The following is a 72,089-nucleotide window of genomic DNA, read 5'->3' on the forward strand; positions in this document are numbered from 1 at the left end:
CGTTGGCTATATCGGGGATACCATAGATTGAGTGGCGAGGTTCGGCGGATTATGTTCACTGCAGGGTGATTTCATTTTGAAGACCCAGCGGATGGTTGAGAAGGGTTGTCTTTCTTATTTGGCCTTCGTGATGGATGTTAGTGTAAAGACTTCTTCTATTGATTCAGTTTTGATGGTGAGGGATTTTTCGGATGTGTTTCTTGCTGCCGGGCATATCGCCGGACAGGGTTGTTGATTGATTTGGTGCCGAGCACCATATCGTATGGCACCGGCGGAGTTAAAGGAATTAAAGGAGCAGCTTCAGGAACTCCATGATAAGGGGTTCATTGGTAGGCCAATATGGATATGTGTCCTACATCGAGTCAGCTCGATTGACTCTGAGTTGTATTGTTGAGGGATGTGTTGATTCCATTGTTGTTGAGCTTATTGTGATCTAGGGAGATCTATGAGTTACCTTTCCGTGTTGCGAGGCATTGAGATTTGTTGGTTATAGGCACATGTGGTGCAGTTTTATTGGGGTTTCTCAGTGGAATTCGAGCGGGAGGAGTATTGGGTATTGCTCGGCTGATGGCGTATCGGTTGTGTCATTTCGAGTTTGTGTAACGTTATGTCAATTGCTTTGTAGTGGATATGATGATTGTTTTGGTTCTAGACATCAAATTGTGCGTGGTTGTCGATTTGAGCATAGTGACTTGAGGTGTTTTATGTGGACCAGTGTTGGGCTAGGGTCGCGTATTGCAACGAAGTTATGTGGAGGTATGACCCTTCGTGTTAGATTCGTGTGTTCTGGTTCTACGATGTGTGATAGGTTCTCAGCATTTTGTTGTGGTGGTACTGGTGAGCTTGTGGTACAGCTCTTTCATTCGGGTCATTTTTGTGATTTGTGTACGTTCAGATTGTTGCTTACTAGTGTGTGGATTGCACGAGTTGTGGCTTTAGATTTTGTTGGTGTGTCATGTCACCAGAGTAGTTGTGTTGGATTAGATAAGATCGTTGGGATCTAGACTAAATACAAACGGATTCAGTTTCAGCGTGTTGGAAAGGATAATATCGATGTTAGGCTCAGAAATTTACTATGGTCCATGCCAAAGGAGGAGTGGCTTCTCGAATGGTTGATCTGAGAAATGGTTATGACTTTCTACGTGTTTCACTTATCATTGGTAGTATATGAAAGTGTTAGAATGAGACTTTAATTGATAAGAGGTTATTATCAATATTCGGTTGTTGTGTGCAGCTGTTGTGATTTGAAGTTATCGCTGCAAGCGTCTGAATTATGTGGTATATTTCGTGATTGCATCTAGGGTTGCAGATATGGTTTGCTATAGCTTGTTCAAACTCATTCAAAGTATAGATGTGAGATTCTGATCTTGTAGATGAATGCAGAAGTGGAAATGTGGTTCTAAAGTTTATGGGTTAGGTTGGATTGTGAAATTTTAGTTACATTGTGTTATCGAACCTATATGAGATAGGGTGACGTGGGATCACCCCCGGGTATGTGCATGATAAGGTTATACATTGATTTGATAGTTTTCGGAACAACTCTGGGCACATTCGAGGACGAACATATGTTAAAGTGGGGGAGGATGTAACGACCCGATCGGTCGTTTTGAGCTTTTGCACTTTGCTTGCCAGTTCTTAGGCATGACTAGACTCATGTGATGTATTAAGGCTTATGCAAATTGTCGGTTTGGTTTTCAGGGTAATCAGAATGAATTTGGAAGAACAGTTCTCAGTTTGAAGCTTAAAATTTGAAAGGTTTGACCAAGTTTTGACTTGTTAGTATATGATCTTGGATTAGAATTTTTATGATTTGGTTAGCTCCGTTAGGTTATTTAGGACTTAGGAGCGTGATCGAAATGTATTTTGGAGGTCCGTGGAAGGTTTAGGCTTGAATTGGCGAAATTAGGATTTTGGCGTTTTCCGGTTGATAGGTGAGATTTTGATATAGGGGTCGGAATGGAATTTCAGAAGTTGGAGAAGGTCCGTTGTGTCATTTTTGATGTGTGTGCAAAATTTCAAGGCATTCGGACAAGGTTTGATAGACTTTTTGATCGAAAGTGGAATTTGGAAGTTTTTGGAATTCTTAGGCTTGAATCCGATGCAAACATGGTGTTTTAATATTGTTTTGAGCGTTCCGAAGGTTGGAACATGTTTGAATGATGTTATGGGATAGGAGAAATGGCTTCCTAGCCACTTAAACTTGTCGGGTTTTTTAAAGCCGATACATAAACTTATAACTTTCCCATTTGAACACTCTAACTCGTTTTTTCCATAACTAATAAACACATCTGACCATTGACCATGTGCGCGTGTATTACACATACATATACGTGTCCATCCAGTCAGCAAATGACCAATGGATGTCTTACATGTAAGGGCGCGAAAAGTCAAGCAGCAACTCCTTCTCTTTGACTGCTTTAGCGTTCTTCTTCATTAACCATTTCAAGCTAATTCCAACACCCCTAGAAACAGAAGAACGCCTATCTCTGCTACGCCTATCTCTGCTCCTTTTTCTTCCCTACGACATAGTGATGAACGACAAAGAAGCAGATCAATTACAATGCAGTAAAAACAGACCAAAATGAGTCAAACGGAAAAACAGTTTTAAAGATAAATTAATATCTTCTGACAGTACCAACATACATCTAGATTTTGAATGCAATTCTTTCAGCAACATCTCTCTTGAAGATGAAAACACAAACTCGGAAAATCACCCAAACTTCATCCCCATCTCAGCACAAGACAAAGAAAGACTATACCAACCATGACAACAATCCATCATCATCAAGTTGCTTGGGAAGAGGTTAGGGTACATCCAACTAAGGGACAAGCTTCATCGATTATAGAGATCATCGGAATCTCTAAATTTAATAGATCTAGGTAATTATTTCTATCTCATTTCCACCATTTTCACGGTCTGAAAAATGAAAAAAAAATTGAAAATGGAGCTTCAGATTTTTAAAAATGGAGGAAGGGGGTATTTTATACTGTTGGGGGTTGGGAAGGGGATTTTCATGCTCCTGTGCGTCGTGTTCCTTACGAGGGTTGTTGATTAGGACCAACTGATGCCACATGGTCATGGTCAATGGTTAAATGTGTTTATTAGTTATGGAAAAAATGAGTTTGAGTGTTCAAATGGGAAAGCTATAAGTTTATGTATCGACTTTAAAAAACCCGACAAGTTTAAGTGGCCAGGAAGCCATTTCGCATATGGGATATGTTGGTATGTTTGGTTGAGGTCTCGAGGGCTTCGGGTGAGTTTCGGGTGGTTAATAGGATCAAATTCTTGTTTTGAAAGCTGCAGATTTCTTCAAATCAGTGTTGCAGACTTTTGTTCTTCGCGTTCGCGAAGAGATGTTGAGTGTGGCAGGCCAGTTACCCTTCGCGTTTGCGATGTTGGTCCCGCATTCACGAAGGTTGAGTCTATTTGTGCATCACGAATGCATGGCATGGTTCGTGTTCGCGTAGAAGGGTGAAGCAGACTTGGACCCCAGGCCCTGATGTTATGCGTTCGTGCGGTTAGTATCGCATTCGCGAAAGGGCTATACTGGCGAAGCATCACGTTCGCGTGGCTGAGTCCGTGTTCGCGAAGGGTATAGTGGAGAGGCAGTGTAATTTGTGCTACGCGAACGCGAGAGTGGGGTCGCGTTCGCGATGAAGGAAAATCTGGGCAGAATGTTTAAGTTCAAAATCGAGGGTTTAAGTTCAATATCACAAAAACCATTGGAGAGCTTGGGAGAAGGTGAAATTTGAGGAGATTTTCAGTGGAGCTATTGGGGTAAGTATTCTTCACTCATATTTGGTTTAATTCCATGATTTAGTCATGAAGTTCATCATTTAATTTGCGAAATTAGAGTGGAAATTGGGGGAAAATGGAAAAAAAGTTTGAGAATTCTTTTGGGCATTTGATGTCCGGTTTTGATGTTCTTGGTATGTATGAACTCGTGAGAGGGTAAGGATTTTATTGATGTAATTTTTATCGAATTTTAGGATGTGGGCCCGGGGGCCGGGTTTGGCCAATTTCGGATTTTTTAGTATAAATTGGATATTTTCGAATGGGCTTTGTTCCCTTAGCATATTTTGATGGTATGAATTTGCTTTTGGCTAGATTTGGAGCATTCGGAGTCCGAGTCAAGAGGCAAAGGCATCGCAGGCTAGAGTTTGGACTGGATTGAGGTGAGTAATGATTGTAAATGTTGTCCTGAGGGTATAAAACCCCGAATTTCACATCGTTGTGATATTGTGAGGTAACGCACACGCTAGATGACGAGCATGGAGTCGTGCACCGTTGGAGATTGTGACTTAGTCCATCCTGTATGACTGTTTTATCGCGTATTAGATTGAAAACGGTTTGCTATCATCATGTTTTGGGCTGAATGCCATATTGGCCCTCGTGCCAACTGTTTTGGATCCTTAGGGGATTTTTACTACTATTTCCTTACTATTTTGACTTTATACTTGTACTCAGTCATGCTATATTTCACTGTTTTCATAACTCAGCCATGTTTATATAGTTTTGACATCTTAAATGATATTTTGAGTTGAGCATCATATTTTATTGTGCCCGAGTGGCTTTTAAAGATTTCTGACTGAGTAGGGGCGAGGGCCTGTGTTGTGAGGTTATTATGGGATCGAGCTGCACGCCGCAGTAGTGCTGCACTGATTTATGATTATAAGGCCGAGGGCCTGAGTTGTTATGCCATAAGGTGGCTTGATATGAGGCCGAGAGCCTATTGATTTTGTCATGAGATGACTTGATATTGCGCTTGGGCCGTAAGGGGCCCCTCCAGTAGTCTGTATACCTCCAGTGAGCGCGGGTACCCAGTTTGTTATGTGATATAGCCCGAGGGGCTGCTGTTGTTCCATGTTATTGCCCGAGGGGCGACTCTTGATTTATGTTATGCCCGAGGGGCTGATTACGAGTGATTGTGAGGTAGCCCGAGGGGCTGGTTCTGTTAATATTATGCCCGAGGGGCAGTTTATGGTACATGTTTTGCCGAAGGGCTGTTTAAATTTCTATCATGTTTACTCAATATTTTATCACTCGTTTGAAACTATTGAAAATTGTTTTTAAAAGGTTTTTACCGAAACTGAGGATGATTTATGAAGTAAATGATTTCTGTATTGTGTTGGACATATCTTGTATTTGTTAAAGCGTTTTGACGTGGTTTATGTGTTTTCTTACTGCTCAACTTTCATTTACCTTTATTACTCACTGAGTTGGAGTACTCACATTACTCCCTGCACCTTGTGTGCAGATTTAGGTATTTCTGAACCCGGTAGTGGGTGTTGATTACTCAGAGGCAGAGTCATCGGAGTTTAGCAAGGTAGCTGCCCAATGTTCGCAGCACTGCTTTCCTCGCTCTTGTTTTCCTTACACTGTGTTCAATATACTTTCAGACTTTTTTGTTGTATTCAGACCTTAGTAGATGTTCGTGACTTGTGACACCTCGATGTCGGGCTTGTATATTATTTCTGCATTGTTCATTTAGACTTATATTATGAGATATTTGATTAATTAAAAGGGTTAAAATGATTCTTATTGATTAATGGTAATTAAGGAGTTGTGTCGGCTGGCCTAGTTTCGCGATAGGCGCCATCACGACCGGGTCGGTTTTAGGGCTGTGACAGTTCGTGAAGGTAGTCCCCCGTTCGCGTAAGATGAGGGAGGTTGTTCATCGCGTTTGCGACTTAGGGGTCACATTCGTGAAAGAGGAAAGCTGGACCAAGCGGAGTTGTGCTTCGCGAATGTGAGGGTCCTTCCGCGTTCCCGAAGAAGGAAATAGCTGGGCAGAATATAAAATTTCAAAGTCGAGGGTTTAGCCATTTTTGTGAAAACTAGAGCTTGGGAGCTCAGATTTGAGTGAGGTTTCGAGGGATTTTTAGAGATATCGCTTGGATAATGATTTTGAACTCCTTTTTGATTATAACCCATTAATCTAAACATGAATTCATCATTTAATTTCGGAATTGGGATAAAAATTGGGAGAAAGTTCTTAGACCTAAATATCAAGTTTTGATTGGGGATTTGACATTGGATTTGGATAATTTTGGTATGGTTAGACTTGTGAGAGTATGAGGATTCTGAAAATATAAATTTTACCTGATTCTGAGACGTGGGCCCGAAGGGCATTTTGGTCATTTTGCATAACTTCGCATATTAGCTTAGAATTTATTTGTGGAATCAGTTACTTGAAGTTATATTTACATTATGCAATTGAATTGAATAAATTTGGGCCATTTAGAGTCGAGTACTCGTGGCAAAAACATGGTTTCGGGTTGATTTTGAGCCGGTTCGAGGTAAGTGGATTGTCTAACCTTATGTGGGGGAAAATCCCCTTAGGATTTGGTATTATTGATATTTGAAATGCCTTGTAGGTGAGGTAACGAGTGCGTACTTGTGCTAATTGTTGGAAAATCCGATTTTCATTAAGTAATTATAATTGTGTTTCTTTTCCTGTTTATATTACTTGCAATTTAAGTCTGTTGTTAGCTTAGGGAAACATGCCTAATTGACTTAATTTCTTTACTTTCTCAAACTGCCTTATTTGGATTATGTGCAGCATGCTAGGCTAGAAATACCTGTTTCACCTTGGTGTGGAATTTGAATTGAATTGTCTATTCTTCGTGTTGTTGCTGTGTGTTTATTTTGGGACTACGAGACGATATCCCGGTAGATCCCCTTGCGTGTTTACTTTGGGACTACGAATTGGTATTTTGGTAGATACCCCTGCACATTTACATTGGAACTACGGGACTGCACCCGGTAGATTCCCCATGTACTAGATATTTACATTTGGGAATATGGATCTGATTTCCAGTAGATCCCCGCACATTATGAGTTGGACTAGGGACTGCACCTGGGAGATCCACTGGATATTTATATTTGGGGACTACAGGATGGTATCTTGGGAGATCCTCGGTTGTTATCTCTGTGTTGAGCTGTACTCCTTTTCGTGATTATTTTGTCTCTATTGTAATTGCTATTGTTCTTTCTATTCTGTGTTATTTCTTACTGTTGCACTTAGGTGTACTATCTCATTCTATACTGTTATACCTTATATTTCATTTAATCTCAGTAGGGCCCTGACCTTCCTCATCACTACCCGACCGAAGTTAGGCTTGGCACTTACTGAGTACCGTTGTTGTGTACTCATGCCCTTTCTGCACATGTTTTTCATGTGCAGATCCAGGTACTTCCACTCAGTCTTATCACACTTGAGGCGAGGCACTTTAGTAGAGACATCGAGGTATATCTGCCGCGTCCGCAGACCGAAGAGTCCCTTTCTATTCTCAGTACTAGTATAGCCCTTATGTATTTTCCTTGTTGATAGATATTTCTGGAGTTAGAGCTTTTTATGTAAACTCTTAGCTTGTGATTCATGGGGTTCCAGATTTTGGGAGTGTTAGGTTGAGATTCTTGTACTGTTATATGTCAGGCGGCAACTTAAACACTGTTTCATTTTGTTATCTCGATTTTTAATCATTTTCTTTCCGCCATTGTTTCTTTTTTGCGTTTGTTAGGCTTACCTAGTCGTAGAGACTAGGTGCCATCACGATAGTTCACGGAGGGAGAACTGGGATCGTGACAACTTTTGTAACACATATACATTGAAGTATACATGGAATATATATGTACACTAATATAGATACAATTATTATACTGTGTGTATATACATTTATATAAAATTACAAATATTGTCTATTATACCTTGTATAATGGAATGACTATAATTTTGGGGTGAAAATCTGTAACTAGCGTATCATATAAGACCAAAAAAATTAAGGAATTGTTATGAACAATAAAAGAAGAAGAAGAAGAAGAAGAAGAATGAGGAGGAGGAGGAGGAGGAGGAGGAGGAGGAGGAGGAGGAGGAGGAGGAGGAGAAGAAGAAGAAGAAGAAGAAGAAGAAGAAGAAGAAGAAGAAGAAGAAGAAGAAGAAGAAGAAGAAGAAGAAGAAGAAGAAGAAGAAGAATATTGTAGAGAAAAATAGGGAGGGAGAATTCTTATTGATCTTGGAGTGATTTACAATGGAATAGAACCCCTTTATTTATAGGAAAAAAGTGACTTAGTCACCAAGTAACAAACCCTAAGATCTCTCTAAAATATAGACATTCACCTTAAATAAAACTCTATTTATAACACTCCCCCTTGAATGTCTATTCAACAGATAATGTGCCTCGTTAAAACCTTAACTAAAATAAAACCCAGTGGGAAAAATAATTCTAGAAAAGGAAAAGAGTACACATATATAACAATACGCTTTTGGTTGCCTCGTTAAAACCTTGCAAGGAAAATTCAGTGGGACAAAATCTTGTAAGGAAAAAAAGAGTACAACGTGTATTAACTTTCCCTGATGAGAGCATCAATTCACATCTTTGAGCCTCGCATCCCAATCTTATGCACTAGCTTTTTGAAGGTTGACGTCATCCGAGATTTGGTGAATAAATCACCCATATTAACTCTAATAAATATGTTGCACCTTAAAAATTCTCGCTATCACATTATCATGCTTATAATTATAGTAAGATACAAATGTGCATAAATTGCACTTAGGATGTAGTACTTCATGACCAAGAATTTTATATGCTTTAAGCGATTTAAATTCTTCATGGATTGTCATATAAGTTAAATCATATAAGCCATATGAATGGGCTTTGTATGCATATCAAGTTTTTATGCCATGCTAGACATATAAGATAGGTGAAGGTCATTGCACACACCATTGACTTTATACTTTCAAATGTTTGAACTATATGTCCAAAACTATATGTCTTTTATATGAAACCAATTCTATTCAAATTGTTTCTCTTTCATTTGGCTAATATTTTTGTGTGTGTATTCGACAACTATCATAGATGTCGTCGACGAATATTATATATCAGTTCCAATATTTTTTTATAAAGACATAACATAGAGATCTCTTCATTCATATTTTCAGGTACCTGAATCTCTCCTGATATTTTATGAAGTTTTATGTCATGTGATCTTCTAGATCACTTGCCTCCTTTATTATTATTATTTACTCATATGCTTTATTAAGAAGTTTATTTGAAACCGATCTGTCTATACGCTTTAAGCGTACCATAGACTTCGTCCTTCTAGGACTTATTTTAATAGGAGCATTTGCAGTGAGAAAATAATTACTTTATTTGGGTCAGCAAATGCGTCTGGCATACTTTGCAATATATTGCAAATGAATTATCCTTTTTATGAACTTCAAGTTCATATTATCTTATTCGAGGATCTAGATATACAAATGATAATTATTTTCACATAACTTTTTCTCAACTATTTATCGTGTCTCCCCCTCATGTTAGAAAAACTAACTTATTTCCTCAACTTTGAGAACTCATCTTTGTGTGTTATGGTGTTAATCAAAATATACACTGCACATCAATAATAATAAGATGGAATTATTTGGTTCCTGACCCTGAACCACTTGTAAGGGGAGAATGTAATATACTTTCGTATATAACCTATATCAAACTGATATAGATAACTTTGTTCTCATAAACAACAATTTAGCTATTAAGTGGAGGCACTCAATAAATTATTTTGCTAAATCAACTGTGATGTAAACCAACTTATCAAGATGAACTGTCTTGAATAGAAAATCTGGAAATTATGCTCGAAGTTAAATTATTGAGCAAGTTACCTCGCAAACACTAGGTTGCGGGTTAATAATAACCGCACATGTAACCATCTCATAGATGCATCTTATGTGGGATACATGGCAGGTGAATGAGCCTGTATTCACCTTTGATATTTTCAGTATGCATGGGATTCAATCCCAATTTAGTTGGTCTATTAATTAATGAGAACAACCAATGTAAGAGAATTTGTAAAGAACTTTGTAGTTCTTTAATATTTACCCATGTGAATTCTTTTTTATTTTTGCACATCATTGTGATGACCCAAAAAGTCATCACTCGTTTTGAAAGTAAATTTTGTGTTCCAAAGCCTTTAAAACCTCTCTTTATCTCACCTTGATTTGCGTGCATAGTCCGGCGCATTTTTCGAAAGCTTTTATGTGAAAACTAAGTAAAATAAGGAAATTGGCTTTTAAAATTGAATAAAGTTGACTTTGGTCAACATTCTTGGTAAACAGACCCGGACCCATGATCCGACGGTCTTGTAGGGTCCGTAGTAAAATTTGGGACTTGGGTGTATGCTCGAAATCGAATTCCGATGTCCCAAGCCCGAGAAATGAATTTTTGAAAGAAATTGTTTAACTAAAATTATAAGAGTTTTGAAAATGAAAAGAGGTTTGAAATTGATGGTATCAGGCCCGTATTTTGGTTTCGGAGCCCGGTACAAGTCTTATATAATAATTAAGTTGAATCTGTGAAGTTTGGTAAGAATCAGAGTTCGTTTAGTATAAATCGGACCTTTATTTGAGAAATTAGAAATTTTGATGTTCTTGAGTGATTTCATGAATTTAAGGCTTAATTCATAGTTGTTGATGTTATTTTGATGATTTGATCGCACGAGCAAGTCTGGATGATGTTTTTGGACTTGCGTTCATGTTTGATATGGAGCCCCGAGGGCTCAGGTGAGTTTTGGATAGGCCACGGAGTGAAATTGGACTTAGGAAAAAGTTGTCGGTATCTGATATTTTGCCCAGGCCTCTGATCTCGCAAGGCTTCGCAATTGCGAAGTCCTCAGGCATGGGAATTGCGACCCAGGTGTCGCAAATGCGAACCTAGCCTGGGCAAGCCTTGGTCGCAAATCCGACACTTTTATCGCAAATGCAACTGATTTCTCGCAAATGCGACTGATTTCTTGCAAATGCGAAGGCAACATGTCCTGAAGGGGTTCGCAATTGCGACATCTGCGACCAGGTAATTTGGACTTAGACGCATTTTTCTCCATTTTTCAAACTCTCTCAAACCCTAAGCTCTCTTGGGCGATTTTCTAAAAAAAAGTTCTTCTCCAAATCAATTGTAAGTCATTTCTAACTCATTTTCTTAAATCTATAACATCTTTTCACATGATTTCAATTCAAAATCAAAGGTTTCATGGGGAAAATTGGGTGTTTTGGGTAGAACTTAGAATTTTCAAATTTTGGGGATTCGGACCTCGATTTGAGTTCCGATTTCAAAACAAATTATACATTTGAGTTCGTGGGTGAATGGATAATTGGGTTTTGGTTCGAACCTTAGGTTTTGACCTTGTGGGTCGGGGGTCAATTTTTGACTTTTTGGGGAAATCATTGAAAAACCTATTTTCATGCATTAGAATTAATTCATTTAGCATTTATTGGCATCGTTAAGTAAATTGTGGCTAGATACAAGCGAATTGGTGGTGGAAACAAGAGTTAAAGCATTAGTTGAGGCTTGAATTGTGTTCGTGGAATCGAGGTAAGTGTTTAGTCTAACCTTAGCTTGAGGGATTAGGAGTTGTGTCTTATTTGCTATGTGTTAAATGTTGAGTACGGCGTATATGCATGGTGACGAGTATATATACGTCGGTATCAAGCATGCCCGTGAGTCTTATACTATCATTAATATGACTCTGTTTTGTATTGTTCATGCTTTATATGATGATTTCTATTATTAAACAAGGCTTGTGGAAGTATTATCGGTAATTGAACATTGTAGAGCGTTGGCTCAAGTTGAGAATTGAGTTGTGAAGTAATTGTGGAAAAGAGAAGAGGTTTATGATATTGTCTCCCTTGCCGGGATGTTATTTCTTTTGATATTATCTCCCTTGCCGGGATGTTATTACTCATGATATTGTTTCCCTTGACAGGATATTGTTGTTATGCTATTTTTCCCATACCAGGATTTTATTGTGATATTATTGATTCTCTTGCCCAAATTGCTTTGTGATTGTTGCTTAGGTGAGGAAGAGTGTAAAGCACGAAGGGTGATGTCGTGCATGATTATCAGAGTGTTAATGCACGAAGGGTGATGTCGTGTCGATATTGTGAGGTAAAAGCACGAAGGGTGATACCGTGCCGCACGATGTACAATGTCGTGCCATGATATAAGTGATAATGCACGAGGGATAATTCTGTATCATGATTATGTGAGGTAAAAGAACGAAGGGTGATGCCGTGCACTTGTCTTCGATTTCCTTATCCTTGATTATAGTTGAATTTTCATGTTACTGTCACTTCTTTACTGAGATTTTGTTTGTACATGATATTCCCCGTAGCATGTTTTTCCTTACCATCTTTAACTGCTAGTTTCTGTCATTATTACTTGTTGTATATGATATAATTGCACAGGTTTATTTGGTAGTCTTGTCCTAGCCTCGTCACTACTTCACCGAGGTTAGGCTAGGCACTTACCAGCACATGGGGTCAGTTGTGCTGATACTACACTCTACACTGTGTGCAGATCCCGGTGCTACAACTTTTGGACTACAGTGAGGTTGCTGCCTTCAGTCCGTCAGGCGACCCGAGGTAGTTCTGCAGGCGTCCGCAGGCTTTGGCATCCCCTTCCTATCTAGTTTTTCTTCTATTCTTTACTATTTCAGAGACAGACATATAACTATTTTATTCGGATCCTATTTGTAGTATTCCTAGATAGTCTATGAGATTGTGACACCAGTTCTGGGATATTTATGTTTATGAATTTGTATCAGTATTATTTTAAATTATTACATTTCATTCTTCCGCTTTATTATTTCCGATGTTTATATAATGTTAATTCACAATTTTTAAAGGATTAAAAGTGAAAAGGATTAAATAATTGGAGTAGTTGGCTTGCTTAGCTTTTACTAGTAGGCGCTATCACGACTCCCGAGGGTGAAAAATCCGGATCGTGACAATCATACTTAAATTAACATGGCTAAACCAATTATGCCAACTGAATAAATTATCAATATTGATAAAGTTCAGATTTACACCATGACGTGTAACTCCAAGTTTATTATGATATGGGTTTTTATATCAATAAACATCCACTTTATTGTGGTATTCTTTTATTTGTGTAGTACAAGCTGGAGAGCAAAGCGGGTAGCTTTTCACATACATATTACCCCACTACAAGTTATAGTAATAGAAAATATTAAATCTTTCCTTTATTTATAGTCTCAATATAATCAACCGCTTCCTCGTATACTTTAGAAACTGAATAAGTTTCTTTGAGACTTACTATAACACAATACCTTATTGGTAATCAATTGTGTTTCTCCAAAATAGTATAATTGTCTCTTGCAGAGTTATCAATTAATTTTGTAGTACCACATATTCATCAACATCCATATGGTGAATATCTCTTTCAAAGAGAAAGTTATATCATTATGGTTATGGTCAAAATTCTATACAAGATCTGTTTCTTGTATTACTGTTGCCCTTTAATAATCACATCGCCAAAATATTTTAGCGTACAAGAGGTATGTGACCAATAATCATTCATGTCATAATAATGATATTATTTTCTTATTTCATCTCAAACCTCCCTTTATAGGCGAGTGTGGTATATTCACTACCACTAGCACGTTCATATTCTTCCAAGAATGAATATGTATTCATAAATCGTATATTGTCACATTCACATCATGAATGGATCATAATCATCTATATGTGATTTATAAAATCCGATGTTAAATCGATGACAAATATTACTTTCACAGAGTGAAAAATTATTTTGAGAATCTTTATTATTCTCGTTACCACAATGATGATGATGATTATAATTTCATCTATTGCTATGTCCATATCCATTGATACATTTACGGTAATAATTTTGTATTCTTTCAAACTTATCACATTCTCTTAAGGGAACGAGAATGAAGCAAATTCAATGGGATGGGTTTCCACTTTTTTGCCCACAATCATACATGAATTTGATCATGGCAAGGCATAGAAATTTTACCGCTTTGGGTGGTTATAATTTCTTACAAACTCCATTAGAGTTATAATCAAAATTTATTATCTTTGTTTATATTTAAAATCAAATTATAGAATGTCAAGAATTTAAAAGAGAAAAATAAAGTAAAATACTTACCTTAAATCCAGAATTTAATCATGAAGGAAGTTCATGGAACAATTGACAATCATTATGATCCATCTAAAAGCTTCTACTCAATTGGTTAGAGTCTCGTGTTGATAACGTGTTATGAACAATAAAAGAAGAAGAAGAAGAATATTGCGGAGAAAAGTATGGAGAGAGAATTCTTATTGATCTTGGAGTAATTTACAATAGAATAGAACCCCTTTATTTATAGGGAAAAAGTGACTTAGCCACCAAGTAACAAACCCTAAGATATCTCCAAAATATAGACATTCACCTTAAATAAAACTCTATATATAACAAGAATACTATATTTAATAGTAGTGTTTTATGGTAGAAAATTTTGGAATAGATAAATTTAATAGTGTTTTATGGGAAGAGGGTATCTCGGTTGGGATTTGATTGGGCCCGGCTAGGATTCTATTATGGAATTTAAATTTTTTGATGCTATGTTTGTTAATTGATTAAGGGATTTTACCTTTCTATACAATATTTAAAATTTATTTACCAAAATTGTTGTAGTTTTGTATATTACCTACCCTAAATAAAGATTATTTACAAATTATATATAATCCATTGTTAGTGCCTTGAATTAGGGGATTTAGTTATATCCTTTTTCTTTTTTTTTTCTCCTCTCCTATTTCCTCACTACCACATCTCTCATCAATTTTTCTTTCTATTGAAGTAACCTCCAGGTCGTAGGAATTGAAGATTCGAACACTAATCTATCTAAAGTTTTGAATTCGAATTTGGGTTTTCAAAATTATTATTTATTTAGATTGGGTGTTATTGCAAATAATTGGGAATATTGTTTGGAGTTTATATCTCAGTTTTGAGGGTATTTTGGTGAAGATTAGACTTGATTTTGGCTGAATTTCAGATTGAAACTCGAAGAAGAAGAAGAAGAAGAAGAAGAAGAAGAAGAAGAAGAAGAAGAAGAAGAAGAAGAAGAAGAAGACATGACATACAATATACTTACGAAATTGTAGTAAAGTTATATTAAAACTGTAGGTAAATTGTATTATGTTGTAGTTATATTTATTTTTTATTTGAATGTTGTATGAAAGTTGAAAAATAGTTGTATAATATATGAATCGTTGTATAAAATTTGTATTTAAGTTATCAATACTATCTTTTTACATAAAGTTGTTGATATGTATCAAAATTGTATTAAGAGAGTAAGTTTTGATTTGAATTTTAGAGAGGAAGAAGCACACACCACACACAAAATATATATAAATCACATACAAAATATACAAAAGACATATTGTATAAAATTTGTATAAAAATTCTATTTAAGTTGTATGGTGTTGTAGTTGTATTTAACTGGGTAGAAATAATGAATGAAAGTTGTAGATAAGTTGTAGATTAGATGTAAATAAGTGTATACTGTATAATTAGTTGTAATTTAATATTACAAATCAAATGCAATGTGACTAATTCAATATTACATTCCAAGTTGTAATTGACTATAATTTCATTGAGGTAAAATTTGATTATGTAATTTGACCAAATAACTTGTGACTATAATTGTCAAAAATGTCGATAAGTTCAAAATGTCTTTGTGTCAATTCTTGGTACTTATACTGAATATTGCCATTTATCTAAGTAATAAGGAGCCCCAATTTTAAATTGGTTACGTGATAGACCTGCAGGCTTTCAGTGCTTATGATGTAGTTTGGATTTCCTCCGCATTACGAAAAGTAATACATTTTTAAGGAAATCAATTGTGTTAAGCCGATCGCATAATCATATAAATATTATTCGTTGAAAGACATTTGCTAAAGAAGAATTTCGTGATGCTTAATTGTGTGAATATTAGAGTTAAATGCCAAGAGGTATTATTATGTCAAATATCACCAGTATCTCAAATTATACATGGGGAGACAACTAGATTTTATCATCATGCAACTATTTTTCAACTTTCATACAACATTCAAATAAAAATAAGAATATATATATATATATAGAGAGAGAGAGAGAGAGAGAGTGCAAGTATAAATTGATAAGGAAATAACTGATATTCCTTATTCAATTCCTAATATAAAAGGATACTCATTTAAAACTTATACAAAATTGGTAAATTGTATATGACCATATAATCAAATTGAAACTTGAGTAAGAAGGGTAATCATGTTTCAAATAGTGTATAGGAAGGTAAAAATCTCATTTATTAATCCTACTAGAATCTTGTAAAAAGATTTTAAATCTTGCCCCATTATGTTTTTTCCTCGTCAAATTTGGCCCAAGCCCAAATGACCTGCTCAAGGTTGGGCTGGTTATTAACTCACCCATTTATTGAAGGAAATATTACCTCCTATAGCAAAGGTATATACCCTATTTATTATAAATCAAAATTATTTTAAAATATTATTTTCTATAGTCACTTTTTATCTTTTAGAGCAAAATAAGCATTTATGGTATATACTATCATTGAAGCGATAAGGCATGAAATACGCTATTTATGTTTTTCTTCTCTCTTAGACAGTTGGACATACCTATTTTTAAGGTGATTGTCGTTACTGTATTCATGAATACATGTGAATACATGCGCGTACAGCTGGACTGCCCTGATTTTAGGTGCTTTTTACTGCTGTATTCATGAATATAGCAGCGCGAAGACATGTGAATACATGCGCGTACAGCTGAACTATCCTAATTTTTAGGCGCTTTTTGCTGTTGTATTCATGAATACAACAGCGCGAATACAGCGAATACACTACCACAACAACTGAATAGTAGCTATAAGAAGTAATTATGTATATGGTAGCTATAGGAAGTTAATAACCACTAAACAATAGTGGTTTCTGAAAATTCCTCTTTATTGAACTCAACTCATATTGACTTAACTAATTTTAACACATTTAAAATTGGGCTAATTTTTAGCCCAATTTGATCCATGAGTAACTTTGCCAAAATATCTTAGAAATAATTCTTTTTTGTTTTATATATTATATATGACCATAACAAAGTAAAAGTCGTATTTAGGAATTATACAATTCATATGAAAATAACACATATTAATTAAAGCTTGGTAAGAGCTGGACGGGTTGGTCTATGACCCAAATTTTAGTTCATTTTGACCCAGTCCATCTCAGCCCAAATAACTTTTGGTGGGTCGTTTGGCCTGCTCATTTATTGACGCAACCCATTTTGACCCACCCAAAATCGGCCAAACACCCCTAATTTTAAGCATCTGGCTTTAAGTTGTCTCCTGGGCATTTTCCCCATTTCGGTCCTTCTAATCATGTGTGTTTGAGTTACTTGTGTAACGTCAGATCAGAGGACAGGAAGACCCTTTAGCATAAATAAAAAGAAAGTCAATTTTAAATATCCAGTTCATATTACACGGTTTGTTTTTCTGTTTTATCCTCCACCACGCTGGATGTTTCATCCAAAAAAATTTGGATATACGATGCATATATAGCTGAGAAAATTATGTGGTTGAATAAAAAATAAAAAAAAGATACCCTGGTTGTCAACCTACCGCAACTCTCGTCCTTTATCTGAATTTAATAGCAGCGATATGAGCGAGCTTGCCCAGGAGATAAACGTTTATCTTACTATAGTTATAATAAACATTCATCTCTCTTATGTGTCTAAGTTTTGATAGACATAATTAACAGTAATTGCGCTGATAGGAGGTAGTAACATGCTAGCCCACCTAACGTTATTAAATAGAAAAATGAAATGTTAGTCGTTGACAATTTTATCAGCAGCCCCCCGTGCAATAAATTTGAAGGAGTAGCGTTTTCTGCATTTTCTCTCCTATATTTTTTTAGAAGATTATTTTACGAATACATTTCTAATTCTACCGGGAAACAGATATGAAGGCTGACATGGTGGATAATGGATGGGGCATACTAGAATGATATCCGACTTGTTTTAATCGTCAACTGACCTCTACAAGAAACTATTACTACTTGGTACTGAATTTCTGGGTATTTCCCCCATTTGGATCCTTCTAGATCACTTGTTGGAGTGTTTGTGTAACGTCAAATCTAAGAGCCCCTTTTGGCAGGAACAAAAACAAAGTCAATTATAGAAATTCAATTTCAAAACATTACACCTTATTTTGTTTTATCCTCAACCACGGTGTCGGTGGGGGTGTTATCCATAATATTGGATATACAATGCATATATAGCTAAGAAAATTATCGATTATATAAATGGGGGAAAAAGGGATATGAAAATGAAAGGAAAGGTGTTGACAAAATTGGGGTCTAGTTAATGGCGTGTACAGATAAGCAAAAACATACACATAAACGTAGATGAAGATGAAAAAGGGCTTCTTAGCGTGGAGGGGGCCGGTTTGCCCATTTGCATTGTTGGATTTGGATAGGCATTAAACTCAAGAGGAAATCAAGATTCAGCTGTCACTATGGACCCTTCTCCCTCTGTTTTATTATAACTACTTTCAACTTTAGAAGCAGACACAACACAACATTGGTGGATGTTTTTGTGTATGTATCAGGTGGGGGTTGAATAATAATATTATGTTAAATTACGGTAATAGTTAATAAAATAAATTACTTTTTCACTATATAAATATAACTGAAATCCTAAAGTTTATATGTATTGTCACACAAAGGTGCTGTTGGACCTTTCTGTTGAAAAGTGGAGGGCCGGCTGGGGTAATGTTACGATCCGAATTTTTCAACTTCGGGAGTCGTGATGGCGCCTACTAGTGAAAGCTAGGCAAGCCAACCATATGAATTATTTACTTGTTTCCCATTTTAATTCTTTAACAATTAATAACCAACATTAAATAAAACAGCGGAATTTAATAAGCGAAAGACTGAAATGTAATATTTTAATAAAGATGTCAATACCAATCCATACATAAATTAGCCAAAATTGGTATCACAATTCCACAGAGTGTCTAGGAATACTACAGATAAAGGTCCGAAAGATTTATTACAACACTATCTCTAAAATACATAAAAGAAACAGAATACAAGGATAGAAGGAGAAGCCAAGGCATGCGGACGCCTGCAGGACTACCTCAGATCTCTGGATGGACTGAAGGCAGCAACTCAAAGCTACGGTTTGTATGCTCCAGTACCGGGATCTGCACACAGTGCAGAGTGTAGTATCAGCACAACCGACTCCATGTGTTGGTAAGTGTCTAGCCTAACCCCGACGAAGTAATGACGAGGCTAGGACCAGACTACCAAATAAACTTGTGCAGTTAAATCATATACAGCGGAAAATAAAAGCAAAACCTTACAATTAAAGTTAGGAAGGGGAAATAACCAGTAACAACTGAAAATAACTAAATGTAAAGAACATCATAACTCAATTATCAGTAAAAGTCAGGAAATCAAAGACAAGTGCACGACATCACCCTTCGTGCCTTTACTCTCGTCCTCACCATAAAATCAACATAAATAGCATGGCATCACTCTTCGTGCTTTTACCTCACATAATTATGACAAGGGATGATCCTTCGTGCATTATCACTCATATAAAGGCACGAAATGGTACATCATGCGGCACGACATCACCCTTCGTGCATTAACACTCTCTCCCAAATATCATACACGGCATCACCATTCGTGCTTTAACATTCTTCCTCACACAAACAACAATCACAAAGTAAAGGGGGCAAGGAAATTAACAAATTTACAATTAAATCCCAGCAAGGGAACAATAGTACAACAATCATATCCCGGCAAGGGAAACAATTTCAAAATAATAACATCCCGAAACGGGAGATAACACTAAAACAACATCCCGGCAAGGGAGACAATATCATAATCCTCTTTTCTTTTTCACATTTACTTCACAACTCAATTCATAATTTGAGCCAATGCTCTCTAAGGTTTAATTATCAATTATACCTCCACAAATCATTTTACAACTTGAGCCAACACTCGTCAATGTTCAAATACCAATATTACTTCCACAAGCCTTGTTCAACAATAAAAATATCACATAAGGCATGAACAATACAAAACAGAGTCACATTAATCATAGTATAAGACTCACGGGCATGCTTGACACCGACGTATAGATACTCGTCACCATGCATATACGTCGTACTCAACAATTAACACATAGCAAATAGGACACAACTCCTAATCCCTCAAGCTAAGGTTAGACCAAACACTTACCTCGATGCCACGAACACAATTCAAGCCTCAACTACCGCTTTACCTCTTGATTCCACCACCAATTCGCTCGTATCTAGCCACAAGTTACTTAACTATATCAATAAATGCTAAATGAATCAATTCTAATGCATGAAAATAGATTTTCTAAGTTTTCCCCAAAAAGTCAAAAATCGACTCGGGCCCCACATGGTCAAAACTCGAGGTTCGAACCAAAACCCGATTATCCATTCACCTACGAACTCAAATATATAATTTGTTTTGAAATCGGACCTCAAATCGAGATTCAAATCCCCAAAATTTGAAAAAAAAAACTAAGTTCTATCCAAAACAGCCAATTTTCCCATGAAAACCCTTGATTTTGAGTTGAAATCATGTGAAAAGATGTTAAAGATTAATGAAAACGAGTTAGAAATGACTTACAATCGATTTGGAAGAGCACTTGTTTTTAAAAAATCGCCCAAAGGTGTTTTGGTTTTGAAAAAGTTTGAAAAATGAAAGATTTTCGGCTAAGTTATGAATTTGCAGGTTGCAAATGTCGCAATTGCGACCAGGGTTCGCAACCTGTTTTCTTCGCATTTGCGAACCCTGATGATTTTTGTCCTCTTCGCATCTACGATGCTGTTGTTGCATTTGCGACCAAGGCAGCTCAGGCCGTAGTTCGCATTTGTGATACATTGTTCGCATTTACGAGCTAGGCTTCGCAATGGGCCTGCAACACACCAGCAATTTTCTAAGTCCAAATTTCACTCTGTGGCCTATCCAAAACTCACCCGAGCCCTCGGGGCTCCAAACCAAACATGCACACTAACCTAAAAACATCATACGGACTTGCTCGTGCAATCAAATCATCAAAATAACATCAATAACTATGAATTTAGCATCAAAATCAAAGAAAATTCTCATGGACTCTTAAGTTCAAATTTTAACAACCGAAGGTCCGATTCATGTCATTTCAAGTTCGTTTCTTACCAAATTTCACAGGCTCAACTTAAATCACATATAAGACCTGTACCGGGCTCCGAAACCAAATTACTGGCCCGATACCATCAAATTCAAACATATTTCATTTCCAAAAACTTATATATATTCCAGAAAATAATTTTCTTTAAAAAAATTATTTCTCGGACTTGGGACCTCGGAATTCGATTCTGGGCATATGCCCAAGTCCCATATTTTCTTACGGACCCTCCGGGACCGTCAAATCATGGGTCCCGGTCCGTTTACCCAAAATATTGACCGAAGTCAACCTAAATTCATTTTAAAAGCAAAATTTACCGTTTTTCATAGATTTTCACATAATGGCTTTCCGGATACGCGCCCGGACTACGCATGCAAATCGAGGTGAAATAAAAAGGAGGTTTTATGGCCTTGAAACACATAATTTATTTTTAAAACAAGTGATGACCTTTTGGGTCATCACATGTGAGAAATGATTTCACATAAATGCTTAAAATAATTCACCTGTTACCTTTTATTTGTTGCAGAACGTTTCGACACACTCTGTTAAAAAAATTATTTAATAGATTGAATTATCATTTATCTCTCTTCAAACTTTTTCTAAATATTGGTAACTTTAGTAAGACTTTTAGAAGATTGTATAAATTATATATTGGAGCATGGATAGAGTTGACAAAAAGTAATTAGTACTCCGGTCCACAATAAATGATCAATTTATTTTTTTATTTTGATCCAAAATAAGTGTCCATTTATTTAATCAAGAAAAAATTCAATTTTTTTTTTCAAAATTACCCTTATGTACGTATCCAAAAAAAGTCATTTACTCCTCACATTTGATAAGAGAAGTAAGTGCTACTATAACTATATTGCAACATTTAATGAAGGCTAGTTTAGTTACACTAACTATTTTCGTCTAGAATTTTGTATTTCCTTAATAGGTGTGCCCAAAACATATTGATCACTTATTGTGGATCGGAGGCGTATCATCTAAGTTTTTAAAAATAATATTTTTGGACCAAGTTTATTTGGCTAGACCGACAGATAAAAAGGACAGGAAGAATTATCACATATTGATTCGGGTAAATTTCATAAATGGTCATATAACTATGATTTTTTTTTCCACCAAAGTCATATAACTATGTTTTCTCACACAAAAATCATAAAACTTTTACTAACTCACACAAAAATCATAATGATCGAAAAATACAATTTTTCAGTTGTATTTTCTTATTTGTTGATTTTATTTTTTATTTTCAGTCTAATATCCAATTAAAATAGGGGATGACCCAACCTGAACTGGTCCACCCCGATCCAATACTCATATATATAAATTAAAATAATAATAAAAGTGAATAGTAAATCCTTCAAAACATGATACTTTTATCTTTAATTTTTCTTTTCAAGATTTTTATTCAAATTGATCGCATTTTTATTTCAAGTGCTCTCTAATTATACCTTTTATTTCTTTATTTTTTTGTCAGAATCTCATGCATTCCGACCTAAGTTTTTATGGTGTAAGAATTCACTTTTAATATTATTTTAACTTGCGTATATAGTTATTGGGTCAGGCTGGGTTGAGTCATTCCTATTTTAAGAGAAAAATATAAAATTAACTGACCGGTCGAAACTAATTGCATCTGCTAGCCAAAATATATATAGAATGTGTATGTTATATGTATATAATATACACATTTATAAAAATATATTTTAAAGGCTATTATTTTTGGGAGGGCTAAAAATATATGCACATTTCTCCTATTTTAATTGGGTAATTATTTGTCAGACTGAAAATAAAAAAAAAGCATAAAATAAAAAAATAGTATCAAAAAATTTGTTTTCCGACCACTATGATTTTTATGTGAGTTAGTGAAAGTTTTATGATTTTTGTATGAGAAAACAAAGTTACGTGACTTTTGTGGGGAAAAAAAATCATAGTTATACGATTTTTGCGTGTAAGTTATGTAACTTTGCTGAGAAAAAACCATAATTATATGACAATTAGTGAAAACCACACTTGATTCTCTCAAACTTCAAAGTTCTCATCATTTCGTTTCTTGTTTTATATCTTTACAGTGTAATTCTGATATTCATTATCAAAGCCTTACCAAATAAGGAATCTGGATTGCCACACAGATGGTTAATTTCCAAATTTTTGACATTTCCCAAATGGTAAAGTTAGATATAACTTCTTGTGCACTGTTTTAATAATTGCTTAGTGATTGAGACGTTAAGACTAAGATGTGAAAAGATACGTTTGCGCTTCGATATTTTCTCATCTTTAAAATATCATGTTTATTCCACCCGCCTAATAATTAATACCACTCTCTTTCGATTACATCATTTTTTAAATTACTTTCTGACAAATCGCTATTCTTGTTTCCTGGTGATTGTGATGTTTATAATCCTTGTAAACAATTTTCAATTGGTTGTACTTAAGCATCAGCAGAATTAGAATAGCCTCTTAAAAGGCGTTTCATCCCAAAACTTTGGAAATGCAGGGCAAGCCATCATTATCCCAACTTTTAGCATTCGTTTTTGTAACATTAATTAAATATGTAAATAAATTAACAGTAGGTTACAGTCGGGCAGATCTAGCCACTTTATTGCGTATCAAATAAATAAAACACACTTTATTGTGTATCAAATAAATAGAACTGTACGCGTTCTGACTCTAAATCCTGAATTTGCCCTTGCCTCTAATTTCAATCTTGCTTATGATTCTTACCTTCACATTCCAATTTAATACATGCTCCATTTTCATGCAAAGGATCATTCAAAGTGAATATCTATGTGAGAAGAGACGATATCATTACTACATCAAACATAATAGGATATACATCTTTGCATTCCAATAAATGGAATAATAATCGGTAACAGTTTTGACCAATAAGAATTGGATCCAAATTGTAAATCTATTTTTCACTAATACTGACATTTAGGTTTCTTACATTCAGGTAAGCCCCCCTCTTTCAGAATCCCGGGGGACTTTAGTTGTCAAAAGAATAAAGAATCATCTACCCTCCTTTAACTTGTCCAATGCTTTTTCTGGCGATTCAACGGAAGTTCAACATGCTGAAAGTCCCAACGATAAGCAACCGTGCAGGAAACAGAAGCACCACAAGCAAGTGCATGTGCTGCGATGCAACTAGCGTACTGAACCGCTTCAATGACTCTTTTCCACTATGTAAAATGCCAGCAAAGTTGAACTGGCCACGGCCCATATTACCTGATTCCACATGCCTTCTAACAACAATACCAGCATTAACCCCACTTGGTGCAACCAATGGCCACCAAACTCTGCGCCTCTGCTTCCTCCGAGCTTTTCTGATACTGTTCAGCTCTTGGCGAATTACGTTTCTTACAGATTTTAAGTACGAGTTCATGTCATGATCTCTTTGTATTGTTCCTCCAGAACCATAGGCTGAGCGATCACTTAGGATCTCAAGCGGGTGGGGTGAGTTTAAAAACACAGACTGAGCGACTCGGATTTGTTTTTCTGCCTCTGCTGAACTTGATACAGGATCGCTCATTAAATACAGACCGGAGCCTGAAGGTAGCAGGTCGTGGTTTGGAGAGAACTTGTCATCTGGCTGCAGAATTAAGAATTCCCCCATTGGAGCAAACAACAACTTCTGTTGATATAAAAACAGAGACGTGAGTAACCATAGAACTTAAAAGACTAACACGTAAATCATTCTCTAGGTAAATGGAGCAACATTATTCTCTACCTGATTATTCAGACATGGATGATTGCGGAAGTTTCCATTGATTGCTTTAAGAAATTCTGCAACGTGATTGGGATAATTGCAAGAGAAGGCTCGGGGTACAATGTCTCGGTGCATTGTGATTGCCTGCAGATGACTCCGAGGCAAGCCAAGGTGGCGAAGGAGGCGGTCTCCTCCGCACATTATTGACGGTGCACCAAAAGTTATAACAGGAAGCAAGGAAGGAGGAGGAACTTCTCCCCTTATGTGCAGCATGAGATTGAGGAGCAATGATAAACTTCCACCAAGGGAATGCCCAGTGAAACGGAATTTGGCACAACTACCATGAGATTTAAGGTGTGAACGTACTTCCGGCAGCATCTGTTCGTACATTCCCTTTGCAGCTTCATAGATACCTCTGTGGACCATCACATCCAAACCCTAAAAAAGAAAGATGCAATCACAACTCTCCGTCAATGCATTGTCACAAGATTTTATTAGGAAAGTGCTTGTGCGCGTTATGCTAGCACAACAACACAGTCAGACTAGAAAACAGAACACAGTTTAAATTTTGCGCAAGCACTTATTTGAGTGCCTAAATACCTCAAATTGAATAGGTTCAAAGAATAGATTTGCTTGCCATGATGCCAATGACTCTGATCCCTGACAGTAATTAAAGATGAAATTTAGCAACACAATGGAGAGTGAAAAGGTGAAGATCAAATTGGGCTATGATGCATACCTGAATGACAAAAAATCTTGTCAAACTCTCATCATCATCACATACGAACCACTCACAGGGTGAAGAATGATTCGAGTTCAGGTCGTCTGCAACAGCCTGCTTTACTTCCTCCTTTGCAGCAACTACTGATGTAACTGAGTCACTGGTCGCCATAAAAGAAGCAACTTCCCTGTTCCTTCCAACTACATTTTCACCGCTTCCGATGGTTGTTTCAGAGGAATCTTTATTTGGCACAGAGTTGGACGATTTAAACGGAAGAATGCTCTTTGTATGAGAGTGCAGATAAGATGCTGCAGAGGCAGCTATATGGTAAGCAGTAGATGCACTTATCCTGTTCCCACTGGTCTTCATATCCCCTTCTACTGAATTTGTAGTGTTCTTTTCTTCTACCTGAGTTTGAACAACTTCATTCTCTTTCTTCTCCTGGCCTTCAGCTTCTGCCTTCTCTTTCTCAGCTTTCAATGCCTGTTCTTTCTTCTCCAATGAAGAAGTGACAAACTGCAATCCATGATTCCTCAATAAATTTTCTGGCTGCACCAACAAAAACAGAAGCATGAAATCCCATAACATGGCTGCCAGATGACATTGCTTCTAACACAGAAACAGAATAAACCAAAGATCAAATTGTCCACTTGACACAATCATAGAGCACGGTTAAAGCTTGTATAAGCATATTATGAACAGACTATCTTGAAAAACATTGTCTTTTCCAAGTTTCTTCAAATCTAGACTTATTGGTTCAACTAGAAGAAGGGATAATTCTTGATTCCTTAAAACCCAAATCATTAATCATGCATAAGAAAATATCTCTAAAGCTAAAGATCGCGCCTTTTGAGACCTTTGTAACCTCAGAACACTAAAATTAGGCAATAAAAGCTGTAATTTGCTGACACCCCTTTTACAGAAGCAAGTGAAGAAGTTAGATCTACATACTCATATTCCATCAATTTATGCAATACATTAATCCAATCACATATCTGTTATCTACCCGTTTCTCCATTCACAAGACCTTATTTTTCCAAATAGCCTCAGAAATTAAACAATGAGCAATCAACATAGACAAAAAAAGGTTAAGAAGAAATTACCTTAATTTGGGGAATAGAATAAGCCAGACTTCCCAAATAAGACATCTGAGCATACAATCTAGCTTCAGCTAATGACACCCTTTTTAGCAACTTAGAAAAAGAATTTCTATCAAATTTGAATTTTTCTTCATCATCATCTACAGAACACACATCACACTCTTCATCCCCACCACCGCATTGACTATTTTGCCGTCCACTGTTTTCTTGAACATCATCTTCAACACCACCACCACCACCCTTGTCCCCTACATCATCATCCTCATCTTTACTACGCAGAGACCTAACATGCAAAATCTTCAATACCCAATTCCCATTTTGCCCCTCCTCCTCATCTTTCTTCTCCTCCTTTTCATCCATCAATACGGCGTCGTCTACAGCTATTGCATCGTACCTTCCTTTACCCCCTGACCAAAAGGATCTAAGTGGGTACCTAAATGAAAAACCCCATGATGTATTTTTATTCCTCTGAGAAGAAGATGGCTTTTCAACCGACATAGACGCCGCCGACGAACGGCCAACGGCGGATGTACTAAATTGGGTTGCACGGACGTCTAAGGCTCCGGTGCCGGCGACGGCGATCGGCCCCGCCATACCTTGAATCCCTCCCGTTAAACAAATACTATCCATTGACAAAAAAAGCCTTTTCAAATTCTACAATTTCTTTTGTTCCTCTTTGTATTTTTTTCTTTTTGGTATATCAATATGTGACAATTAGAGGTGAAGCTTTATGAACCAAAATTGGTATTGTAAAGGTGAAGCTTTTTTTGTTGTTGTTTGGGCGTTAGGGGTGGCAACAATCTTTGAATTTGGAGTTGATTTTCGGTTTTTTCGTAAAAAGAATCAATATCAATAATAATACAGAGAAAATGGGGGGAGAGAGAGCAAAAGAAATTAAAGAAGGGTGGTTTGCATTTGTAAACCAAACATATAAAGGCACAGGTGAACAACCTTTCAGGTATCTTTCTCTCTCTCACAAGTCACACCAACGATATTTTTCGTTTGCCTTTTTTCCTGGAAACTACAAAAGAATCACAACCAACACGACGTCGTATTAATGTGGCAAAATTTTGTTTTTTACTTTTTATTTATTTATTTATTTTTGAACACCATGTTTCGTTATCACTTTTTCGTCATTCCTTCTTTTCATTCGCTTCCAGCTCTCCTTTTGACGCCTGATTATACTTTTATTGGAGTATATTTTTTATATAAGATATTTGAGTGTATATTAAGATAACAATACTATGTTGCTTGGACATGAAATCTAAGCAAATTGTAAATAATTGGATAAGGACTATAATGGGGTTTTAATAATTCATGCCAGCCCAAAATTAAAAGTACCAGGTGACCGCGGGAGAAATTCAAAAATATCAAATTTATAAAAGTAATTAAAATTTAATTATTTTTTATATAAAAATAAATTTGAACGAAAATACTGTTCAAAATCCGAAAAAATACTCCAGTATAATATACTGAAGTTTCAGTATAATATACCGGTTCAGCATAATATACTGGAACTTTTTGCGTGTTGAAGTTCTAGCATAATATACTGAAAGTTCATACACATGTACACAGATCTCCAGTATATTATGCTGTAACTTTTTGTGTTGCAATAAAATAATAACTATTTTTTAATAACTTTACAAATGCTAGCTATTTTTATATGGCCAATCCGAAACTGGCTAGCCTGTGCTATTTGTCTTACCTAGTTGGCAAAAAGGGCCAAAAAACCAGAATTGAAAAAACAACAATGAAATGGATAGTCTTACTTATTTTATTATTATTATTGTTATTTTAGTAGAATAAAGATTTTGGGAATTTCAGAAGGCTTTTTCGTCTTCCTCCACGTTATTAGGATGCGTGGGTCTCACATTAGAACAGCTCATAAATGGACTTGTGATATACACTTGCATGATTGCCACGTCCACTTTGGCAGATGAACTATACCAAATTATGAAGTGACGTGTCTCAATCTTGCTTCTTCTTAGTCTTTACGTGCCTTTTTTCTCTTTCTCTCCCCGTCCGATACAAGCAAAACTTACACAAAATGTAATTTTGTGTACAAAACGTGTAGAAAACGTTCTCAAAGAAATCAACACGAAAAACATCACCTTTTTTTTTACATCAATACTCTTATAAAATAAAGACTATAAAGTAAAGACAAGTATAGAGAGAAACTGATATATTATTCGAATTCAAACTGATGTACATAATAAACTGAAATCTCTTTTATTTATAGAAGAAAGGAAGCTGTTGTGTAAGCTACTACTATACTAGATATGGATAATCTTCTACTGAGATCAATGTTTATCTATAACAAAGTACTGAAAGGATAAGCTTATTATACCCGATATGGATAATCTTCTACCGGGGATAATATTTATCCATAACTGGGTACTGAAAGAATAAGCTTATTATACCCGATATGGATAATCTTTTACCGGAGATAATATTTATCCATAACTGGGTACAGAAAGGATAAGCTTATTATACCGGGTATGGATAATCTTCTACCGGGGGTAATGTTTATCCATAACTGGGTACTGAAAGGATAAGCTTATTATACTCGATATGAATAATCTTCTACCGGGGGTAATGTTTATCCATAATCGGGTATCGAAGTGATAAGCTTCTTCAGGAAGCTTATTTCCAATAGAGTACTTAAATAGATAAACATATTTACGGTGGAGTCCCATATGGATAAAATTCTTCAGGAAGCTTATTTACAACGGAGTACTAAACGAACATCCATAATATAATATATTTATAACACCCCCCCCCCCCTTGAATGTTCATTAAAAGATAATGTGCCTCATTAAAACCTTACTAGGAAAAACCACGTGGGAAAAAATTCCTAGTGAAGGAAAAGGAGTACACATATTTAGTAATACGCATTGCTGACTGCCTCATTAAACCTTATAAGGAAAACCCTGTGGAAAAAATCTTAGTAAGGGAAAAAGAGTACAGCGCGCATTTTACTCCCCCTGAAGAAAACCTTATTTCAAATATTTGAGTCTCCGTATTCCAATCTTGTATACCATATTCTCAAAAATTGATGTTGGTAAAAACAATCTGTTGGATTGTCACTTGAACTAATTTGATGCACACCAATGTCACAATTTTCCTGAAGATCATGTATGTAGAATAATTCTGGTGAAATGTTCTTCGTTCTATCTCCTTTTATAAATCCTCCCTTTAATAGTGCTTTGCATGAAACATTGTCTCCGTATAATATTGTGGGTCTTTTATCACATTTCAACCCACATGTTTCTCGAATGAATCACTGATCTCAATCATATGCACTCCCTGCTTGCCGGTTTGAAATCGAGCTTTATGGGTATCAGATAAATAACATGCATCTGCATTACCAATACGATCTGCACCACTTTTGTTAGCATTAGCAAGATAAATAAGTGCACCATCTACACCGAGATAGAGTATTTCAGGACCAAGGAGCTCCTCATCCTCTTCTAGAGGTTGGAACGGATCCTTATTCACTTCAAGTGATTGAATATTCATTGGTGTACTTAATGGGTACACTTTGTCCATGTAAAAGTATTTTTAAGACCCTCTTGGAGCTCTTCCGGAGTTCCAATAAGATTTATGTCACCAACATAAACAACAAGTGTAACAAATTTTGATGACATTTTCTTTATAAAAATACATGGACAAATAACATAATTTATGTAACTTTCTTTCAGCAAATATTTACTGAGGCGATTATACCACACGCGCACAGATTGCTTTAAACCGTACAAAGATCTTTATAATTTGATCGAGTACATTTCTCAAGACTTTGAATTATATGCTTCGGGCATTTTCAATCCTTCAAGGATCTTCATATAGATTTAGCCAAATAAGTCATATAGGTTAAGACTTGTATCTAAATGGTATGACATCTTCAAGTGTCTGGACTGCTAGTCCGATCCTCACAATCTTTTACAATATTGTGCACTATATTGTATTAAATATATCGTCGACGATCATTTTGTGTCAGTTCCGAAGCGACATAACTTGTGGAGATCTCATCACTTTCTTTATTTTCAGGTACCTGAACTTTTTCGGGAGTTTCATGAAATGTTATGTCGTGGGCTCTTCTAGAGCTTATTTCCTCCTCATTATGATCATTTTGATCATTAGCTCCTACTATTTTTCAAGGATTGTTACCTTTGGAACCGATTGGTCTACCACGCTTCATGCGTACAGTAAACTCTATCCTTCAGGGACTTTAATTTTAATAGGAGCATTTGCAGCTGAAATATGATATTTAATTTTGGATCAGCAAATGCTTCTGGCATTCGACTTGAATTATCTTCTAAGTGAGGATCATGATAATTCGATTCATATAGCATATTTTTCAACTGTTTATTCCATCCCCCAAATGTTAGAAAAACTAACATATATCCCCAATCATCTTTGGGAAACATATCTTTGTGTATTATGGTAGAGAAATTAATCATATACCACGCAACAAAAGATAGTAAAAATATTTGGTTTCTGATCCTAAACCAATTGTGAGGGGAGGACTTATCATATATTGTTGATCTGATGCATACAAGTGCTGCTATATGCAATTTAGAAAATCTTAGACCAACACATGAAGCTTTGTTCTCATAAGCAATGGTTTAGCCATTAATAGGAGGTATTCAATGCTAAACCAGCTTGGATATAAACCAGCATTATCAAGATGAACTGTCTTGATTTCATAATCTGAAAATTATGCTCTTAATCGAGAAAAGCAATTCCAAATGCCAAACTGCAGGTTGACAATAATTACACATGTAACCATCTCATATATGCACCTATAAGTGGTTCACATGATAGGTGAACGGGCCCATATTCACCTTTTATATATTTCAGAATCAGGGGTCTTAGTCCCAACTTTAGCTGGTATAATCAATTCATTATGAGAACAAGCAACACATGAGAATTCCTGAAGAATCTTCTAGTTCTTTAGTATATGCTTATCTGAATTCTCAAATAGCTCATTTAAAAATGGCAAATGAAAACTTCAAGTTTATCATGTCATGTGTTATCTCTTAGTAAACTTCTGGTTTACTATGGCATAAACTTTTGCTTTAGTAAACTTCTGGTTTACTGTGATACATGATATAGTACAAATTAAAGAATAAGGCGGGTAACTTCTCACATACATATTATTTTACCCCCTATGATTGTGGAAACATGAAGATTATCAATCTTCCAATCATTTGTAGTCTCAATATGATAGCCATTTGTATTAGTAAACTTCAGGTTTACTACAACATATGTTTTGACCATAATCATATAATATGAATGACATATTTGTATATAAGCTCTTCGAGAGCCTTCATTTATTATCCACAATCTAATATTTATCTGGCACTACTGGTGTCATGTATTCTTTAGGCAAACATTTAGCTCTTCAGGAGTTGTTGATACATTTTGTACTATCAAATATTGCTCAGACACTGCTGGTGTCATGAGAGAAAATCACAATCAAATAAACAATGTAAAACAATTGTTTAAGCACACGAAAACTCCTCTTCATAATATTTTTCCACTTCAGGAGGCAATTTCAATTGTGTTACTTCTTCAGGAGCAAATTTAAAATACGAAATATTGAGTATATATTCTCTCAATTATATTAACTCTTCTGGAGGTGAATTGTAATGTATTCACATCAAGAGCGCGTTCATATTTACCCGACTTATTAGTATTGTCACATTCACTTCAGGGAATGGATTAATATTATCAAAAGTTCTCATCCTTCAGGAAATCGAACATAATTATCTGAATGCGCATTAATCACATCAAATTGTGATGCCTCAACCTCTTTTAAAATATTTACTACTTCAGGAGCAAATCGAGGCGTGCATTTAATATAGAGAATATTTATGTAGCTTATCTTCAATTGTAACCATAGAAAGCCTAAATTATCACTTCTGGTGATCATAGGCATATACCACTTCTGGTAGTTAACAAAATATAATTACAATGAGATATACGAAATATAACCACTTCTTGTGGTTGTATATTTCTTGCAAACTCTGCTAGAGTTTAAGTTGATCTAATAATGTTATCCATATTCTTCAAAATGACATAAACAAGATATATTATAGTAAACATCATTATCAAATCATAATTTTTCTTTATGTACAACAATTACATAACCATACTATCTATTACAAATAACAAAAATTAAAATATTTACATTTCTACAGATTCACCACCGATTACATGACTTGTTTCTCCTTCTGGGAGTGCAAGGTAATCAGTTACATCCAAATGCATGAAGTCTAAATTATCTTCAGAAATAAAATTTGCTTCAGTATTTTTCTCTGTCTTCTTTAGGGAGGCTTGATAAAGCTCAACCAGGTGCTTTGGCGTACGACAGGTACGTGACCAGTGCCTTTTTTCTCCACATCTATAGCATGCATTTTCTGCATTTGGTGCTTGCACCGCTTCATGCTTTTGTTCCTTCCTTTTCCACTACTGGTGGTGAGGAGTGTTCTTTGGTGCATTATTATTACCATGATTAGAGTTTCTTTCCCGACCACAACCATGACCACGACTGGGGCCACAATCTTTTCCACGTTTAGCCTGGTGGAAGTTCGTCTCATTCACTTCAGGGAATGGACAAGAACCAGTAGGTCGGCTTTCATGATTTTTCATTAATAGCCCATTATGTTGCTCGGCTATAAGAAGATGTGAGATAAGTTCAGAATACTTTTTAAATCCCATCTCTCGATATTGCTGCTGCAGGAGCATATTCGAGGCATGAAAAGTGGTGAAAGTTTTCTCCAACATATCATGATCAGTAATATTATCACCACATAACTTCAATTGGGAAATAATTCTGAACATAGCAGAATTATACTCACTGATAGATTTAAAATCTTGTAGCCTTAGATGAGTCCAATCATATCGTGCCTGTGGAAGAACGACCATCTTCAGGTGGTCATATCTATCTTTCAAATTATTCCACAGTATGACTGGATCTTTAACAGTAAGATATTCCATTTTCAGGCCCTCATCAAGGTGATGGCGTAGGAATATCATTGCTTTGGCACGGTCTTGGTTTGATGCCTGATTTTTGTCTTTGATGGTGTCTGCCAGACCCATCGCATCAAGATGAATTTCAGCATCAAGCACCCAAGACATGTAGCTTTTGCCCGATATATCCAGGGCTACAAATTCAAGTTTAGAAAGATTTGACATTATTTAGGAAAAGAAAGTTCTTACCTCAGATACTTTCAAAATATTTGCTCGAGATGGCAGAGTCTCGTGCTGATAACGTGTTATAAAATAAAGACTATAAAGTAAAGACAAGTATAGAGAGAAACTGATATATTATTCGAATTCAAACTGATGTACATAATGAACTGAAATCTCTTCTATTTATATAAGAAAGGAAGCTGTTGTGTAAGCTGCTACTATACCAGATATGGATAATCTTCTACTGAGAGCAATGTTTATCCATAACGGAGTACTGAAAGGATAAACTTATTATACCCGATATGGATAATCTTCTACCGAGGGTAATGTTTATCCATAACTGGGTACTGAAAGGATAAGCTTATTGTACCCGATATGGATAATCTTCTACCGGGGATAATATTTATCCATAACTGAGTACTGAAAAGATAAGCTTATTATACTCGGTATGGATAATCTTCTACCGGGGGTAATGTTTATCCATAACTGGGTACTGAAAGGATAAGCTTATTATACCCGGTATGAATAATCTTCTACCGGGGGTAATATTTATCCATAATCGGGTATCGAAGTGATAAGCTTCTTCAGGAAGCTTATTTCCAATAGAGTACTTAAATAGATAAACATATTTACGGTGGAGTCCCATATGGATAAGCTTCTTCAGGAAGCTTATTTACAACGGAGTACTAAATGAACATCCATAATATAATATATTTATAACACTCCCCCTTGGATGTTCATTAAAAGATAATGTGCCTCATTAAAATACATGGACAAATAACATAATTTATGTAACTTTCTTTCAGCAAATATTTACTGAGGCGATTATACCACACGCGCACAGATTGCTTTAAACCGTACAAAGATCTTTATAATTTGATCGAGTACATTTCTCAAGACTTTGAATTATATGCTTCGGGCATTTTCAATCCTTCAAGGATCTTCATATAGATTTAGCCAAATAAGTCATATAGGTTAAGACTTGTATCTAAATGGTATGACATCTTCAAGTGTCTGGACTGCTAGTCCGATCCTCACAATCTTTTACAATATTGTGCACTATATTGTATTAAATATATCGTCGACGATCATTTTGTGTCAGTTCCGAAGCGACATAACTTGTGGAGATCTCATCACTTTCTTTATTTTCAGGTACCTGAACTTTTTCGGGAGTTTCATGAAATGTTATGTCGTGGGCTCTTCTAGAGCTTATTTCCTCCTCATTTTGATCATTAGCTCCTACTATTTTTCAAGGATTGTTACCTTTGGAACCGATTGGTCTACCACGCTTCATGCGTACAGTAAACTCTATCCTTCAGGGACTTTAATTTTAATAGGAGCATTTGCAGCTGAAATATGATATTTAATTTTGGATCAGCAAATGCTTCTGGCATTCGACTTGAATTATCTTCTAAGTGAGGATCATGATAATTCGATTCATATAGCATATTTTTCAACTGTTTATTCCATCCCCCAAATGTTAGAAAAACTAACATATATCCCCAATCATCTTTGGGAAACATATCTTTGTGTATTATGGTAGAGAAATTAATCATATACCACGCAACAAAAGATAGTAAAAATATTTGGTTTCTGATCCTAAACCAATTGTGAAGGGAGGACTTATCATATATTGTTGATCTGATGCATACAAGTGCTGCTATATGCAATTTAGAAAATCTTAGACCAACACATGAAGCTTTGTTCTCATAAGCAATGGTTTAGCCATTAATAGGAGGTATTCAATGCTAAACCAGCTTGGATATAAACCAGCATTATCAAGATGAACTGTCTTGATTTCATAATCTGAAAATTATGCTCTTAATCGAGAAAAGCAATTCCAAATGCCAAACTGCAGGTTGACAATAATTACACATGTAACCATCTCATATATGCACCTATAAGTGGTTCACATGATAGGTGAACGGGCCCATATTCACCTTTTATATATTTCAGAATCAGGGGTCTTAGTCCCAACTTTAGCTGGTATAATCAATTCATTATGAGAACAAGCAACACATGAGAATTCCTGAAGAATCTTCTAGTTCTTTAGTATATGCTTATCTGAATTCTCAAATAGCTCATTTAAAAATGGCAAATGAAAACTTCAAGTTTATCATGTCATGTGCTATCTCTTAGTAAACTTCTGGTTTACTATGGCATAAACTTTTGCTTTAGTAAACTTCTGGTTTACTGTGATACATGATATAGTACAAATTAAAGAATAAGGCGGGTAACTTCTCACATACATATTATTTTACCCCCTATGATTGTGGAAACATGAAGATTATCAATCTTCCAATCATTTGTAGTCTCAATATGATAGCCATTTGTATTAGTAAACTTCAGGTTTACTACAACATATGTTTTGACCATAATCATATAATATGAATGACATATTTGTATATAAGCTCTTCGAGAGCCTTCATTTATTATCCACAATCTAATATTTATCTGGCACTACTGGTGTCATGTATTCTTTAGGCAAACATTTAGCTCTTCAGGAGTTGTTGATACATTTTGTACTATCAAATATTGCTCAGACACTGCTGGTGTCATGAGAGAAAATCACAATCAAATAAACAATGTAAAACAATTGTTTAAGCACACGAAAACTCCTCTTCATAATATTTTTCCACTTCAGGAGGCAATTTCAATTGTGTTACTTCTTCAGGAGCAAATTTAAAATACAAAATATTGAGTATATATTTTCTCAATTATATTAACTCTTCTGGAGGTGAATTGTAATGTATTCACATCAAGAGCGCGTTCATATTTACCCGACTTATTAGTATTGTCACATTCACTTCAGGGAATGGATTAATATTATCAAAAGTTCTCATCCTTCAGGAAATCGAACATAATTATCTGAATGCGCATTAATCACATCAAATTGTGATGCCTCAACCTCTTTTAAAATATTTACTACTTCAGGAGCAAATCGAGGCGTGCATTTAATATAGAGAATATTTATGTAGCTTATCTTCAATTGTAACCATAGAAAGCCTAAATTATCACTTCTGGTGATCATAGGCATATACCACTTCTGGTAGTTAACAAAATATAATTACAATGAGATATACGAAATATAACCACTTCTTGTGGTTGTATATTTCTTGCAAACTCTTCTAGAGTTTAAGTTGATCTAATAATGTTATCCATATTCTTCAAAATGACATAAACAAGATATATTATAGTAAACATCATTATCAAATCATAATTTTTCTTTATGTACAACAATTATATAACCATACTATCTATTACAAATAACAAAAATTAAAATATTTACATTTCTACAGATTCACCACCGATTACATGACTTGTTTCTCCTTCTGGGAGTGCAAGGTAATCAGTTACATTCAAATGCATGAAGTCTAAATTATCTTCAGAAATAAAATTTGCTCAGCATTTTTCTCTGTCTTCTTTAGGGAGGCTTGATAAAGCTCAACCAGATGCTTTGGCGTACGACAGGTATGTGACCATTGCCCTTTTTCTCCACATCTATAGCATGCATTTTCTGCATTTGGTGCTTGCACCGCTTCATGCTTTTGTTCCTTCCTTTTCCAGTACTGGTGGTGAGGAGTATTCTTTGGTGCATTATTATTACCATGATTAGAGTTTCTTTCCCGACCACGACCATGACCACGACTAGGGCCACGATCTTTTCCACGTTTAGCCTGGTGGAAGTTCGTCTCATTCACTTTAGGGAATGGACAAGAACCAGTAGGTCGGCTTTCATGATTTTTCATTAATAGCCCATTATGTTGCTCGGCTATAAGAAGATGTGAGATAAGTTCAGAATACTTTTTAAATCCCATCTCTCGATATTGCTGCTGCAGGAGCATATTCGAGGCATGAAAAGTGGTGAAAGTTTTCTCCAACATATCATGATCAGTAATATTATCACCACATAACTTCAATTGGGAAATAATTTTGAACATAACAGAATTATACTCACTGATAGATTTAAAATCTTGTAGCCTTAGATGAGTCCAATCATAACGTGCCTGTGGAAGAACGATCATCTTCAGGTGGTCATATCTATCTTTCAAATTATTCCACAGTATGACTGGATCTTTAATAGTAAGATATTCCATTTTCAGGCCCTCATCAAGGTGATGACGTAGAAATATCATTGCTTTGGCACGGTCTTGGTTTGATGCCTGATTTTTATCTTTGATGGTGTCTACCAGACCTATCGCATCAAGATGAATTTCAGCATCAAACACCCAAGACATGTAGCTTTTGCCCGATATATCCAGGGCTACAAATTCAATTTTAGAAAGATTTGACATTATTTAGGAAAAGTAAATTCTTACCTCAGATACTTTCAAAATATTTGCTCGAGATGGCAGAGTCTCGTGCTGATAACGTGTTATAAAATAAAGACTATAAAGTAAAGACAAGTATAGAGAGAAACTGATATATTATTCGAATTCAAACTGATGTACATAATGAACTGAAATCTCTTCTATTTATAGAAGAAAGGAAGCTACTGTGTAAGCTGCTACTATACCAGATATGGATAATCTTCTACCGGGGGTAATGTTTATCCATAACGGAGTATTGAAAGGATAAGCTTATTATACCCGATATGGATAATCTTCTACTGAGGGTAATGTTTATCCATAACTGGGTACTGAAAGGATAAGCTTATTATACCCGGTATGGATAATCTTCTACCGAGGATAATATTTATCCATAACTGGGTACTGAAAGGATAAGCTTATTACCCCCGGTAGATTATCCATAACTGGGTACTGAAAGGATAAACTTATTATACCCGGTATGAATAATCTTCTATCGGGAGTAATGTTTATCCATAATCGGGTATCGAAGTGATAAGCTTCTTCAGGAAGCTTATTTCCAATAGAGTACTTAAATAGATAAACATATTTACGGTGGAGTCCCATATGGATAAGGTTCTTCAGGAAGCTTATTTACAACAGAGTACTAAACGAACATCGATAATATAATATATTTATAACAAATACTACTTAATAACAAAAAAATAGAACTTGTAGTATTTTCAAGAAACTAAGTAATAAACTTCATGTCTAAGCAAATTATGTCATATAAAATGATATAATTGACACATAATATCCGCTTTGTACCTTTTCCTTTTTTCCATTTCATTCTCCAGTATCCAGATATAAAGTAATACAATAATAACTATAAATATAGTAAAATCTTATAAGTGAAGTTTGGGAATAGAAATAGTGTGTGCATAAGTTTTATCCCTATCTTATAAAGACAAAGAGACTATTTTCGATAAACCTTGAACTGATGATATACATATACATATATATATATATATATATATATATATATGGTTGGGCAGTCACCCATTTACCACCGTGCGACGGCCGATCGGGCAGTTACTACTGATCAGTTAGGCAGTCATGCATCACACGATATGGATAATAGAGATAGTCTCATATATATATATATATACATATATATATATATATATATATATATATATATATATATATATATATATATATATATATATATATACATATACATATACATATACATATATATGTATATATATGTAAGTATAATAAGTATGCATATACGATGACACTTCAGAGATCCAAATTAATTTTTATATGTCTTCAATTAATATTGACTTATTGTTATGTTTCAGTTCTGCCTTACATACCCAGTACATTATTCGTACTGACGTCCTTTTGTTGGGGACGCTACATTCATGCCTACAGGTATAGATATTCAGTTTGACGAGCCTTTATAGTAGATGAGATTGCCATTCAACGAAGGATCGGTAAGACTCCACCTCATTCGGAGTGCAGCCGGTCATCGTAGAGTTTTGCTACAGTCTTATAAGTAGGCCAGTACCCTGTCCAATTTGATATCAAATAATCTTAGAGGCTTTATAGACAAATGTTCATTTTGTACAGTATGTCAGAGGCCTTGACGGCCCATATGTATTCGTGTTTTAAGAAAAATGGTTTAGTGATACAGTGTTTTCCCACTTATAAGTTGTACATTATGAGTTGTGGCCATGTGGGCCCATGATAGTTACAAAAGGAATGGGTCCAGGTAACTCGACCTATGTATGTTCTAGTTTTGATCGAGCGATCATGAATTACAAAGGGGATCACTCGGGCCAGCACGGTACCGGATGCCAGCCACGCCTCCCCAGGTTTGGGGCGTGACAAACGATTTGCATTCTCTATTAGGGTGCCTGAATTTCTTATAAATAGGGATAGAAAAACCCTCTATGTGATCCTTTGTGTTTTCAAGCATTCGAACCTCTACATCTTTCTTTCTTCTTCCCAGTGTTCTTGCTTTCGTTGTTTCCGTCTTTACATCCCTATTTTTCCTAGTTTCCGCAACTTCTGCTACTCATAATTCCTTTGTACTTGCATTTTCTTCTTATATAAACAACCAAAGATGGCTAATGCATCTTCTTCTTCCGGGAGGATATCTGATCCGGCTCCACTGGTAATGAGCATGCCCCCTCATGACGATGGGGCTGCCATTATTGTAGAGGATGAGAGCTTTCATACGGTGGAGGAAATAATTCCTCGTAAGGAGAAAGCTAGGTCTGGTTTCTCGAAGTTGCTAGAGGATGACCTCGAAATTTTGGAGTCGTTGATGACAAATGTGGCTCTCACCGAATTTAGAGCCGGATTCAAAATTCCCGCCCATATAGACCTGATCCCCGCTGGGCACAACATGGTGAAATACACCGCCCCAGGTACAACGCCTTCTACACGTACCCCTTTCATGTGGGCTATTCTTTTCCTGTTCTTCCCCTAGCCGAAGAATTTTGCCACTATTACCGTGTGTGCCCGACCCAACTTTCCCTCTACATCTACAAGTTCATCTGCATGGTCTTGAAATTTGCAAAATTAGCCGGGGTCGAGGTGACACTCCGCCACCTGATGCATCTTTTCGCCCCAAACTTTCACAAAGGAATGATGTTACACCTCAACCGCTGAGGTAGAAAATGCCTAGTGGTAAAAATGGATGATAAGGCCAACCGCCAATTTTGGCTCAATTACTTCTACGTCAGAACCGAAGACATAGTGATTAATGCAAGCAGGTTCCCTGAGCTTTCGAACTACACCCGTAAGTACCCTTCATTTTCCCCTCATTGTACTTCTTGATGGTCGACCTTGTTATATTGATGCTTTTCTTCATGCAGCCGAAGTCGAACCCCCTCCTTTAGTTGAGGACATTCCCGGCTGGGTTAGTCGGGTCCTTCCTCATACGGTGGGTATCCGCGAGTGGTTGGTCTTCCCCGAGAAATTCGGACCTAAGCTACCCGGTAAGTTTGCTTACCTTAGGTCTTTGTCATTGTCTTTTTTATTGTATCTTTGCGGGTATTGATTTTGTTCCTTTGTTTTGTCATCAACACGAAGAGATTCGAGGAGGTCGAGGGATCCTACTCCCGCGTTCTAACAAGCGATTGGTGTGAAGGGATTTACCTCGACTGCGAATGCAACTGGGTCTACTCGGTTTGTCGGTCATCTGCCTCAGCTCAGCCTTTGGCCCCCGCTAGACCAACTCGACCAGTGTCGGCTCCAATATCTGAGAATCCACCCCTTAATGTGTTGTATTTGGTTGACGAGTCATCCCAGAGCGAGGATGATTTGGTTCCGCTCAAGAGGAGGGCGGTGGATGTCGGTGACAGGACAACTAGAGTGGTGGACTCTACAAGGAGCGACCGTGAGTCGGCCATGGCTATGTCAGAGAGCGGCACAAATCTATCAACCTAAACTCTGCTACCTACGGGGATTGTGGAAGATGTTTCTTTACCCGAGGTTAAAATTGGAGCGCTATCTGAGACTGCGGATGTCGTGCTAAGAAATGAGTCGTCATCCTCGGGACTGGTCGCCGTTCCTTCATCGACCGAGGAGAGAGGAAAGGGAATTGGCGAGGACGGTTATGAAACTAGTTCTGACGTTGATCCCGAGGATGTGCAGATGTTCAATGAAGGATTCATTTGGGTGGAGGTGAGGTTGGAGAGGTCTACTCGTACCATCATAGTCCCCATGGACCGTGACCTGCTGGTGAACATGGAGGACGTGGTCCCCTCCTTGGGTCCCCTTTGTTCTAATGTAGAGGGCAGGACCCTAACGATATTCCATGATGCCGCCTTGTCGTCGGGCATAACCGGCCTCGCCCTGAGGGTAAGTTTTTCGATCTTCCTAGTTTCTATGCCTTGCATCTCTTTCTCTCTCTTTTAGACTAACTTTCTTTCTTTTTTGCTCTCTTTTTTATAGACCATTATCTTGGAGATTGAGAGTGCTCGCTGTGAGGAGAAGCGTAGAGCCACTTTTAAGAAAATGGAAAGGAAGTACCGCGAGTACCGCAACAAGCACCGTGAGATCTGCATGCAATTCGGTATGAATGGTAATTTCCAAGCTATTAGCGGCCAGCTGAAGCATAAAGATGATGAGCTTATGAAAGTCATCAGTAAATGAAGCGAACTCGAGGGGGCACTTAGAGACAAAGAAGAAGAGCTCGAAGTGAGCAAGGGAGTTGAGGCTGAGTGTGCGGATCTTCAGACCTAAGTGGTATCTCTGCGGGCCAAGCTCGAGCAATGTTCGATCAGGATTGACTCTTTGAGGGATGAAGTCATCTAGAAGATGACGGAATTTGAGAAGGTCAAGTTGGCTCGATTGGCGGCTTTGGCAAAAATGGCGGCGTCAGAGGATGCAATCCACGTCCTCCGGTCCGAACGGGCGAATGATATGGAGACAACCATGCTATGGGAAGCACAACTTGATGAGAAAATTGGGGGGCTGGAGAAAGAGGTCTTGAACCTTGGTGATCAAATCGCGGCACTTGGGGCCGAGAAGATGCAGTTATTAGCTCGGCCGTCCTCCTCTCACACTTCTACTTATCCCGATGTTCTGTTGGATTTGTATGAGAAGTGGATCCATGCCGAGGCCCAGCTAGACATATTTAAGGATTTGATGACGGCAGGGAGAGTTCCTAAGGTTGAGTTTGAGGATGCTCGTACTAAGGCGTGTGCAGCTCGGGTCGCCTGTGGTTATGACCCTGCTACACCAGGGAATAGTAATGGCAAAGAGGATTTGGACGGGATTGAACAGGGTGCCTGGTATGAGGACGCATACTTTGATGGAGAGGGCAATGGTGGAGATGGTGCTGCTGAGTAGTTATTCCCTTGTAATTTTTGTGCATACTTTTATGGGCGTCTATTTATCCTTTGTAAAGAATATTTTTGGAGTACGAAATGTTATTTTGTTTGTTTCTACATCTTTTCTCTATTTGGTGTTGTATGCTTCTTTCCTTAATTCTGCCGTATGGCTGCTTTTAGTTATAGAAACTCAGTTCGTACATTGATCGAGTTCGAATGCCGAACTAGGTAATCATGACCTGGGGCCAATAATTGTTGTTGAACTATGTCAAGCATTGCCGGAGCTTAATTTGAAACTTAACTTAGTTGATATAGGCAAGGTCAAACTTAACCTAAACCCAACAATAACCGAGGGTTGTATGAGCTTAACTATAAGGCATAATTGATCTGAACGAGGCTGAATATGAAGTCGAATGAGGTCGAACGAGGTCAAATGTATTTTAATTTCGAACGAGGTCGAATGTGTATTTTAATTCAAATAAAGTTGAATGTCTTTTAATTCGAACGAGGTCGAATGTCTTTTAATTCGAACTAGGTCAAATGTGAGTTAATTCGAATGAGGTCGAATGTTTAGTTAATTTGAACGGGGTCGAATGTTTAGTTAATTCAAACGAGGTCGAATATGAGTTAATTTGAATGAGGTCAAATGTTTTTTTAATTCGAACGAGGTCAAATGTCTTTTAATTCGAATGAGGTTGAATGCTTTTAAATTCGAACGAGGTCGAAAGCAACTTTTGGTTAATTGATGCATCGTTGTTTTGACGGAAACATGTGAGAGCTTCATATACTTGTGTTGTGCTTTATATATTGGAGAAATTTACATGTTTTCGGGCCGACATTCTAGTCCCAGTCTATCTAGTCCCCTCATGGGTCGACCTGGAGAAGTATTGAGAGGTTGGGAAATGAACTAATCGGTCTGCATCCTCATCTGTTCATACTTTAGCTTGAAATGTCCTACTTATCGTCTCATTAAAAACCTTCCCGAGAAAACCCAATTAGGACAAAACTTAGGTGAAGGAAAAAGAGTACGGCTCGGAGATCATTTTTCCTTAGAAGTTAAAGTACTTGAGGTGGGCGATGTTCTAGTTGTTTGGTAGTAGTTTTCCTTCCATCATTTCTAGCTGAAATGACCCTTTGTTTGCTGTTGCCGTGATTTTGTATGGGTCGTCCCAATTAATTTCCATTTTTCCCTCAAGTGGGTCTTTGGTTGCCTGTGTTTTGGCCTTGAGTGCGTAGTCCCTGACTTTAAGTGGTCTAACCTTTGCTTTTTTGTTGTAGTAGTGTTCTCTCTCCGTTCTTCAGCTTCGTCGTGGTCCTTCCTTCTGCTTTCGTCGTTCCTCAACTCGCTCTCATGGGAGTATCTCAAACTTGGTTCTCCGACCTCAACTAGTATTACTACATCAATCCCATAGACTATGTAGGATGTCTCTCCTATGTGGCATTGTGCGATATGCCCATAACACTTCTGGCAGTAGTTCCGGCATAGTCCCTTGGCATTCTCGAGCTTTCTTTTCATGATGTTTAGTATTGATTTATTGGAGGACTCCGCTTGTTCATTGCCCGCGAGATGGTATGGGTGAAGAGTATTTGTTGATATGCCATTTCTCAAAGAACTCGACGATTTTTTTCCCGGTGAATTGGGGTCCATTGTCACAACTGATATCTTTGGGGAGGCCAAGGCGCACATAATATTCTTCTATATGAAGGCGATCACTTCTTGTTCGCGTATCTGGGCGAATGCTCCTGCTTCTACCACTTAGAAAAATAGTCCGTTAAAACCAAAAGAAATCGTACGTTACCTCGCCCCGCTGGGAGGGGGCCGACGATGTCCATCCCCCACTTGATGAAAGGCCAAGGTGAGGTGACCGAGTGGAGGTGATCGCTCGCTTGGTGGATCGTAGGGGCATATTTTTGGCATTGCTCGCATTTTCTCACCAAGTCAGTGGCCGTTTTTTTCATGGTGGGCCAGTAGTAGCCTGCTCGTATGAGACATCTGACTAGAGCCCGTTGTCGGAATGAGCTCCGTAATGGCCTTCGTGGACTTCTTCTAGAACGCACCATGTTTGATTTGGGCCTAAGCATTTTTCTAGGGGGCCGCCATACGTCCTTTTGTACAGGTCATTGTCTATGATGCTATACCTGGCCGCTTGCATTTGAAGCTTCTTGGCTTCTTTTTTATCATCTGGGAGCATGCCATCCTGCAAGTATGTAACAATACGGTTGCGCTAGTCCCAAGTTAGGTTTATAGTCCTTACCTCGATTCGATCAATCAATGAGTGGAGGAGGGTGACCATGTTTCCTTCTCCGGTTATGCTTTTAGTGGCTGCCGCTAGTTTAGCGAGGCCGTCTTCTTCGATATTTTACACTCGAGGGATCTGGTCAAGCTGACATTCAATTTTGGCAGCAGCCTTCAGATCTCGGCCTGATACTTTTGTAACCTTTTCTCTTTGATCTGGAAAGTCCCTATGACTATGTTGACAACAAGTTGGGAGTCGCAACGTAGGACAACTCACCTTGCTTCGTACTTGAGTGTTAGCCTTAATCTTGCAATCATGGCCTCATACTTGGCCTCATTGTTAGTCATGTTCGGGTATCTTATGGATTGACGAATTACATCGCCTGTCGGGACCTCGAGTACGAGTCCCAATCCGGACCCTGATGCATTAGAGGCACCATCAGTATACAAAATCCATAGATCCTGTACTTGAGGAGAGGTGTGGGCGGCTTCTCTTTCAACTTCAAACATTATTTTTTCTTTGAATTCGGCGACGAAGTCGGCAAGTACTTGCGACTTTATCATCGTTCGCGGTTGATATGTGATATCATGTTCGCTTAATTCTATGCCCTATTTGGCTAATCTGCCCAATAGTTCAGGCTTATGCAAAATAATTCTCAATGGAAAAATTGTGACTATCGAGATGGGGTGGCACAGGAAGTAGGGTCTAAGCTTTGTGAAGCTACGGCCAAGGCGAGGGCTAATTTTTCGAGGTGGGGTTACCTCATCTCGGTGTCGACTAAGGTTTTGCTAATATAATAGATGGGAGATTGCATACCTTTATTTTCTCGGGCCAGGACTGTAATCACCGCCACTTCAGATACGGCCAGGTAGACGAGGAGGTGTTCTTCGGGCTCTACTTTGGAGAGCAGTGGTAGTGATGATAGGTAAGCCTTTAACTCCTTCAGGGCATCGACGCACTCGGAGGTCAATTGGAGGCCGTTGTCTTTCTTGAGTATGCCAAAAAACTTGTGGCACCTGTCGGATGACCGTAAGATGAATCTTGATAGGGAGATACGGATGGTCAGTCTCTGAACCTATTTTTTGTTGGTTAAGTTCTTCGTTATCCCCTCTATAGCTTTTATTTGGTCGGGTTTGACCTTGATGCCTTGTTGTGACACTAGGAAGCCCAGGAATTTCCCTGAGGTCACGCCGAATGCGCACTTTTCAGGATTTAGTTTCATTTTGTATCGCCTGAGTATATCAAAAGCTTCTTCCAGGTAATCGATGTGATCCTCTTTCCTGTTGGACTTGACCAGCATGTCGTCTATGTATACCTCCATGGTTTTGCTGAGTTGGTCTTTGGACATCTTTGTCACCAACCTTTGATACATTTTAGTCCAAAATGCATCACCCTATAGCAATACGTTCCTTGGTGGGTGATGAAGCTGGTCTTATCCTGGTCTTCCTCCTCCATGAAGATCTAGTTATAACCCGAGTATGCATCTAGGAAGCTTAACAGCTCGTACCCCACTGTTATGTTAATGAGCTGGTCGATATGGGGCAGCGAGAATGAGTCTTTTAGGCAGGCTTTGTTCAAATCTGTGACGTCTACGCACATCCGCCATTTTCCGTTCTTCTTTTTCATCATGACCACGTTGGCGACCCATTGGGGGTATTTTGATTCTGTGATAGAGCCATTTTCCAATAGTTTTCAACCTCTTCGCGGACTACGTCATTTAATATGGAATTGAATTTTCGCCTAACTTGCCTTATCGGGTGGGGGGGAGGGGTAAAATCGATCGACGTTCAAATTGTGTGTTGCTATCTCCTCTAGGATACCTAGCATGTCTGCATGGGAAAAAGCAAACAAGTCTGCGTTATTAGTTAAGAAATGATGGAATTCACCTAGCTCCTGAAGCTTGTGGCCGATGTAAGCTTTCTTGTTGTGGTCGTTATCATCAAGTTGGACGGGGTCGAGGTCTTCTACGGTAGATCTCGTGGCCTCTAGATTTCGGGGTCTTTGATGACTTCCTTCCTTTCATCACCACTCGACCTCGACCCTGTTAATTGCTATGCCTCTTTGGCTTTGCCCTTCATTTGTTGGGTGTATGTATAATCCTGGGCAATGTGATAGTATTCTCGTGAAGTGCGCTATTCTCCTCAGATGCTGAATACTCCCCATGGGGTGGGAAATTTGATAACTTGCTAAAGGCTGGAGGGGATGGCCTTCATGGCGTATATCCAAGGCTGACCTATTATGGCATTGTACGTTGTGTCCTTATTTATGATGTGGAATGTGGTTTCTAGAGTGACGTCGCCAGCCTAGACGGGGAGTGTGATCTCTCCAGATGTTCGTTCAACTTCATTGTTAAAACCGGTTAGTGTGATGCAATGTGGCACTGTCTTATCATCGAGTTTCATCTGTGCAAGTACTCGAGGGTGGATATTGCATGCGTCGCTCCCATCATGCACCATAATACGTCTCACATATTTATCTAATATGCATAAAGTGATAACAAGAGCTTCATAGTGAGGAAAAACCAAACCGTGAATATCTGACTTATCGAAGATGATACTTTCTTCGATTTTGTCGTACCGTTCATGAGTGAACGATCGTTTGAGTTTGTGGGTGGTGGTGAATTTTAAGTTGCTGATCGATGCGTCATCACCCTCTCCGATGATCATTTGAGTGGTTCGAGTTGGAGAAGGTGGTTTTGGTGGGTCCTGGTGCTGTTCTCGTCCTCAAGCGAAGTTGGTCCTTCCTCGGTCTCTCAATAGCTCTTTCAAGTGCCCTTGGTGAAGTATGTTCATGACCTCTTGTCTTAGAGCGATGTAGTCCTCGATTTTATGACCTCGTTCCTGGTGGAATTCCCAGAGGGCGTTTGACTTCCTAGTGTTCGGGTCGGACCTCATCTTCTGTGGCCACTTCACTTTTGGGTCGAGCTTCTCCAGTGCGTAGACTATTTTTGAGGGTGAAACACAAAAATTGTGAGCATATGGTAAGGGAGGCATACCTCTCTCGCTTCAGTGAGTCCCTATTCTTGGCCTAGATGGGCCTTTGTCGTGGTGAGAAGGCGGCATGATGGCGCCTCTAACATACGGTTGATATCTTTCTCGGTTGGGTCGTGGACCTGCTAGATCCCTTTTGTTGTCATTTCTACGATCTTTTCTGGACTCAGCTTGTATTGAGGTCAACCGTTGGGTTGGTCCATTTAGGTCGTATTCGTCAGCTCGGACCTCGACATAATAGGCATTATGTATTTCATTCCAAGTGGTCGCGCGATATTTCATGAGCCGACTCAACAGCTTTCTGGTCGCCCTTGAACCGCTTCTGTTCAACCCATTCTGGAAAGCTGCCACAACTATTCCTTCTGATACATTCAGTAAGGTCATCCTTACATGGTTGAATCGAGCGAGGATGTCCCTCAGTCCTTCTCCAGGTGATTGTTTGATGGCAAATATATCATTTACTCTTGCCTCTGCCTTCTTAGCTCCGTCATGGGCCGTTACAAATTTGTCGGCCATCTTTTCGAATGTTTCAATAGAGCACGCAAGCAGTTGTGAGTACCAAGTTAATGCGCCCCCGATGACGGTTTTGCCAAACTTTTTCAATAAGATGGATGATACTTGCTTTTTGGCGAGGTCGTTGCCTTTTACTACGGTGACATAGTGAATCACATGATCCTCAGGGTCTGTCATACCATCGTATATTTTTAGGTACGGCGGCATTTTGAAGGTTTTAGGTATGGCATGTGTTTCGGCTTCATCACAGTATGGCTGCTCGATAAACCGACCAGCATCTCTTTTGGTAAGAGTTTTGAGGTGCTCAGTATTTTGTCTACCCTTTCTTGATGCTCTTTCAATTGGTGTCGGAGCATTTTGTTTTCATTTTCCATCTCATCCATCTTCCTTAAAATGTTTGTGAGTGTGTCGTCACCTGCATTATTAACATTGTGATTGATACCTGCTACGGGAGGAGGAAGGTCGTGTTGTTCGACTGTTTTTGGTGCAACGCAGGTCCTTGCACTCTCTTTGATCGCCTTTTGAGCGGGTTGTCAAGCATGTTGGTCAATGTATTCGTCAACCAAGCTTCGAGTAGCTTCTTCACCACCAGTGTCGCCTCTTCCATTGTGGACGTAGAGGTTCCTTTACCGTGGGACGTTGTGATACTACCATGAGGAAGTGGTGAGCCATTTCGCCTAGGAGAGGAATTTTGTGTTTTATCCTCACCCTTTGTTTTAGAGATCTCGTTGATGGTGTTTAAGAGGTTGGCGGTGAGGTTGGCTGCCACCTTCATCCTTTCTTCTCCGTTACCTAGCATGTTAGATCTGTGTGCACAAGAAAGTGTAGGGTTTTGCATTTTTTTCTTGGTTAGTTGTAGATCTAGAAGAAACTAAAATTTTAACTAGGAAATCTCCACAGACGATGCCAAATTATTTGACAAAAAATATGAACTTTGGTTAAACTAATTAATTTAATATATAAGAGGTTAATCCTAGTTAAAGATAATAACTTCAGATCTAAATTAGCCTACGTGGATGATGTAGAACAGTGTCGGAACAGGTATAATGTAACATGTATTTAATGTTTCAAGGTCAATAATGGGATGAGAATAACAAGCATTAAATAAAAATAAATGGAACTAAATATAAATAAGGAGAATGATTTACCTAATATTGAATGAGGTGGATGATTCTTCTTTCTAAAAATGATGAATGACAAATAACTATGAGAATATTGGAGACTTTCTCGGATCTAATGGTAAAAGTGTAGAATAATCAACAAAATGAATCTCTTTAGAAAGGTGGTATTTGTATTTATCTAGAGAGTGTGATTTTCAAGAGAGTTCTTATTAGAATGAATAATATATGCCTTTCACCTTATCTCTTTTTCTATTTATATGAGACATACCCCTAATCAACCCTAAAAGAACAAGTACAGAGAATATGCAATGGAATATTCTCCTACAAAACCTATTACAAAACTAGCTGTTACTGTTGCTCTTGACATTTGACCTCGACCGTAATTGATTGATTTGCGGTGAGTTCCATTAGTCATTAGTCAACCTCATCCAAATTACTTCTAATAATACCTCTTCGTGTCGAATATCCTTAGTCAGATTTTGACCCATATAGTACTCAAGACTACCTACTAGACTTCTATTCTAGTTCTCAATCTCCATATCTTCATATCAAGGGTCATGTCCACAGTAGGCTGCAGATGTGCCATATCTTGCCTTATCACCTCTCCCCAATACTTTTTAAGACTACCTCTACCCTTCCTCAGACTTACTATGGTCAACCTCTCATAACTTCTCATTGAGGCACTCTTGTCCATCGTGGGAGCCACTTTCACCTTTATTCTCAATAGTATCTCTCTCAGTATGATCATACTTTGATACCAAATTCTGGTATCGATGAGTCAATGTAAAATTAACTAGGAAGAAAATAGGAAACAAAGGGAAGAAGATGGAAGAAGAGAGGATGAGAAAATTAGATGAGTATTATCATTCAAAATATGTATTGCGCAGCTACAAACCTCTTTTTTATCTATGAAATGCAAAAGAAATGCACAAGAGCTGAAAATAAGTGTTAGAAACTAAGCGTCCACCAGACTGTATAGAGAACCGGGTTCTCTATGAGTTTCCACTGAAACTACTGAGGAACCAAACTGTATAGCGATCTAGTCCTATATCAGTTTGGTAGAGTGCTAACTGCGGAACCAGTATGTAGATGAGACATAGGATAAGTTCCCACTGTATAGAGAACTAGATTCTCTAGCAGTTCCTACTGTAAGCAACAGACTGTGCAACCAATCAGTACAGGGAATCAGGTTCTCTAATTATTACCACAGTAGCTCGGCAGTAAGCAAAGAACACAGAGGATATTTACGTGGAAATATCCCAACTCAAGGGGACAAACACCACGACCTACACTTGTAGGCTTTCAACTTCACTAACTTGTAAACACCTATTATAAGCCACTTTGTAATACCTCTATTACAAAAGGATTCAACTCAACTAACTTGTGGCACTCTCACCACAGCTACTTTGTGACTCTCTAGTTATAAAGACTTTGACTAACTTGTGATACTCTTACCACAAACCACTTTGTCAGTATCTAGTGACAAAGACTTTAATCACTCAAACTTATAATAACCCTATTACAAGCCACTTTGTAATAACTTTATTACAAAGGTTTTACAACTCGACTAACTCTAGCCAAGACATAAACTTGGAGGGTTTGTGATTTTGGGTTTCCTAAAACACAGCTTCTAAGAAAGCAAGATAGGAGTTAAAATTGAAGAACAAATAACAAAGAGTCAACAAACCTAAGGACTTAAGATATCTTCGATCTTGGATCAGGTCCTTGAGGTTGCAACAGTTTTATTCTTGAGAGAGGTTGTTGCAAGCACTTGAGAGAGGATTTTTATTTCTGATTCTGCAAGTCTTGGGAAGGAATGTCTTGTGCCTTGCACCAGGTTTATACTACAAAAGACACCACCTTAGTGATGTCAAATCTTGGGTTAGTACATGCCTCCTCTCAATGGGAAGTGACTGCTGCACTATTGCAAGTAGTCACTTTCTGCAGTTGCTTTCTAGTTGTACTATTGACTTATACTTCTGTTAGGGGAACACAAAGGTATCAGGTCCCTAATCTGGTTCCTATGAATATGAAGGCACACTATCCAGATTATTTTGAGTCGATTAACTTGAATGATTGTGCGTCCACCAGACTGTATAGAGAACTGAGTTCTCTATGAGTTTCCACTGAAACTACTGAGGAACCAAACTGTATAATGATCTGGTCCTATATCAGTTTGGTACAGTGCTAACTGCGGAACCAGTATGTAGATGAGACACATGATAAGTTCCCACTGTATAGAGAACTAGATTCTCTAGCAGTTCCTACTGTAAGCAACAGACTGCGCAACCAATCAGTACAGGGATCAGGTTCTCTAATTGTTACCACAGTAGCTCGACAGTAAGTAAAGAACATAAAAGATTTTTACGTGGAAAAATCCCAACTCAAGGGGACATAAACCACGACCTACATTTGTAGTCTTTCAACTTCACTAACTTGTAAACACCTATTACAAGCCACTTTGTAATACCTCTATTACAAAGGATTCAGCTCAACTAACTTGGGCACTCTCACCATAAGCCACTTTGTGACTCTCTAGTTACAAAGACTTTGACTAACTTGTGATACTCTTACCACAAGCCACTTTGTCAATCTCTAGTGAAAAAGACTTTAATCACTCTAACTTGTAATAACCCAATTACAAGTCACTTTGTAATAACTCTATTACAAAGGCTTTATAACTCGACTAACTCTAGCCAAGACACAAACTTGGAGGGTTTGTGATTTTGGGTTTCCTAAAACACAGCTTCTAAGAAAGCAAGATAGGAGTTACAATTGAAGAACAAATAACAAAGACTCAACAAACCTAAGGACTTAAGATATCTTCGATCTTGGATCAGGTCTTTGAGGTTGCAGCAGCTTTGTTCTTGAGAGAGGTTGTTGCAAGCACTTGAGAGAGGATATTCGTTTCTGATTCTGCAAGTCTTGGGAAGGAATGTCTGGTGCCTTGAACCAGGTTTATACTACAAAAGAAATAACCTTAATGATGTCAAATCTTGGTTGGTACATGCCTCCTCTCAATGGAAAGTGACTGTTGCACTGTCTGCTACACTGTCTGTTGCACTGTTGTAGGTTGTCACTTTTTGCAGTTGCTTTCTAGTTGTACTGTTGACTTATACTTCTGTTAGGGGAACACAAAGGTATCAGGTCCCTAATCTGGTTCCTGTGAATCTGAAGGCACACTGCCCAGATTATCTTGAGTCGATTAACTTGAATGATTGTACCAGGCACGCTTCAGGTCCCTTATCTGGTTCTCTCATGAAGTAAGTTATTTTACCTTCCTTGATGGTATTTAAACGTGTGTGACATCACTTACAATGATGTAAGCAAGGTAGGTAAAAAGCCTTCCATAGAAAGTTGACTGCTGCACTGTTTCTATGCAGTAGGGTGTGCAGGTAGTAACTTTCCTGCTGGACAGTTGACTTCATACAGTCTCCTCGGGAACTGGTAGGGACCTGTTTCCTCAGCTGTTCCTTCCTCTCTAAAGAGTTGAGTAATATCCCATGCTGGATCCTAACCTGGAACTTTGTGATATCAAGGTCTTGTAGATGTGTAACAGGTTCCGTATCCGGTTTTAGATGGTGAGTTTGTTAGATCATCAAAACATAAAGTAAAGTACTTATGCCCAAGGTACTTATAACCTATCAACTTCCCCCTTTTTGATGACGACAAACTTAGAATTGATATTCCCCCTGAGAACCAAATATCCACATTGTTCCCCCTACGAATTAGCCATATTCCCTATGAGAACCGAACCTAAGGAGCTGATCACAACTGGTTCCTCAAGACTGTTTGGCAAATCATCAAAACTCAAAGTACTATAACTTGATGAATGACAAACCCATAATTATTCCCCCATTTTTGATGAATGACAAACCCATAATAATTCCCCCTGAGAATCAGGTTCCTTATCTGCACTGATGACATCTGGTCTGTACTAAGTACGTTGAGAACGTTTGTCATCATCAAAATATGACATAGAGTAACTTAGATCAATTTTCCCCTTTTTGATGATGACAAACCCAAAATTATTATTCCTCTCGAGAACCAGATTCCTCACATGTTTCTCTACGGATCAGACCTATAATCAACAGATTATCAACACATTTTCCATGCGAAGCAGAGCCATCTTTCATGCACAACACAACATATGTTCCTCCCCCATATTGACATACCTATATAACTTTCCCCCTTTGGCATCATCGAAAAGAATAACAGAAGAAGCACAACCAAAAAGAAATTCAACAACATTAACTCAGACCACTTTGGCAACACAACATAAACAGTAATAAGAACAACAGGTGAATATCATGGCACAAAATAGAGTGATTGCCCATAGTGGAGTAATTATAACAAAGAACAATAGTTTCAACAACACATAATATGACAATTTAAACAACTAAAGTACCAATGTCATTAAATATAGGGATCAAAAGAAGATAAGAATTCAAGGGAATTTGGAAGGAGTGAAGGACATAGATTACTGGGCAGGAAGAAAAGTAAGGTGCTAAGGCTTTGATGAGCTTGTCCGTTCGTTCATTTACTCTCCTTTGATCAATGATCATCTGCTCTCTCAGTTCCTCCACCTATTTCCTCAATCTTTCGTTCTCACCCTTCAACTTAGCATTCTATTTTGCCAAGGGTCCATGAGGACCAGGTTCTCAACCTATCTGAGTAGGTTGAACCATCAATCAGATCACCAAGAATTTCCCCAAGCTTCATCTCATCAAGAACAAACTCAGTCCCATACATATATAGCTTCAGAGTGTCACATAAAACATAGAACGTTTTACGTCTTCTTCATAAACATTGGGACTTGGAGGAACAAGGAGGTGATTTTTTTTCGAACTCAACAATGTCAAGAAGTTCCTCCATTTTTCAGCAATATCAAAGTCAACACTCTGCCCCACAACACTTTTTGAGACTTCAACGTCTTCTCCCTCCAAACCTAATGGCTTAACCTTTTGCTTCTGTAAGGAACCAGGTTCCTTACTTACACTATCCTTTCTATCCTTGAGCAGCCGTGTCTCCCTCTTCTTTTTCTCAATCTGTTTACCCTTATCATCTGCTGCATCTTTCTCAGCCAACCTTTTTTTCTCCATTTTTTTTCACAAATGGAGATTCTTCCACTTCATCCTCCCTTCCACAATCACCACATCAGCAGGTTACACCACTTCATCATTAATCAGCCTGCTTTTCTCAAACCTTTTTTGCTGGATCGGAAGTTCGTTTATACATAGAACTCAAGATAGAAAGATCATCATTAGAATTATCATCCTTAGAAGGATTTTAGGGACCAGGTCCCTCATTAAGTTCCCCTCTATTTTAGCACATTAACCAATTCCTCCATCCTTCATGGATTCTACAAACCCAGCAACAATTTCAGCCTGATGCTCTAGAATATTAGATCTACTATGTTCCCTTTCATTTAAACTTCCATAAAAAACTACCAAAGAATTCCTGGGGTTTTGATTCTGATGGTGTTAGGTTTTAGGAAAGTGAGAGAGTTGGGTTCACTTCTCGTATATTTGGAAAGAAGGATTATTTTGAGACAAGGTTGATTTTGGTTTTGAAGAGATAAGAAATGCCTTTTGGGGCAACGGGATAGTTCAGAAAATGTTTAACATTTTGGACTTCAAAAGTTAGGAGTTGATGCAAGATAAAGGCAGAAACAAATGACATGACACTTCAGCAGCTTAAAAAGGCGTATAAGTATTGAAGAGACTACTAACCTGAGTCACAGGAACCAGGTTCCGCGACGATTTTTGAAAATTTTGAGCAAAGACTCCTAGAGGTGCAATGTCACTCTTACTTGTTTTTGTCCTGAAACTGCCATATGTGTATACCTGTAACAGTATAGATTTGAGTTAGACGTCACCGAAAAACACTTTTTAGCATTGTACCTTTCCTTCTTAACATAGCCAATCATCGAGGGACCAGGTCCTTCGTTGAGCTTGATCAACCCCAACTCCAGACGACTTCTTTCAAAATGTTCCCTGCTCAGTGCCTTGGTAAAGATGTCTGCTACCTGATCCTTCATCTTCCATAACTTCATACAAATCAGAACCTTTTCAGCATTGTCCCTGAGAAAATGGTGTCTGACATTAATGTGCTTTGTCCTCTTGTGTTGTATCGGGTTCAAGCTGTAAATACACCAAAGTCTTCAAGATGTTTCTTGATCTATACTAGTTGAGCACAACAAGAAGCACCGTCCACGTAGTTAGTTTCAGCAATAGAAATAGTCATACACTTTGTTTCTTTGTGCCCCATGAGATCAAGCATGAACTCAGAAAATGTGTCGGTCCAGATGTGTTGTTTCTATCCACAAGATATTCAACATAATCAGCATCAGCATATCCAACCAAGTCAAGGTTATCAACCGAGGTATAGTAGAGAACCAGGTCCTGCATCCCTTTGAGATATCTTAGGATTCTCTTGGCAGCTTTCAGATGAGATTCTTTTGGATTGGATTGAAACCCGGCACACAGACCCACACTAAAAGCAATATCTCGTCTGCGACAGAAGTGACCCTATGATACTTCTATATGTGGTCTAATTTATAGGGGAACTAGGTTCATCCAGTCTAGACAAGTAGCTGTGGCAATGAGAGTGTCAATGATTTTGATGTCTCCATGTCAAATCTCTTCAGCAACTTCTTGCTTCACTTGTACATCTAAGAAGAAATTCAGTTCCCCCCATCGTACTCATTTCTAACTCACTTCCCATGAGTTATGCACATTCTTCACATTTGGAGTCAACTGTTGCTCCAAAGATGATTCCATCAACATAGATCTTTCACACCAAGCACGGGGAGCTTGGCTTCCATAACAGTTCTTAACAGATCGTGCAACCAGGTTCCACATACTGTTCCTCTCAAGTTGACGGAGCTCTTCTTGCATAGCTGTAATCCAGTCAACATCTTTCAATGCTTCCTTGATATTCTTAGGCTCTATTTGAGAGAGAAAGGCTGAGCAGGAAAGTAAGTTTCTTGTCTTTGATCTGGTTGGAATTTCTCTGCAGCTGGAGTTCCATGTACAACATCCACATCTTTGTTTTCTGCTTCATATATTGTGATTGAGTGACCAGGTTCCTCTATGTCGGATAGAGTCTCATCTTCAGTTTTGAGGAACAAGGTCCATGTAAATCTGGAGTAATCATCCATACTGACGAGAATATGCACCTCTTTCCTTCTTTACTTGGCATCCTCATAGGTTCACATAGATCCATATGGAGGAGATCAAGTGGCCTTGAGATACTAACTTCCTTTTTGGGCTTGAAAGAGGATCTGACTTGCATTCCTTTTACACATGCATCACATACCCTGTGATCCTTGAAGCTTGATTTGAGCAGACCATGAACCGGGTCCTTCTTGACTTATTTGTTTAGCAGCGTGAAATTTGCATGACCCAGCCTTCTGTGCTATAGCTCAGCATTATCATTAATAGCACTTAGACAGCCAAGATCCCCTTGTCACAGATTTGGGAAATACCCAGCAAAATATCGTAAAGGATCAGATACTTTACTGTTCAATGGACTCATACTGTTCCCGATCCTTCCAACTCCCAGAATGTATCCCTTCTTGCCATTTTCAAAGGATACACTCCTTCCTTGCAGGGCCTTCAGTGAAAGGAAATCCTTTGTTCTTCAGTTATAAGCTTCGAGCAGTCGCTATCCATATGCCACTGTTGACTGCTCCCTTTCACTGTTCCCTGTACACTTGAGTCAATGATTAGACTTAGGAACCTAAGCCAGCTTGGGTCCCTTATAATGATAGAATGGACGGATCAAACTTCTTTTTGCCCATTCAGGCAACACATTTTTTTTCCAGGGAACTAGGTTCCTCATCAGTATGCCTTTTTTCAACAAAAACTTTGTTTTTCTGCAAAGACTAATTTTTAACTTTACAAGAGTCCTTGTAATGACCAGTTTGACCACAGTGAGTGCACAACCTATTATTAGCCATAGTTACATACTTCCTACGGGGGTTATAAGAGGTTTTAGCCTTTTGGAACCCGATGCCTTGCCTGTTTCCATCATTACTCCTGTACATAGACGTTATTGCATCAGAGGATCGGGTCCATTTAAGTGACTTATCAAGATCATTTTTAACCCTTTTTAAATCCTCCTGAAGTTGTCTATTCTTTTTAAGCTCAGCAACAAGACTTTTTTTAACTTTCTTAAGCTCACTCTCAAGCTCAAGTTGAGCCTTTCTAGCCACTTCCTCTTCCTCAGTGTTGTCCATCCATTTTTTTGTTTGTTTTTTCAACAAGCTGTGTTCTCTAGTTACTTCTTCCACGTGTATCCTTAAATCTACAATGGAAACTACCATATCATCTTTCTTGCTCAGTAGCTGCAATTTTCTCTACTAGAGTATTATTTTCTTTGCTAATGGTCTCTATGGTTTCCTTTAAGTCATCAACCACTACCATCAAATCATCTCTAGACTGTTCAGCATCTCCTAGCTCTATGATTAGGGCATCTTTATCATTACCAAAACTATAATATATATCAATTCGAACATTTGCTAATGACATCAATTTTTTCAAAGAGTAAGACTTCAGATTTCTCGGAACATCCCTGAAAGTTACCTCATCATTGTCATCCTCTTCATCCTCATTGGACTGAGCCATCAATGAAAACAATGAATCAAATTCCTTTGCTTCATTTTTCACTACCATTATGGAGTTGCTTTCTGTATCTGGTTCCTCTTCTGGTTCACTGGAGGAGTCTCCCCATGCAGCAAGAGCTTACTTCATAACATTTCAACTGCACTTTTTCAGCTGAATCATTTGTTAGGAACCAGGTTCCTTTTTGCTACTTTATTAGAGTTGTGTTTGTGATGCTCTTGTTTCAGAAATGGGCAGTCTTTGATGAAGTGTCCAGGCTTTCCATACTTATGACAACAATCATTTCCTTTGAAATTCCTGCTGGAACTTCCTTTATTTGGGATCCCACCATTTTTACGAACCATATTCTGAAATCTTTGTGGTCTATTGGTTGATTGACTTTCCTCGAAGTTTGGTGGAGCAGCCATGTAGATCCTTTCTAGGTGTTAACCTTTTAGAAAGAACCTGCTGTGATACAAATTGTTAGAAACTAAGCGTCCACCAGACTGTATAGAGAATCGGGTTCTCTATGAGTTTCCACTGAAAATACTGAGGAACCAAACTGTATATCAGTTTGGTATAGTGCTAACTGCGGAACCAGTGTGTAGATGAGACACAGGATAAGTTCCTACTATATATAGAACCAGATTCTCTAGCAGTTCCTACTGTAAGCAACAGATTGTGCAACCAATCAGTACAGGGAATCGGGTTCTCTAATTGTTACCATAGTAGCTAGGTAGTAAGTAAAGAACACAACGGATTTTTACGTGGAAAAATCTCAACTCAAGGGGACAAAAACTACGACCTACACTTGTAGGCTTTCAACTTCACTAACTTGTAAACACCTATTACAAGCCACTTTGTAATACCTCTATTACAAAGGATTCAACTTAACTAACTTGTGGCACTCTCACCACAAGCCACTTTGTGACTCTCTAGTTACAAAGACTTTGACTAACTTGTGATACTCTCACCACAAGCCACTTTGTCAATCTCTAGTGAAAAAGACTTTAATCACTCTAACATGTAATAACCCTATTACAAGTCACTTTATAATAACTCTATTGCAAAGGCTTTACAACTCGACTAACTCTAGCCAAGACACAAACTTGGAGGGTTTGTGATTTTGGGTTTCCTAAAACACAGCTTCTAAGAAAGCAACATAGGAGTTACAATTGAAGAACAAATAACAAAGACTCAACAAACCTAAGGACTAAAGATATCTTCGATCTTGGATCAGTCCTTGAGGTTGCAACAGCTTTGTTCTTGAGAGAGGTTGTTGCAAACACTTGAGAGAGGATTTTCGTTTCTGATTCTGCAAGTTTTGGGAAGGAATGTCTTGTGCCTTGCACTAGGTTTATACTACAAAAGGCATCACCTTAGTGATGTCAAATCTTGGTTAGTACATGCCTCCTTTCAATGGGAAGTGACTACTGCACTGTTGCAGGTAGTCACTTTCTGCAGTTGCTTTCTAGTTGTACTATTGACTTATACTTCTGTCAGGGGAACACAAAGGTATAGGGTCCCTAATCTGGTTCCTGTGAATCTGAAGGCACACTGCCCAGATTATCTTGAGTCGATTAACTTGAATGATTGTACCAAGCATGCTTCAGGTCCTTTATCTGGGTCTCTCATGAAGTAAGTTGTTTTAACTTCCTTGATGGTATTTATACATGTGTGACATCACTTACAATGATGTAAGCGAGGTAGGTAAAAAACCTTCCACAGAAAGTTGACTGTTGCACTATTCCTGTGCAGTAGCGTGTGCAAGCAGTAACTTTCCTGCGGGAGAGTTGACTTCATACAGTCTCCTCGGGAACTGGTAGGGACCTGTTTCCTCAGCTATTCCTTCCTCTTTGAAGAGTTGAGTTATATCCAACACTGGATCCCAACCTGGAACTTTGTGATCTCAAGGTCTTGTAGATGTGTAACAGGTCCCATATCTGATTCTGGATGGTGAGTTTGTTAGATCATCAAAACATGAAGTAAATTACTTATGCCAAAGGTACTTGTAACCTATCAATAAGGATAACTAACTTTCCTGCCACAACTGAAATTCAAAATAACAACAAACATGTGGACAAGCCTAGTTGTTTTCTTCCATGGAATCTGAGCTGGTGTCTGAGCTGATATTAATTGGAATATGTGTATTAATACCCTCCCCCCTATTTACAACACCCTTGTCCCCAAGGGTGAAAGTGAGAAATATGATCCTTAAGCTAGAGGCAAACCCCAAGTAGCTTGTGATGCATCCAGGTCCTTCCATTTAATCAAACATTGTGCTACAACTTTATTGCCTTTCTTGTTTAACCTTCTTCCCAACACTGCTTTTGGAAGTGGACATACTGGATTGGCTAAATCCAAAACTGGAGGGTGCATAATTTCTGAAGGCAGATCATATCAAAATTTGAGCTAAGAAATGTGAAATGCTTGATGAATTTGGACCTCTAGAGGAATTAAAAGCTTGTAATCAACAACTTCTATCTTTTATACAATTGGATAAGGACCAAAATACTAATATGTAAGCGTATGATAAGGAGAAATGGAAACGGTGGATTGCCTATAAAGCTGTAGCTTTATAAAGACACAATCTTAAACCTTGAATTCTTTATTAGACCTGTGGCTATTAGCCTACGCTTGCATCCTCTATTGGGCTCGGCATAAGTGGAACTTGGCTAGCTATAGCTTGAATTCTCTGACTAACATAATGTCTTCAATATATTTAGTAGAGGAATCTCCAGGAATGTAAGGTAGGTGTAGGGGCGGAGGGTAGCCATATAGGAGTTCAAATGGGGTGGTTTGGATATCAGAATAGGGACTGGAATTGTACGACCATTCTACTAAGGACAAGAATGAACCTAAATTAGCAGGAGAATCTGTGTAGAAGCACCTTACATAAGTTTCTAGACACCTGTTGAGCACCTCACTCTGACCATCTTTCTGAGGATGGTAAGCAGTTGAGGTCTGCAGTGTGACACCTTGAGCTGACAAGAATTCCTTCCAAAAAGAAATAATGAAGATGGAATCCCTATCACTGGTAATTGAAGTAGGAAAACCATAAAGCTTAAGATGGTATCCAAAAATACATGTGCAAGAGGTTGGGCAGTGTAAGGATGAGCAAGAGTAATAAAGTGTCCATATTTAGTTAACTTGTCTATAATCACCCAGATAATAGTCTTCCTTTTTTACTTAGGTAACCCCTATGTAAAATCCATATTAATGTCAGTCCAAGGCAATTCAGGTACCAGCAATGGTTGTATTAGGCCAGGATATGCAGAGGTGTCATATTTGTTCCTTTGACAGACATAATGAAGTCCAGAATATCTTTTCTGTTCCCTTTCCAATAGAAGTAAGCCATTACATTCCTACTAGTAGCATCAATCTTGGAATGCCACCATATGGAGTAGAATGTCATAAGGTTATGATCTTATTTCTCAAACCATCATCATGCCCCACCAAAATCTTACCCTTTCTTCTCAACTGATCATTTGTCTAAATGTAGTATTTCTGGGGTATATGTGATAAGGATACAATAAGAGTCTTCAACTCAGGATCAGAAGCATAACTAGTTGTTATCTCCTGCCATAAGTTAGCTTGTATAGAAGATATCATCAAGGACATAAGTTCAGCACCATCTATTCTGGAAAGTGAATCTGCAACAATATTTTTCTTTCCCCTATTGTTTTGTATTTCAAAGTAAAAAAGAAGCAACTTAGCTAGCCACCTTAATTGTGAATCAGTATGTAGTTTTTGCTCCAATAGATACTTCAAAGCTTTTTGTCAGTCTTTACAATAAAATGTTGACCAAGCAGGTAATGGCACCATTAGGTAATAGAAAAAACTAATGCAAACAATTCACTTTCATAAACTCATAGAACAACATATATAGGGGCCAATCCTTTAATGATAAAGGCAATAGGATGACTATGTTGCATTAAAACAACTCCAATGCTTGTCCCACTAACATCTATTTCCATAATAAAAGGAATAGAGTAGTCTGGCAAAGCTAAGACAGGACCAGTTGTAGAAAAAGCTTGAGCAGCAGCTTCAAACCACTTAAAGTTATCTTTCCTTAGTAACTTATTTAATGGTCCACTGATACGGCCATAACCCTTGATGAATTTCCTGTAATACCTTACAAACCCCAGAAAAACCCTCAGTTGTTTGATTGTAGTAGGAATAGGCCATTGCTTGACTGCTGTGATCTTCTTGGGATCTATGGGTGCCCTTTCACTAGAGATGAAGTGTCCTAAGTACTCCACCTTTGATACTCCAAAAACATATTTAGATTGTTTGGCCAGTAGACTGTTATGGACCATGATTTCCAAACACCTACTACAAATGAAGAGCATGATCTTGCAGCTTGCTATATATCAGGATGTCATCAAAGAAAACTAAAAACTATTTCCTTAGAAAGAGCTAAAATAGGTGATTCATAAGGCCCTGAAATGTAGAAGGAGTATTAGTTAAGCCAAATGACATGACCAAATTCTCATAATGGCCCAAGTGAGTCTTGAAGGCTCTTTTAGGAATGTCAGCTGATACCATTCTTATTTGGTGATAGCCGGATGAAGGTCAATCTCAGAAAATATCACTGCCCCTGCTAGCTCATCTAATAATCATCTATGATGGGGATAGAGAACTTGTCCTTGACAGTACAATGATTTAACTCTATGTAATCCACATATAACCTCCAAGTGCTATCCTTCTTGCCTACTAACACAATAGGAGATGCAAAAGGACTATCGCTATACTAGATCACACATTACTACAACATATCTTTGACCAGCTTCTCAATGATGTCCTTCTTCATGTAAGAATACCTGTAAGGTCTTATATTGATTGGATTAGTCCCATGTTGCAAGGTAATGTTGTGATTAGAAACACCTCTTTGTAGAGGTAAAGTTGTTGGTTCTGCAAATACTTGGTGGTACTGAGAGAGAAGCTCACCAATGACAGCAGGAATTTGGAGCTTTTTAGAAATATTGAATGTATTAAACTGATTAGTTGACTCTAGAACGGGCTTCTCAACTAGTATTTGTAACATGAAAGGGCTGGATATCATCCCCATTCATCTTATTGACAGCCTTGGTGCTAGAGAATTTACATTCTTCAGGTACACCCTTCAGAAGATAGAACTTGCCTTAATAAGTATAGGATATAGTCAAAGTTGTATAATCCATTGTGACTGGTCCCAAAGTCTTCATCCACAAGGCTCCCAGAACTAGATCATACTTCTCTACTAGAAATACTATAAGGTCAGAGGTATAGGATGTACCTTGCAACATCCATTGGAAGTCCCTTATCATCCTAAAAGTAGCCTCCATAGAGTTATTACCAAGGCTAACATAGCCAACCTTAGTAGGAGAGACCTGACAACCTAACCTCTTAGCAGATTCACAATCTATGAAATACTGAGTACTTCCTCCGTCCAAAAGAATTTGCAGTCACCTCTTACTGCAGTACCCAGTCACATGTATGGTTTGTGCACCTTGGATTCCACTCAATGCACAAAATGAGATCATAGGGGATCCCCTTTAGCTACATACCACTCCTCATTAGTGGCTTCACCTTCTGTCTTTGACACTGCTTCTTCTGAACATTCATCATCACCATACTCCAAATCAAACACAAATAATCACTTGGGAAGTGTAAACTTATAGTCAGGAGAATATTTATCATCACAAAAGTAACATAACATCTGTGCTCTCTTAGCCTGCATTTCAGCAGGAGAAATTGTTCTGTTCCTAGGAGTAGCTGGAGCTCAAGGAGCAGGTAAAGCTAGCGTAGTTGCTGGAACAACACTATAAGGTTTGACTTTAAGTATGAAGAATCATAGGTAGGCCACTTGACAACAAAAGGAGAATGCCCTCCAGAACTGGACCTTTGTGCCCTAGCATTGGCAGCTAATGTAGCTTCTATCAATCTAGCTAGCCTATATGTTTTGGATAAGGTCTAAGGTTCATGCATCTTCACAGGGTTCACTAACTCCTCTTTTAGTTCACCTAGGAAGCATGAAATATCTTTGCTCACAGATAGATTACATTGAGCTAAGAGTCGAGCAAAAGCAAACTGAAATTCCCTAACTGAGCCAGTTTGTCTCAATTGCTTTAATTCTAGCATTGGATCTGAAAATTCTTTACTAAATGTCTCGACCAAAGTATCTAAGTATTCATCCAATTAGGCAGGTCAATTGATTCACGACATTTCATGTAGGAATGATGCCATTCTAGCGCCTCGTCATCCAAATTCATAGCAACCAAACTCACCTCTGATTGAGAGGAGTGTTATCAACAAATAATATTGCTTAATTCTACACAACCAAATTTTTAAATTTTCACTATTGAAACAAGGAAAAATCAAGTTATGTCCATGATTATGAATTAAAGCAGTAAGGGTTGGGTCCTAGAATACCTTGCCCAGATTGCACCATAGGTTCTCGAAAGTTAGAAGTAGATCTACTCTGACACGATTGCTGGTACAGTTGTTGTTACACCCCATATTTTCGTACGTGGAAGTACAACATAAGTAAATTGATATAATCTCAGAAATGAGATGTTACATCCCGCATTTTCGTATGTTAAAGTTTCGTCGTAAGTTAATCGATGTAAGTTCGAGAATGGGATTATTTTGAGATTTTAAGCGTTATGCTATTTCAAACAAGTGATAGTAAATTCATGAAGGTGAGAGGGTAAGCAAATCGAAGAAAATGAATTTCGTCGAAGTTTGATAACTTGGGATAAAATACGGCCCGAACTAAAATACCCAATATTTATGGACTAGTATCATACAAGGTACCACATACCCATGATAGTAAGGTGTATAAGATGTGTTAAAAGTGAGTGGTATTATAAGTAATTTAAGATAATTCTTAATTATGTGGATAATCGGATAATTATTAATATTTGTGGGAGATTAACACTTAATTAAGATGATTGGTGGTTAATTATTGGATAAGGATAACTATCAACGTGGCATCCTTGTATTAAGAGATGGTGACTTTTAAAGTCACATAAAAGGTGGCATTTTAAGAGGTATTTGAGTAGCTAAAGTAGGCCTTACCAAGTGGGGCCCACACCACTGTAAAAAGGGACTTTTCTAAGATTAATTCATTCATTTTCTAGGAATGAATTCATACGGATCTCCTATGGCAACTTCAAAATTTCACATGATGTATTATACTGTATAATAGCAACAAGATTTGCAATTCTAAGAGAGCACGATACAATCTTTCTTAAGAACATCAAATGGATTTTTCCCTACTCCGATCCGCCTTTACATGTTATCGCAATTGACGAGTGTTGGAAAGATTGTCAAGAGAGTCGGCTCAGGTATGTTAAGGCTATACCTTCTTTCCTTTTGGCATGACCCATATGATAAAAACGAAACTAGCAAATGCACAACTTCCACAAATGACTCTATTCATAGAAATGCTAGAGATGTCTATGTTCTTGATTCTCCATGTGTCCTATTATTCTATCATCTGTTCACGAGTCTCAAAAAATATGTAAGTTGAAAAAGTTTATTTCATGATATTATTCAAAGGCATAATGGTCTTATGACACTCCGAAAGATTTTATTGACGTACTTTTCGTGCATTGCATTCATTTATACATTACATTGACCCATGACCAGATGGCGTTATATACGCGTATATATGTATATTATATGTATATGGGATATGGGATATGTGATATGGGAAAAGGTTACTGCATTATATACACATCACCACCTGATCAGCTTGTACACGTTGATGATTTTACCCACATTGGCCGAGATGATATGATGGGATACCCTCAGAGGCTTGATGATGTTATGAATACATGTACCTATGCACGACATGACATTCATACGCATATGCAGGACACTCTAAGTATTTCATGATTTATAGAGTTATCAGACTTACAGGTTGAATCATGTATTCTACGTTTCTTCCATATCTTTTATATACTTATTTATGTACCTTACATACTCGGTACATTATTCGTACTGACGTTCTTTGTTGGGGACGCTACATTCATACCTGTAGGTATGGAAAATCAGTTGACAAGCCCTCATAGTAGATGAGGTTAGCATTCAACGAAGGATCGTTAAGACTCCACCTCATTCGGAGTGCAGCCGAGTTTATAAGTCATCATATTAGAATTTTGCTACAGACTTATGGGTAGGCCAGTACCCTATCCCATTTGACATTTATGTACTTTTAAAGGCTTGTAGACATATGTCATGTATATGAAAGATTGTATGTCCTTGTCGGTCTATGTTCAGTGTACGAGTGATCATTTTGGTCTTATAGGACAGTTTGACATATGTATAAGTTTTTATTCCCTCATGCCTTACTTTGGTTCATTTACCTATGATAGAATGATACGAAATATACGTTACGTTGGTACTCGGTTGAGTAAGGTGTCAGGTGCCCATCACAGACTATCTATTTAGGTCATGACAAAAGTGGTAACATAGCAGTTCTGTCCTAGGGAGTCTACAAGACGTGTCTACTAGAGTCTTGTTTATGGGTCTGTGCACCACACTTATTAGCAGGAGGCTACAGAGCATTTAGGACTGTCACTCTTTATTCTTACTCTAGATCGTGTGGTAGAGCTCACTTATAAGAATTCAAACTCCTAGCTTCTATTATATTTGTAATAAGATGATACCTACAGTTGGTAAGAGATTGAATGTGGCTATGAAAGATTTAAGTCAGAGGAACTCGATTTTTCATGATGCTTATGATGAGTAAATGTAAGGTCTTCAGTAGATCATGCGTGTACTAAGACGTGTAAGCATCTTGATAAGGATCCTTAAGGCAAGAATATCTATCCACCCCTATGGTGAAAGGCAATGAGAGATTCAGAAGATAGATACGAGTTTGAACAAGTAAAAGAAGCAAGATGAAGAAGGGTACGAAGCGCCCAGTTAATAAAGATTATTAGTATTTATAATTCAGACAGAGGAATTTGCCTTTTGAGTTACCTTCAATAATAATAGAGGTAAGTACAATTGGTCACACCCATTTCATTTATGCCCTATGGGGGCTTATAAAAGTAGTATAAGAGAAGGACGGGATATCAGTATCCAGTTAGGGTTAGAGTAACCCAAAATGTTGGATGGATTGTTAGTGTTAGCTGACATTTTCGAAGGATATTATAAACGTGGTAATAATTCACCTTGTAAGACACCTAGATGGTGCATTCTAGAATAGTACAACTAGATATGAATATTACAATGTTCATTTATTTTACGAAGATAGGCACTGGAAGACTTGAAGAGATAAATATTACCTTAGTATGACTTCCGTCCCTAGTAGAAAGAGAGTGTTAGGTAATCTGAAAAGCCAGTGGATGGAACAAGGGGAACTAAAAGCAAAAGAATGTCATGTCAAAGTTTTTAGAATAAAGTGATAGACATAAATGTTAGCGAAAAATAAGAAGAGAGTTAATGAAGCATAAGATGTGACACATGGATGATAATGGTAGATCAAGAAATTTCAATATTGCAGGATCTATAATCAAGGGGAGGAAAAGACGAGAGGTGACAGGCTTTGAGACAACAAAAGAGTATAGGCCATAAAGTCATATCTTTATTTCGAGAAATAAGTTCATGACTCCAATGTGACTACCAGAAGGGAGAGCTAGACCTCCGAAGTAATAGAAATCAGTATGGGATGGTGAACAAGATAAACTAAACATTGATTAGGGATTGGGTAGTTTGATAATAGTAGGCACCATGAGAATTTTAGATTGCATTCCAGCGATAAAAGAATGGACGATAGAAGAATAATCTTAAAGGTCATTCAGGAAGACGCTTCCCTAAAGCAAGAAATGTGAGCAAAGTTAAGCTTAAGGGACTATGTGTCACCCTCGTGAGTAAGGAAATTTGTTATCTTTGGTATAAAAGGATGACCGCAAGGCGAGTAAGGGTCATGATGATGTGAAAAGACGCCAAAGATGAAGAGGTAAAACATCTATACTTAGGTCATCGTAGCTTTAGGTCTTAGTACTCCCCTAAAGGAGGGAATATGGAGTGATGTGGCATGAAGTCAGAATTAAGTGGTTCTAGTAATCATGGAATGGTAAAGGAAGAATGCAGTAAAAACAAAAAAGGAATGAGATTACACTTATTCAGCTCCTACATATATTCTACGATTCCAAATCATTAGACACCAGGGAGAGGAAGTAAGGGTTCCATCTCGGGATGTTATTGATAAATAAAGATCCAGCACAAGATTTAAGTTAAGACAAAGTAATAAACCCAAGAAGATTACGCGAAGTATTGAGAATGGGCCAACGAGTAGTTAATAGTTGATTAAGAAAGAGCCTAATTATGGCTAGTCAAGGGGATACAGAAAAATCAGCAGGTCGTGCAAGATAAATATAGTAAAACCTAATATAGTAAATTCAGCCCCGCAGTTATGGCATTGTAATACTTGAGAATATTCAGATAGGAGTCGGGGTAGTTAAAGGTACCATATAAGTGTTACGGAAATAAAAGAGAGTGTCACTGGGAAGATAATCAAAATATCAAGTTCAGAAGCAACCATATAAGCATAAGGGCGTGGAGGGAAGTAACCATGGATAATTATAGGTGAGGAAGGACATCAAAAATTTTATCGAGTATACGATGTTATAAGCTCGCGGACTTGGAAGAATCAGAGGGTCCTCCCTAAGTACTACAATAAAGTTCTAGCTGAGGAAATAAGGAAAAAGGGTTCAACCTAAACATAGTAACTTGAAGGAGAAATGGTGATGTAAAAACAGTCTCACTACAAAATTGTATGCAAGCCAAAAGAAAGTGGAACCTACCGTGTCTAATGAACAGAAAGTAAAGTCAAAAGTAATATTCGAGATCATATGAGTCGCACGTAACTTCCGGTAAGCGTGGGAACTAAGATAAGCCAAGTATTCATGTAATAAGTGGTAAAACAACCAGGAAAAGAAATTGCTTGCAATTAAAGAAAGTTGGGAAGGAACGAAAGAAATTATTCGATCAATGATCCAGAGATAATTACATTATGAATGTACCTAATATTTCGGAGTATTATCCATGCAGCTTATATGTTAACAATCATACAGTCGTAAAAGACTCTGGTATAAGTTAAAAAGAAAGAATTGAGTCCAGGTCATAGACGAAGGATGAATTGTTAAAAGACTGTATCATGGATATTCCATAGCGTCCATGAAAGGCTAAAGTAATAGCTAATACCAGATCGAGAGATATCTAAAGCCTACATAAAGGCCGAGAAAGTTAGGAGTCTGATTATTGGACCCAGAAAGTTATACACATCATAATTGAGAATATTGTAGAATCACTCTTAATGTTAGAGATACAAGAGAGATAGTACAGTAGCAATATTCTATAATGGCTCTACGATAAGCCAGTTAGAAGAGTACCAGCCTTATAAGAAGTCAGTACGAAGCTCCCACCAGATTGTGTATGCACCCAAGGTGCAATTGTTATAATAAAAGCTTCAATTTATGGATATGAATTGTACCTATGTGGAAGGGAGGTCATGAAATAGATAGAAGATATGATGCGAGATTTTAAGGCAAAGGTAAACAACGTACGAGATACTCAAATGCAGAAGGTTGTGAATAGTACATATGGTTTCTAGGTACTGAGAGATCTAGTTAAGAGAGTAAAGAAGAGTTGGAGACGATATGATGTCTCGCTTGATGTTCCAGAGTAACATAAGGAAATCTTTGGTGCAAGCAAGTTGAAAGAAGGTTGCAAGTAGTATAAACAGATATGTATAGGTCGCAAGCTAAAGTATGGTAGAGCAACAAAGTTTTAAGAAGACAAGAGTAAGGATAAGAAAAGTCAAATGAGAAGGTGGCATGGGATTAAGCCCATGAAAACAAAAGAGTTGATTGTTCTCTAAATTATAGAAAGCTCAGTATAGGCTAAATGAACTCAAAGGAGTCTAAGACTAGTAGCATTTAGAAGAGATGGAATACTGCCCTGGTAATAGAATGCGGGTGTAATTGTGACAAATAAAGGGTGACGTTTGGGACTCCGATTGAGTAATGATTTGAAGAAGAAAATAAAGGGATTTCATGAATTGTACAAGATTAAAATACCCACGTAAAGTGAAACACATTGGGATAATATAAAATGCAGATATGAAAACATGGTATCACCCCAGGTGGATCCGTCTAATTATTTCAGATGTTCCTCGATGAGACGTGAGCCCTAGCGGCAGTGTTACATAAAAGGTCAAATTGTCAATGGCAGATTATAGATCAATATTGAGGTGAAGGATGGATAAAAGTTACAAAGTATGAGATGAGATTAAGTCATCATTCTTAAGATGAACAGTAATGATGTGACGACCCAAAGGGTCATCACCTGTTTTCTTACCCATTCCGTGCTTTCGAGGCCTTAAAAACCACATTTTAGTCATCTCAATTTGCGTGCACAATCCGGGCGCATATCCGGAAAGCTTAAATATGAAATTTTATGAAAAATGCTAAAATTTGATATTAAATGAGTAAATTTGACTCCGGTCAATATTTTGGGTAAACGGACCCAGACCCGTGATTTGACGGTCCCGAAGGGTCCGTAGGAAAATATTGGACGTATGCCCGGAATCAAATTCTGAGGTCCCAAGCCCGAGAAATGGATTTTTGAGTAAAATTGTTTTTTTGAAATTTATAAAGAAAATTGAAATGAAAATTGGTTAGAACGTGTCGGTATCGGGCCCGTATTTTGGTTCCGGCACCCGGTACAAGTCTTATATATAGTTTAAGATATTTCTGTGAAGTTTGGTTGAAATTGGACATCATTTGACGTGTTTCGGACTTAAAACTCTAAATTTGAAAGTTTATGAAGTTTGAAGAAAAACTAGTGATTTTGAGGCTTGATTCGTTGTTTTTGATTTTATTTTGGCGATTTGATCGCACAGTTAAGTTCGTAGGATGTTGTTGAGTTAGTGCGTGTGATTGGTTAGGAGCCCCGAGGGATCGGGAGTGTTTCGGAGTGGTTTCGGACTTCAAAAGATTGCAGGTTTTTGGCTTCAGCAGTTGCAGGCCATTTCTTCTTCGCGTTCGCGACGCATCATCCGCATTTGCGAAGCTCTAAATTTTCATTTCATCGCATTTGCATTCCTGCCTCACGTTCGCGTAGAGTCATTTGACTCTGAGGATTCAACTTCCTTTTTTCTCTTCGTGTTCACATATACACCCTCGCGAACGCGTAGTTTTGCAGATCCCTTTCATCGCGTGAAGGTCCACGCGTTCGCGTAGACCAATTCCTGGACCCCCAACTTTTTCTATTTGCGTTCGCACTCTTCATATCGCGAACGCGATGGTCTGCCAAGTTTACCCTTCGCGAACGCGACCTTCCTTCCGCGAACGCGAAGTGCAATTTTGCCCAGTTATAATTTTTAATTCCAGAACAGTGTAGTTGTGGGATTTTCATAAAAACACACGAACTCCTTCTTCTCCAAGGTCCTTAGGCATCCATTGAAGCTCTCTTTCACCAACACTTCTTGGGTTAGTAAATTTCAACTCGTTTTCTTCATTTTCCATCAATATCTATTGAATTCCTAAGCCTAAAACATGTAATTTAGGGTAGAAATTGGGGGGATTGGGTAGAGTTAGGGCTTTTTACTTTTCTTGATTTAGACCTCGTTTTGGAGTCGAATTTAAAAATAAATTATATATTCGGGCTCGTGGGTGAATGGAGGATATGAATTTGGTCTTAACCTCGTGTTTTGACC

At 37.7% G+C, this 72,089-nt stretch overlaps 2 protein-coding genes across 2 annotated transcripts; both read right to left on the minus strand.

Moving 5' to 3' along the window:
- Positions 1-23,830: 23,830 nt before the first annotated feature.
- LOC104236281 (phospholipase A1 PLIP2, chloroplastic) lies at positions 23,831-27,482 on the minus strand. The gene is made up of 5 exons (XM_009790172.2): positions 26,573-27,482; positions 25,488-26,018; positions 25,349-25,408; positions 24,770-25,186; positions 23,831-24,673 (listed from the first exon to the last, which is right to left on the minus strand). The coding sequence occupies exons 1-5, from the start codon at positions 27,197-27,199 to the stop codon at positions 24,095-24,097; spliced, it is 2,214 nt and encodes a 737-aa protein (XP_009788474.1). The 5' UTR covers positions 27,200-27,482; the 3' UTR covers positions 23,831-24,094.
- A 34,759-nt stretch (positions 27,483-62,241) lies between these two features.
- On the minus strand, positions 62,242-62,691 carry LOC138877978 (uncharacterized mitochondrial protein AtMg00860-like). The gene has a single exon (XM_070157629.1). It carries the CDS (start codon positions 62,689-62,691, stop codon positions 62,242-62,244), a length of 450 nt encoding a protein of 149 aa, XP_070013730.1.
- Between the last annotated feature and the right edge of the window lie 9,398 nt (positions 62,692-72,089).

Source organism: Nicotiana sylvestris, chromosome 9 (assembly GCF_000393655.2).
Source record: "Nicotiana sylvestris chromosome 9, ASM39365v2, whole genome shotgun sequence".
Classification (NCBI taxonomy): domain Eukaryota; kingdom Viridiplantae; phylum Streptophyta; class Magnoliopsida; order Solanales; family Solanaceae; genus Nicotiana; species Nicotiana sylvestris.

Excerpts from the sequence above, each read along its gene's own strand:
- LOC104236281 (XM_009790172.2), bottom strand. The coding sequence starts at position 27,199 with ATGGATAGTATTTGTTTAACGGGAGGGATTCAAGGTATGGCGGGGCCG. Across the intron at positions 25,409-25,487 it reads CAAGATTTTTTGTCATTCAG|GGATCAGAGTCATTGGCATC; the intron begins GTATGCATCATA and ends AATTACTGTCAG. Across the intron at positions 24,674-24,769 it reads ATCCATGTCTGAATAATCAG|AAGTTGTTGTTTGCTCCAAT; the intron begins GTAGAGAATAAT and ends TTATATCAACAG.
- LOC138877978 (XM_070157629.1), bottom strand. The coding sequence starts at position 62,691 with ATGGTCCATAACAGTCTACTGGCCAAACAATCTAAATATGTTTTTGGA.